This window comes from Perognathus longimembris, chromosome 16 (assembly GCF_023159225.1).
Source record: "Perognathus longimembris pacificus isolate PPM17 chromosome 16, ASM2315922v1, whole genome shotgun sequence".
Classification (NCBI taxonomy): Eukaryota; Metazoa; Chordata; class Mammalia; order Rodentia; family Heteromyidae; genus Perognathus; species Perognathus longimembris.
This window is the reverse complement of record NC_063176.1, coordinates 45,138,584-45,209,969: the sequence shown is the minus strand read 5'-3', so window position 1 is coordinate 45,209,969 and position 71,386 is coordinate 45,138,584. Positions and strand designations below refer to the sequence as shown.

At 46.0% G+C, this 71,386-nt stretch overlaps 1 protein-coding gene and 1 long non-coding RNA gene across 5 annotated transcripts; one reads left to right on the top strand and one right to left on the bottom strand.

Moving 5' to 3' along the window:
- Nucleotides 1-35,834: 35,834 nt before the first annotated feature.
- LOC125364486 lies at nt 35,835-52,815 on the bottom strand. Its single transcript, XR_007213532.1, has 3 exons — nt 49,803-52,815; nt 45,454-45,457; nt 35,835-35,846 (listed from the first exon to the last, which is right to left on the bottom strand). It is a non-coding gene; the product is annotated as an uncharacterized LOC125364486 (long non-coding RNA).
- Nucleotides 45,533-57,468, top strand: Smim20 (small integral membrane protein 20). Of its 4 annotated transcripts, XR_007213531.1 has the most exons (5): nt 45,533-45,746; nt 54,891-54,942; nt 55,614-55,714; nt 55,961-56,017; nt 56,868-57,468. XR_007213531.1 is itself a non-coding variant. In XM_048364095.1 (4 exons), exons 1-4 carry the CDS (start codon nt 45,632-45,634, stop codon nt 56,884-56,886), a joined length of 243 nt encoding a protein of 80 aa, XP_048220052.1. In that variant the 5' UTR covers nt 45,533-45,631; the 3' UTR covers nt 56,887-57,468. The 4 variants fall into 4 exon arrangements, 3 of the variants coding, with proteins under 3 accessions (XP_048220052.1, XP_048220054.1, XP_048220053.1); XM_048364095.1 differs by lacking the exon at nt 55,614-55,714; XM_048364096.1 differs by lacking the exons at nt 54,891-54,942; nt 55,614-55,714 and having other exon boundaries at nt 45,534-45,746.
- The last annotated feature ends 13,918 nt before the right edge of the window (nt 57,469-71,386 follow it).

Here is a 71,386-nt window from a genome sequence, read left to right as displayed (position 1 = left end):
GGTTCTTTGTTTGGCATCTTCCATATTTTCTGGTTACCTCTTGATTCTCTCTTAGAACATGTAACCACTTCCCAAGCCCAGTTGCTCAGCCTCAACCTCACCTCCTGAGCCTGAAGACCTGAGGGCTCTTTCTGGGGCCACAGAGACTGGTCCCAGAGCTGCAGTGAGTAGGGCATGGAGTTTTAGGGGGATGCTGACAGTTTCCGAATCTCTGGGTCTGTAGCCCTGACATGCTCCGAAATGAGCGCTATTTCTGGGCCTGTCAGATGAAATGCTATTGCTCCTAGTTATTTTTGGCTCTTTGCCCTTCGGAATAGGTGCATATTCAGCTCAATTCTCCCCCCAACCCTGCGCTGGGGGAAGCAGGCAGCTTCCCTGAGCCAAGCCCTAGCCAAGCACTCAACCCTTAAACCACCGCTAACAACATAAGCTCTCTGGGCTATGCCCAGGCTGCTCGTGCAGGGGGCAGGGGAGCAGCAAGGAAATCCCCTGATAAAGAGCTCGAGAGCTGACTATGGCTGGACAGGTACATCCAGCCGTCCGGAGCTTCCTGGAGCATGCAGGGGTCTGCTTGCTGCCCTGATGGGCAGAGCTACATCCTCAGGGACACTTGGGGTGGGATGGGAGCACAGAGCTGGCCAAGGTGGGAAGATACCTGGGATGCAGAGTGCCAAGCGTCTATGTCTGGGTGAGTGTCTTGAGAGCTTGTGTGTTCACAGAGTGCAGTGGAGAGAAGTTGGGTGTGAAGGGGCGGACGTACTTGAAGCAGAGTGAGAGAAGAGAGTGCCTGGATACGCAGAGAGAGAATGTCAATATAAATCATCAAAAATAGAGCACTCGTACACAAGGACTCAGGGGAAAGCAGGCCGTGTCTACCAGTCCCAAGTGTTTTATAACTGTGTCCTGCCGGTGAACTCACAATCCTTGGGCAGGCATTAACATGGATTTAGGACTTTGAGTCTATCTGGTAATATAATATTAGGCAAAATGATATGCCCTGATCTGATAAAATGAAGAAAAACATTCAGAATGGGTAAGCAAGGCCAGGGTGCTCTACAACTTTTCGTTGAGAGATTTCCCTCTTTATTTGGTGCCAGTACTGGGGCTTGAACTCAAGACTTGGACACCATCTCTGAGGTTTTTTTGCTCAAGGATGGCACTCTACCACTTGAGCCACACCTTCACTTCTGGCTTTTTGACAGTTAATTAGAAATAAAGAGTCTCATGGACTTTCCTGCCTGGGCTGGCTTCAAACCACAATTCTTAAATCTCAGCTTCCTGAGTAGCTAGGATGATAGGCATGAGCCATCGGCTCCTGGTGAGAGATTTTTAGAGTTCTCATCAAGCATTGTTTTGTTGTTGTTATTTGGTTTTTGAACTGACCCTGAGTCCTGGGCACTGTCCCTGAGCTTCTTGTGCTCAAGGCTAGTGCTCTACCACAGCTTGAGCCATAGCTCCACTCGTGGCTTTTCTTTGTGATTAAGAGAGTCTCATGGATGTTTCTGCCTGGGCTGGCTTTGAACCACGATCCGCAGAGCTCAGCCTCCTATGTGGCAAGGATTACAGGCTTGAGCCACTGGTGCCCAGCCAAGCCTTGTTTTGGTGCATTCATTCACTTACACCTCACAATAACTGGGAGATGGGTACAATCACTACCACCCACTCCATTCTACTGATAAGGAAACCGAGGATATGAAAATTCCTAGGTCCTCAGCAGGAATGGCACAGCCAGCGTGGAAATTCTGCTTGAAGACTAGTGCTCACACTTCTAGGCCTCCTGCTGTGCTGGAGGGAGAGGCAGCTGTTGTATGGGGTGTGGGGAATCCCACCTGGGTCTTGAACTCAGTTCTCTGCTGGTGTTTCACCAAGAGCTCCAAGCCAAAGCTCACCATGTCAGACATAAGCTGTGCATGTCACCTGTCCAGGGCTTATATAACCCATCACCTCTGGCTGTATGAGCCAGGCCAGTCACCAATCATTGCTGATCTCCATGTTTCCAAACATGGAGAGCAAGTAACTGCTGGGCCCATTGGGTGGATGGAGAATGCATAGTACATGGGAACTCATCAGACATGAGACAAAGGGAAAGCATTGCCTGAGTATGTGTGCCAAAAGACTCAGAGAAAAGATACATCTCATATTAGACCCTGGAAAATAGGAAAAGATCCCCTTAAGATTGGACGAGCCACAATATCCTTGGTATTCTTAGAGGGGGTATCTCCCCAATATGTGCCCCACCCCCGAGGCACCAACTACAGTGCCATGAGCTCTGTGAGTCCAATCATGCTGCTACATGACAGCATAGCTGGCCACACGGAAGAACAGAGAGATGCTGAGCCAGCCTCAAGAGTCACAGCCCAGCCCAGCTCAGCCCAGCCAGGGACTGGTTCCCGTGAGGAGGAGGAAAGCATCTTCAGTTCCCAAGAGTCCCCAAGAGAGAACTGCCCCACCAAGTCCCATCAACCATCAAAGATAGAAATAAATGGTTGTTCGGGGGCCACAAGTTTTGAGGCCCACTCAAACCCAAATTCACAGTACTAGATAAGTCAAACGACGCCCTGGGCTTGTATTTGGCTTTTTTTTTTCTTAAACTAAACTGTCTTGTTAGCTATGATCATTCTAGCATCCATAGCAAAAAAGGGAGCAGGATGGATTACATGTATCTATCATCTTGAGGTACTATGACTGACCTGTCATGGAGAGTTCGTCTCCTTAGAGTTAAGTTAGAAAGAAAATTAACCCCTTTTTATGACACAAGAAGCTCCCCTATCTTTCCTGAAATTATAGCTACACCAATACTGTAAGCCATCCCTTCCAGAGAAAAGCAAAGATCTGTAGTTATCACAAAGAAGCAAATGTTCCTTGTATCTGGCCTAAATCTTGCAGACCATTGCTCAAGCTCATTTCTCCCTATTTGGTTATCTGTGCATCTTGTGCCTCCCTCCCCTCTCTCATCCCAAATGAAGTCACATTCAGGGTTGGTGACTCCAGGGTCTGAAGTAGGCAGAATTAATAATGAGAACAGAAATGCTGAAAATAGTTGAAATCGAAGCAGATTGGATGGTTTATTCAAACCTTCAGGAAAAAAAAAATTGTGCTATTCAGCCTAGAATTGAAATTTAGACCTGAGGTTTGTAATCAACTAGAATGCACCTTTCCCTGACACTAACCCCCAGTAAGAAGAAGAAAGAAATGCATAAACTTTACTATTCCCTTGGCTGTCCTTGATTTCTCAGAGCTTGTGCTCCGGGACCTCAGGAACTGCGGCAGTCCTCAGAACAGCCAGGTTCTTGCATGGTCCTGGTGCTCAGTCAAACTTTGCTTTGTGAAGTGGTTGTGGAAAGCCACTGTAACAGAGAGCACTGGAGGTGAAGGAGAACGAAGGGCTTTTGTTCTCTGCGGTGTGGCTCTGTGGATGGCCGGCTGGGTGTTCTTGCCCGCTTGCTGGTCCACATTGTTAGCAGTCTATGTTGTCACGTGAGGTGCATCTGAGGTCACCCCATTCACTTGGGACCCAAACTAGGCCCGACTCACCCTTCAAAGATGATCAATTTGTCTTTTTTTTTTTTTTTTGCCTTGACCTCATTTTCCAAACTCCCCTCACAACTGGTCTTTATCCCCCTAAATTGGAACTCAGACGCTTATGGTGAAATTCTGCTTGAGTGGATTGCTGATGGAGAAAAAGAGGCAGACTCCAGTGCTGGCTGAGCTCCTGCTTCTGTGTTGGTATAAATACTTTCCACATCCATTTCATGTCACTCTCTCAACCAGCCTATGAAGTTAGTGGCTGTGGGTTGAATTGTGACACGCACAAAGATATGTGGGATTCCTGACAACCACTCCACCTCTGCGTCTGTGGAGGTGAGTATGTGTAAACAGCTGCTAGGGAGATGCCATTAAGTTAAGGTGAACTCATAGGGTGGGCACTAATCCATTGTGATTGGCTGCATGGGGCGACGTCCATCTGTAATCTCAGCACTGGGGAGGCTGATATAGGGGGATCACAAGTTCAAAGTCAGCCTATAGTACATAGTGAGACCTGCCTCAAAAATAAGAAGAAAATGAAGGAGGAAGAGGAGGAGGAAGTCTGGACATCTGCATGCACGCGCACACACAGAAGACAATGTAAAGGCAGAGCATGGTAGGAGGATAGAGGCAAAACCAAAGGGATGAGACCACAAGCCAAGGAATGGCTGCTACCCCAGTTCCTGCAGAGGTGGGGGAGGATGATCCTCCAGAGGTTTCAGGGGGAACAGGGCTCTCTTGGTATATTGGTTTTAGATTTCTACCTTCTTAGACTGTGAGAAGTATCTGTAGTTTCAAGCCATCCAAGTTGCTGTCCTTTGCTCTGGCCATCCTAGAAATCATAACACATAGCTAAGTGTTAATATTCCATAGTATTTCATCTGAAGGTATCAGACACCTACTGTGTACCAGGCATTGTACTGAGCTCTGGAACCCAGATCCCGGGGTAGTGATAGACCCCAAACAAGCTAACATTCCTTGACTAACTTCTATGTTTATTTCAATATCCAGCCCCCATCCAATGACCTCACACCCAGAAGGCCTTGCCCTTCTGCACATCTGGCTCCTGCCCATGCCACAGCTGTCTTAGACATAGCTATTGCCAAGCCTCCAAGCATCTACAGAGACCAGATCCCCTCTAGCTCTGCAGGTATGCAAGCTGAGATTCAGACAGTGCAACCACCAGGAGAAAGCCATTGTCACTCAACACACCTTCTCACCCTTTCCCTTTCTTACTTCCTGTTCTCAACAAACCCGACAAACAACATATTTTGTCAAAGAAATAATCATGACTGGGCTGGGGATATGGCCTAGTGGCAAGAGCGCTTGCCTCTTATACTTGAAGCCCTGGGTTCGATTCCCCAGCACCACATATACATAAATGGCCAGAAGTGGCGCTGTGACTCAAGTGGCAGAGTGCTAGCCTTGAGCAAAGAGAAGCCAGGGACAGTGCTCAGGCCCTGAGTTCACGGCCTAGGACTGGCAAAAAATAAATAAATAAAATAAATAAATAATCATGACTTGTAAAGTGGCCATGGCTCACGCCTATAATCCTAGCTACTCAGGAGACTGAGACCTGAGGACTGAGATCCGAAGCCAGTCCAGGCAGGAAAAGTCCATGAGACGCTTTAACTACAAGCAATCACCAAACAGCTGAAAGTGAAGATGTGGCTCAAGTCATAAAGCACTAGCTTTGAGTGACAAAGCTAAAGGGCAGTGTCCAGGACCTGAGTTCAAGCTCTAGGACTGGCACAAGCAAACAAAAAACCCCCAAACCCAACAATAACAACAACAAAATGTCCTACCTCCCAGAAGTCTCAAGTAGAATGTTTTGCTCAGAAAACTATCCTTCTAGTGGTAAAATGTTTATGTGATCCAGGCAGGAGACTGGGTCAAGGAAGGACAGGGTCTTTAACTGAGCGTTTTAGCTCCTAGCCCTGAAGAAACATCCTTGTCCACTGAGCGTCGACTGGCTCCTTAGAAAATTCTAGAAGCAGCCTGGCTCTCCTGTATGCTTTCGAGCCAGGCAGGCTGTGACCGGTGCCCTCCCAGATGCAGGAGGAGACAGTGGCCTCATTATATGCGTGTACCGCCAACTGCTGTTCTAAACTCCAATACTGCTGAACAATTCAGAAATAGATCCATTATGGGTCTGCTGTAGCCCCAGGGCGCTCACACAGGTCACTAGAAAATCCAAGATTTCACAGTAATTCAAACTCTTAAGAGGGACAGGGGGAAACAGTTCTCTTCAGCACTTCCGTGTCCCCCCCCTCTTTCTACCCTCCCCTCCTCGTACCCCCGGAGCATCTCTTCATTTCCTTCATGCATTGGAATAAACAGTTCTTATGTGGAACTTGAAATCTCAGTTTTTCTTCAGCTATTAATTGATAAGAGCAGCTCATTTTCCCTCTCATGCTCTGAAAGAAGATTCTAGTGTAAATAAACTGGGTCAGGTTTAGCAGGATGGACGTGAACTGTTCTCTAATAATGCTTCTTAATCTACAGTAAAGGAGTAACTAGGATTTGGATGTCAACATTCAATAAGCAATGATGTCGCCGGTGCCTCAGACTCTGTCTCTAACAGTCCACCGCTGCTTCAAAGAAAAGCCAACGAACCTCCAACTGCAAATCTCCTTACAGGATTCTCACTGATGAGAGATGAGAGAAGAGGCAGTGGGTGGATCTAACTGGATTTAGATTAGTTTTGAGACGACCAGGGCTCTCTTATTTGCCTTGAAATGGATCAGGGGCAAAAAGGGGGTCAGTAAACAAGAGTTTTCCTTGACTACTGATCACCAGGCTGCGCTCAGCATTTCCGGAGCCTGCTTCTCATCTCCACAGCACATTAGAATCATTATCTAATTATTAATCTCACCCTAGAGCTCTTAGGAGCTTACGACGCCCATAGAAGTTAATGAAGGCTTTTACCTATAGATCTGTGCTAAATCACAGTGATTGACTGAGCGCCCACCACAGGGTAGGCACAGAGAGAATCATCAGAAGGGAGGAAGAATTAAACAGAAGGAAATTAAGGACAGGGGGAAGAGAGGTGCAGGAAAAGAGGAGGGGGTGATTGTAACTTCAAAACACCTCGTTAGGAAAATGGGGAAGCACTCACCAAAGTAATCTGCTTAAACTTTAATTAATTATTCATTTATATATTTTTTTTCCTGTGGCATACTTTCTCTGGGGAACCCCCATGTGCTTGGCAAACATATTAAATAATTAACTCTCTCAAATCCGAGTGAAGTGGAGAGAGGCCACAAATGATTCCACCACTGGCTGAGCAGATTGGGGAGGAATTGTTGGTTAACGTCCTACTTGGGAGCTGTGACCCACTGGGCCATACCACAGAGGCAACACTGGCATGGGTCCTCTGCTAGGGAATATACCAAATACGTGGGGATCTGTTCTGGGACCTTGCCATAATGAGCTGTTTTGTTTATGTGGACAGATGATGATTGATGGGTAGACAGACAGACAGACAAATGGACACCTGAATGGGCAGGAATTGCTCTAGAAACCAAAGGTATTTGGAACAACAGATGGAGTCCATTTTTAAAAAATGATGCCTTCAAGACAAAAATAAAATAAAAAAGTACTCCAAAGCAAGAATATCGATCACCGCATTACATAAAATGAGATTGCGAAGGCCAAATGTCAAACGATGAGCAATAACATTTACTAACTTGGGTTTAAACACATCTTGAGCTTCTAAAATTGATCCTTCACGTGATTGTTGACATTGTACCAGGTTTAAACAAATAATTGGAACGAAAGTGGCTTAAACATCACCCTTGAAAGGAGAGAGAAACTACTGGAGGGCAAAAACCACAGCACAACGGAACAAACCTAGTGAATTAATGGAGGTGATCAAGGAGGAGAAGGAGGAACAGGAAGAGAAGGAGGGAAGAGGAAGAGAGGAGGAGGAAGCCAAGGAAGGATATAGTGACTGACATACATGTAGGGGACTATTAGTATCATTGTTGCCCGGGGAGGGGGAGGCAAGTTATTACTCTCTGCGGCTCACATTTCTACCATCCTCTTCCATGGGACAGACATGCAATAATGCTGGCCCTGGAATCTTCCAGCATCAAGCTCCAGTTTACAAGGCTTGGTCTTGTTTTTATTATTTGATTTATCCTTTGGACTAATCCAATTTTAGCTAGATAATTTCCACACTCATCAGGGACCAGTCTCTAGCCGTAGTATAAACCAACTAACATTTTCCTACCTAATCAGAGTAGGCTCTGCACAGCATAGAGCCAAGAAACAAACTGTCTCTCTCCAGAGTCCTTTAGGGGCTATAGATAAATTCTCCTTCCACAGATACACATGTAGGCTGCCTCAAGGGTGGGGGTGGGGTGGGCAGGTGACATCTCTCTCCCTATAGCTTTCCTGTATTTAGATCAACTAAGGCTTCCTAAGCTATCCATATTCTTCATAGATGCTGTGATCGAAGAATGTACTCCTCCGGATTCTTTTGTGGAAGTCTAAAACCCAAGGTGATAGCACCTCGTTAGAGCTCCTGTGAACCACGTTAGTGCCTTAGCGCCCCCCCCCCAAATCTCTGCACCTTCTGCCTGTGAGGACACCATATGAAGGCACCATCCATGAGAATACACTAAATCATCTCCCAGCACCCAGAACTGAGCAATAAGCTTCGGTTCTGTATAAGCCATCCAGTCTGTAGCATTGTGTTAGAGCAACTCGAGCTGAATAAGACAGGGAGAATATTGCCTATAGCTTTTAATCCAAAATACCTGACCACAGATTTCAAATCATGAAAGCCATGGTGCTATTGATAAATTTAGGCAGTACTTTATTATTTACGTTATGATTCTATTCAAGAATATTTGTTACATATATATATATATATATATATAATTCATGGCATTTATCATCTATCATTTGCCTATCTCCTTTTTTTTTTTGCCAGTCCTGGGCCTTGGACTCAGGGCCTGAGTGCTGTCCCTGGCTTCCTTTTGCTCAAGGCTAGCACTCTGCCACTTGAGCCACAGCGCCACTTCTGGTCGTTTTCTATATATGTGGTGCTGGGGAATCGAACCCAGGGCTTCATGTATACAAGGCAAGCACTCTTGCCACTAGGACATATTCCCAGCCTCTCCTTTTTGTTTTTTGTTTTTTTTTTTAATCTCTACTGCCTATTTGTCTACTGGGCTGAAAGTCACTAATAACCTAATCTCTACCCACCTGATTTAAATTTGTGGTGGTCAAAATTCTTCCAGTGACAGCCGGTGCTGGTGGCTCGCGCCTGTAATCCTAGCTGCTCAGGAGGCTGAGATCTGAGGGTCGCAGTTTAGAAGCCAGCCTGAACAGTAAAGTTGGTGAAACTCTTATCTCCGATTAATCACGGAAAAAACCAGAAATGGTATTGTGGCTCAAGTGGTAGAGCCCCTTGAGCAAAAGAGGTCAGGGACAGTGCCCAGGCACAGAGTTCAAGCCTCAAGACTGGCACCAAAAAAAAAAAAAAAAGAAAAGAAAAGATTTCAGCGACACTTCTGAATTCTGTATCTCCAATCACTTAAAAGAAAAAACACCTGCCTGCTTAACCAATTCAACAAAAAGAAGAAGGCAAAAATACCAGGAAGATCCATCTTCCTGAAGGCCAAATGTAAGGCTCCTCAAACAGTTGAGAGCTCATTAAACCTCACACAGGCTGGAGAGGGACTCCGACCCTGTGTTGAGTTTTATTTTCAGAAACAGGACAGGAGCAATCCAAAGAGATTTAGCTACTTTTCAAGGTCACACGCGACCAGCATGGGGAGAAAGCAGCAAGCCGACTGTCTTCAGAGGGTCTTGGCCATGCAGCTCCGGCTGGGTCGTGATTTCCATCCCAGCCGAGGACAGCGGGCAGGCGACCCCTGTCCCTGCGCTTCTGTCTCCCGGGAAATCTCACAAAGCTTTTCCAATTCCTCCCAGCTACAGCAAAGCATCCAAATGATTCTATTATGGCTTTTAATACTCTCCAATCTCCCACCAAAACAGAGAGGGGAGAAATATTTAAAGTCTCCCGAGCACAGAGAGCCGACAGCTATTTCCTTTCTGGATTTTCTGCAAATGAAGAAATAGCAATGCTTTTTTTTTTCTTTTTTCATTATAAACTTTAACTTTAAAAGTTGACCCACAAAATCCTCAGCTCAACTTTACTCACTAAATCAGATGGGAACTGCCTAGTTGGGAGACGAATGGAAAGTCGTTTTCCCTGGGTGTGCTATAGGACTAAAGAGTTTGAAAAAAAATAATGATACCAACAGTGGTTTTAGGTTGACAACCCTCTCCTCGCATTCTATAGGAAATGGTTTCATTTCAACAATGCCGAATGATAGGGATTTCTGTTTTCACCTCACAAAGCCTTCCATACCATGTGTGTTAATTATGGATCCTCTAGAATGGAAGTGCGGGGGTTTGCCACTTAGGAGACACTTGGCAGCGTCTGGGACAATGTTGGTGGTCACAACCAGAGATGACCATGACATGCTATCAGTATTTAGTAGGCAGAGACCAGAGATGTTGTTCAGCATTCTATGGATACACAGCACAGCTTGCATAGAAAAGGATCTGAGTCACAATATCGGTATCTGAGTCACAATATCGATAGCACCGAGAGTGAGAATTCTGCTCGGTGGTCAGCACAGATAAAACACAGCTAATGTCCTCCTACCTCCCACCCAGATGGTTACGTGAGCTATGCACTGGACTAGCTTAAACCAAACCTATTTTTTTTTCCAGATCCTTTCAGTGTCTGCATGCCTAATGCCTGGAGTGTGAAAACGCCATTGGGACCTATTTTTATTATGAGCATTCTACCTGGCGTCAAGAACGCTCGTACACTGTGAGCCTGTCTATATTTCATTTCCGTTGTAAACAGAGCCTCAGAGCACACCTTTCGGGAGAGAGATTATGCTACTTGGTTGGGTGCCTTGTGTTCTATTAAAGTTCAAACCAGGTTTGCTGTCAAGTCGGTTCCAGCTATGAACACGTTCGATGCGTGAGCGGCGGGCCCAGGCTTCTGGCCCCAATGGCTCATTTTGTGCAGAAAAGAGAGCCGATCTGGACCACTGGAGCAGGTCCCTCGCCACCCTGAGCAACGTCGCTGTTAGCTGCTTAGGCCTGGGCGATCGGCCTGCCTGACAGGCTACAGCTGCTGGAAAATGCCTGTAACGGAGCCAAGAGACCTGCCAGGGACTCCGTGCAGAAGTTCTGAAGCCACAACTCACCTGTGAAATTGGAGTCTTCTCTGACCCCCCATCCCTGCTGGATTTTGCCTCAGACAAGAACAAAGCTCCTTTCAGGCACACAAGGCTTTGCCCACGTCTGCTCTTGCCATAGTGACTTTTCGTGTCTTCGGGTAAGTCACATTTTTTCTCACCCCAGGGCCTTTGCATAAGCTGTTCTGATTTCCTCAAGCTTCCCCTTTCTACTGCTTGACCTCATTGACTTACCTGCTCACTTACCAGAAATCAGCCTAGTTATCACTCCCTCAAAGTCACTGCCAAGCCCTCTGGAAGTCAAGTTCTAATGCACATTTTCATCATGCTCTGATCATAGGCCTTCAGTATGCTGATGTGCTATTACTACAATGTGTGTTTTCAATAAAATAAAGTCTAGTTGGGATATAGTACACATAGGATTTACTATACTAAACTTCAGCACATGGTATAGAACAAATGGGAAGGAACTATTTGACATATAACCATTAATTTTTTAGAGGAACAAAGGAATGAGAAAATGAATGAGAAAAAAGAAAGGGAAGAAGGAAGGAAGGAACGAACAAACAAACTTGCCTAAAAAAAACCTTTAGGAAAAGTCCCACGCTTCCACACTCAGCTCCATGAGAAGCCAACACCCAGATTCTCACTACAAAGTGGACTCCCCCAGAACTCTCCATTCCTCCTTTCTCCCATCCCTGCCACTTTCTACATGAGCAAAGCCACGCTGGTACCATTGCTTCTCCGGTTTTCCAGCGAGGTGAACCTTCTCTCTTCCTCGGCATGGAGAGCCATGTCCGCAAGGCCAGCTGTACCCACTGGAGAAATTTAAAGATGACTTTGAGAAATGAGTCTGTCTTAGCTAGAAAAGTCTACAGTCACCATGATGAACATGACTACACTGTTTAAAAGCCCTAAATAAAGAGACGAGGCGCCTTCTGCATATTCATTGCTGAGATGAATATTATGTACGATGCTTGCTTTTGTAAGCATTTGACTCAAGCAGGAGAGAATATAGATTTACCTATTTTTATCAATGAAAACAAACTCTACTTGACCAAAGGAAGAATTGTTTCCTCTGGTGGGGAGAAGATTATGCACACAGAAGGCAGCTCTGTGTATTGGTCTTGGAGCGGAGCTTTATTTTTATATCATTATGTCACTTTATGTACAGTCCCCAAGTGCTTTGTCAGTGACAGCCACTCATTAAATCATTTAAACTATCATATAAAAATCAAGATGAATTTTAAGCTACACTGAGCCAGTCAGTCAGTTAGCAAATGGAGATGGCTCCCTATAGGGTCTCGAGTATCCTTTCAGATGATGGAGAAAGAACCATGTAGCCTACTGAGAGCACGGATGAGTTGAAGTGACAAACAGATGATCCTGAAATCAATCAAAATTATTCAGATAAAGCTGGCCACTGGTAGGTAGCTCATGCCTGTAATCCTAGCTACTCAAGAGGCTGAGATCTGAAGATCAAAGTTCAAAGCCAGCCCAGGCAAGAAAGTTTTGAGATTCTTATCGCCAATTAATCACCGGAAGAAAACCAGAAGTGGTGCTGTGGCTCAAGTGGTAGCTAGCCTTGAGCTGAACAGTTCAGGGACAGCACCTAGGCCAGAGTTTAAGCCCAACAACTAACACACACACAAAAATCATTCAGATAGTGTTTTTGAAAAAACAAAAAGATTGGCAGTTAGCCATGGAACAATTTTCAGACCCAGGCAAAATGGTAGCAGGTACAATGGTGGTGAGAGAAGGAAGCTGGTTCATGGTACGCAACAGTTTGACAGAAGGCTGAAAGGTCATAAAATTGGGAAGACCACCCCCCAGGGGTCAACATGGTTAGAAAATGGTGGAGCTCCTCCAGTGAAGTCAACACAAGTCACCAGGTAAACGGATACATCTTCCACAAGTAGCGTCCTCTTTTCTGGCCAAAAACATAGGGTAACATTTCAGCAAGGAATCAAATATGACGATCTCATGGAGAAGAACAAGCCAGATTCCTAGAAGGTGGGGAAGAAAACAAGAATTCTTGTAGACATGAGGTAAGAACACAGACTGGTTCTATCACTTTGCAAAATGACTCTTTAATATTAACTAAGTTGAAATATGGAAAACCTATCATCTGCGATCCACTTCTAGTATCAGACTCAAATTCACGTTCCTAAGCACCAACAAATAATTACAAGAATGGTATGGAGAAACATGGATAAATGACCAACAATTGCATTCAACCCAATGTTCATCCAGAATAACATGTATAATGTTTGAGATACTCACACAATGGAATACTATATAGCACTGAACACTAGTAAACTAAAACTACACCTGGCATTACAGAAAGAAACCTTATAAATAGAATTCAGTGAGGAAAGGGGTGACATTGATCAGAATTGATTGTATGCACATTCAACATCGTTGAATGGCCACTTCTTTGTATAACTACTTAAAGATAAAAAATTAGATAGAAAAAGAAGTAAAGGGAATTCATGAGGAAGTTGAGTCCTGTCAAAATAGATTTTCGACTCTGGAAGCCAAACAAGGAGTTGGGTGGAGAATGCTGCTGTTTGGGGTGAGGAGGGCAGAAAGCCAGATGAGAGAGGGTGAGATGGATTGGAATGCAGTGTGAATATGTCTGGATATGTAACAATGAAATCCTCCTCTGTGTAACTGATAGAAGCTAGTAACTTTCTTTTTTTCTTGAAAAAGGAATTTATCAAGTTTGATTCTATGTGTATAAAATTTAAAATGAATAAAGCTGCTGGGTGGCTCACACTTGTAGTACTAGCTATTCAGGAGGTTGAGATCTGAGGATCACAGTTCAAAGCTAGAACAATCAGAAGAGTCTGTGAGACTCTTATCTCCAATTAACCAGCAAAAAGCCAGAATAAGAGCTGTGGCTCAACTGGTAGATCATTAGCCTTGAGCAAAAAAGCTCAGAGACAGTGCCCAGGCCCTAAGTTTAAGCCTAGGACCAGCTAAATAAATATGAAAATAAAGCTAAATACTAAAATCTGTGGCCAGAATCATGATTGATTTTCTTTCCCTAGAGTGAGCCACAGGGGGTTGCGGGGGTGGGGGGCATTTGTTCCCTGATATTCGTGTCTTATAATAACTCACTGAGCTGTACGTTTATTTGGGTGTGCATTTTGGAATGTACGTTCCATAAATCATATTCCAATGATCAATAGTTTTTGTTTAAAGTGTGTGAACCTCTGGAAATAAAAAACACAAGAATTCAAAGAAATGTATTACTGCTGGGTGGGGTCACCTCCCACTGGTGCAGTAGCTGCAGAACTAGGGGACACCCTCTGTGGTTAAGCTCAGGAGCCCCTGGCATAGATGGTGGATGTGTTGGGGGAAGGGCAATGATGACAGAAGACCGGGGAGCTGAAAGGCAGGTAGGGATTGGCTGGGTGCTATTTCCCAAACTTGGCTGGGGTGGAGAATCCATCTGCCAGGGTCCTGTTGCCTAGGGTTTCTGACAAATGTAAGCACTGTCCAGTTTTGACCCGAAGAAGGAAAAGAACGTGAGTTAAGGAGAAAAGCCAGAGGAGAGAAGGGGATAAATGGCAGCCCGTACTTGAGGTGGCAGAACGTGGGTGGCTTGGAAGGTGAGGTAGAGGCTAGGGATGGGTTGACCCCATGCAGCCATGTTACAGCATTAGGACTCCCAGAAATCCAAGCCGATTCTAAATGTAAATCTGTGCTAGGAGGATGAAGGAAGTATTTGTCTGGGTAAGAAGTGAGAACACATTTTCTGTAGCAGTTTATTAGCTTGATTTATGGTCGCTGAATATTTGGACATATGGCAGGCTGGCCTCCATGTGTATCTTGCCCCAGGGCCTGAGGCTGTTAGGGTGGACTCCCCCCATCAGCACTCCATGCACCTCCCTGAGGAGGAACTGTGTCTCCAGCACCAGCCCATTGGGCAGCTGCTCTAGTTGATCATGATTCTTTTGGAACACCAGTTCCCACCTTCCAATGCCACATTCCAATAGCTCTCCTGCTCCCTCCTGAGCTATGGCCAACTCCACACTAATGAACATGGCCACTCACCCGAGGTGCATTTGAAACATCGCCACGTTCACATGCCAATGTCCTTGGGAGTGGATGGAGCCTTTGAGAGGTAACCAGCTGGGGCTCCGAGGGAGCCATGATGGCATAGTGGCTTCCTAGGAAGAAGAGGAAAGGCTCTATCCAGGATGCTGATTCTGTCACAATGCCCTGTGCCCTATGACTTTACAGCACAAGACCCTCCCCAGAGCTACTGAGCACATGCCAGCAAGATGCCCTTGAACTTCTGTCCTAATAGACCTCCTTCTTTATAAAGCACCCACCCTGTGGTACTCAGCGATAGAGTCAGAAACTGGACTAGGAGCTGGTTCATTCACGCCCAGGAAAGCATTGAAGTGGACAGGGGTGAGTTCAAGTTTCACAGAACATAGTAGAGATGCCCATTCCTTCATCCACACACTTGGGAAGGGGTGCACAGCAACCCCCTCACCAGTTTTGCCCTGCCTATGAGGATCTCATGAAGAGTTTTTTGTTTATGTCAGTTGTGGTACTTGAACTAGGGGCCTGGGTACTGTCCCTGAGCAGTTTTACCACTTTGAGCCACAGCACCACTTCCAGTTTTCTGGTGGTTAATTGGCAATAAGGGCTGGCTTTGAATCGAGATCCTCAGATTTCAGCCTCCTGAGTAGCTAGGATTACAGGCGTGAGCCACCAGCACCAGCTTCATGAAAAGTTTTTAAATTGCGATGCAATCCATATGCTACATGTCCATGGCATTGGGGTGTAGCTTAAGTAGACTTGCCTATCTTTTCTGTAACTCCCCCTCCCCCCTTGCCCTCCTCCTTCCCTCCCATGTTCCTCTGCTGGCTTGATGAAAGCTGTTTAGTTTGGCTGCTTAACAAGGGCAGGAGAACAAAAAGTGAAGTGTAACCTGCAAGGTGATCTTCCAGAAGTTTCTGGTCTGATGAAACAAGTGACAATGACTTTGAAAAACCTGAGGACAAGGGTCAGTAAACATTCTGTCAAGTATCAAATTGCAAATATTCCAGGTCTTGCCTGTTCACTGTCTGTTGCAACCATTCAACTCTGCCATGGAATCAGTCATACTACAATTAGTATCTATAGACAATACTGAATATTGATGTGCCAATAAACCTTATTTTTTTTTCCAGTTCTGGGGCTTGAACTCAGGGCTTGAGCACTGTCCTTGACTTCCTTTTTGCTCAAGGCTAGCACTCTACCACTTGAGCCACAGCACCACTTCCAGCTTTTTCTGTTTATGTGGTGCTAAGGAATCAAACCCATGGTTTCATGCATGCTAGACAAGCACTCTACCACTAAGCCACATTCCAGCCCTCCAATAAAACTTTATTGACAAAAAAGAAAGCCAGTCAGTGTGGTTCATACCTGCAATCCTAGCTACTCAGGAGGCTGAGATTTATGATTATGGTTCTAAGCCAGCACAAACAGAAAAGTCAATGAAATACTTATCTCTAAATAACCAGCAAAAAGCTGCAAGTAGAGCTGTGGCTCAAAGGGTAGATCACCAGGTTTGAGCAGGGATAGAAGAGAGCAAGAGTATAAGGCCCTGAGTTTAAGTCCCAGTACTGGCACACACACACATACACACACACACACACTCATATATATACACACACACACACAATTTACAAAAATAAATGACAAGCAAAAGTTGACATGATATCCATAGTGCCAAAGAATAATCAATCTTTGAGACTAAGCAAAGAACATCAGGAAATATATTAATTTTCTGAGTCAGTGAGAAAAAGAACGACACTATCAAATAGCACACTAAGTGTCTGCCCCAGCCCCATTCACACTGAGTTCAGCCCACCTCTCCCACTTCCTTTCTCAGCCTCTTCCCTTGTCATTGTTGCTTGCATTACTCCATCGAGCCATGCGAATCCCCCTCTATTCCTAAACCTATCCCACTGCTGCCTTCAAACTTTCTCATTCCTCAAGGGATGGTTCAAAGTCACCTGTGACGCACTTACAATCCCAGCTATTCAGGAGGGGCAGGCGGGAAGATGATGTGTTCAAGGTCAGCTCCAGTAAAGGTAGTGAGACACTCAAACAACAAAATTTAGTCAGGTGTCAGTGGCTCACACCTATAATCCTTGTGCTCAGGAAGCTGAAATCTGTGGGTTGAGGTTCGAAGCCAGCTCAGGAAGAAAATCTTGAGATTCTTATCTCCAATTAACTACCCAAAGGCCAGAAGTTGAGCTGTGGCTCAAGAGGTAGAGTGCTAGCCTTGATTAAAAAAAAAAAAAAAAAAAAAAAAAAAGCTCAAGGACAGCTCCTAGGCCCTGAGTTCAAGCCCCAGTATTGACACAAAATTTTTTTTTAAAAATTAAGGGAGTCAAGGGAGCATAGCATAGAGTACTTGTTTAATCCCCAGGACTGAAAACATAGGGGAGAGGGAGACTTATTGAGTGTCTCTACTTTGGATTTCTCCAGGTATCCTGGGACGGGGTTAACGGTCCTTCTACATTCCCATAGTGCTTTGCACAGAGCCGTACTTCTACACAACTTCAGAGTCACCTGTCCAAGTTTATCTCTCTGGGTTCACCTTATCCTGTACACATGTTTTCAATCTGCTCCTTCCTCGCTGGGTTGTGAACTCTCTTCAAACACAGGCTGTGGCTTATTCATCTTTGTTTACTCCTCTGCGTCCAGAGGCCCTGACACAAAACGGGGGCCGAGCACATGTTTGCACACTTGGTAGCTCACTGCAGAATCTGGTTGTGCTGGGGCCACAGCGAGGGCTCTGCAGGCTGAGTCACAGCCCAGACTGTGTGCAGGTTTTCCTGACACTTGCAGTGACTTCATAAGCAACTCTTCCTGACAAGGCACTGGGGAAATGTCCATAAATGCTGTATTATTAAAATCAAATCAAGTTCAGAGGTAAATATACAAATCTCTCCTCCACCCACGCCCTATGCTTCCTTCAAATCACACAGACACACGCAAAACCAATTGTTTTTATGACACCACTGTAGTGTATTATTGGGTATGTGCATTTTCTCTTTCAAAGAAGGCTCATGAAAATCTCATCCTCATATTGGATTTGGGACCGTATTACATTTTCTAATATGTGTATATATATGTGTGTGTATATTATATATATATACATATGTATATATTCAAGAGCTTGTTGATTTACTCTCCACTTCTGCATAATTTGTGTGGCAAACGCGCACATCTACTGGATATTCCCTCCTGGAGTTTGGTTCAGGCCAGAGTGAGGCTGCGGCATGGCAGATGTCACCAGGCCTACTTCTGTCCACATTGTTATTTAGGGCAAAGGGCCCAGGGGCACTTGCGATGACGACATACCAGCTTGCTAGTTAGATCACGCCGTGTCATCAGGTCCCCAACAGCATTTGCTTCTGGGATCCTGTTCATTCTGCAAGGGACAGACTAGGACAAATGGGCAAGCTGGCCTGGGATGGGGAGGGATGAATAATTAGGCCCTTTCCCAGCCTCCCCCTTCCCCTGGTGTTACCCCTGGTATGGACTTGTGGGGGGGGGGAGGCACAGGGGACTAGGGACAGTGAGATTATCCTGCATGTGGCATCTTATTGACCAGGAACAGTGCCATGAAAGCCCAAGGCAATCGTTCCCACCCATTACTTCTAAGAACCCTCACTTTCTTTACAAATCAGATGCCTGTTCTTTTTTTTTAAAGAATTCTTGGGCAGGCATTAGGCCTGTGAGAATCTTTTCCACTAGCAAGGGTGACTCAGACCTGTCCCAGTTAGGTCCTGGCTTCGTAATCTTCTCCCTTTTGTCTTCGGCCCCTCCCTTGAGAGCCAACCAGAGTGGCAAGTCTGCCTACAGCACACTCAACATACTCTTTTAGGTGAGGAAGGCCAGGAAACAAGAGACAGAAAAAGATAAGTGGTCAAAATTGGTTTCTTTTAGGTTTGTCTGATCTCCTCAGGGCCCTTGGATGGCCAGGGCAGTGAGAAAAGGAAAATAATCAAAGGCTGAGTCTTCCTTTGTTTACTAAAACTTCATTGGAAGGCAACTCTTTCTCTCTCTCTCTCTCTCTCTCTCTCTCTCTCTCTCTGTGTGTGTGTGTGTGTGTGTGTGTGTGTGTCCTAAATTACACTGAGCATTTTTTCTCTGTTTTTCCTTGGAAACGATCATGATCTTTAAGTCAACACAACAGCCTCTGAAGCTAGTCAGATAATCATGTGTAAGTTAATGGGGTTAAAAATATATATGCATATATACTTTTTATGGTCCTTTGAATTGTGTGTATAGATCAACAGAAATATTATGCATACTGATATAGATAGTCCGTTTCAAAAACAACCTAAGCTGGGGTTATAGCTCAGTAGTAGAGCCCGTCCCTGGGTTCAAGCTCAGCACTGAAAGTCTGTTCCCCCCTTCCTACAAAAAAGAAAAAGAAAGAAAACCCAAACCAAACAGCCTGTTCCCTTCTGTAGGATCCCTTGGCCCCAGGAACAGGCCCCTGTCCTTTACCCTCTCTGTGCTTTAAAGACGAGAAAGCGCCCTATCCTGCCCTCATCCTGCAGAGGGGAGCTTTTCAACCCATTAACCAGATGGAAATGTCTTTTCTTGGTTTATTCGTTCCCACCCTCATTCTTCTTCTTCCCTTTAAATGATGAATAGAACCAGTGTTGCTCATGTTGGCTAAATGAAGAACGAATGAATGAATAAATGAACCTCTTACCCACTAATGGAAAAAACTGGACAGGAATCCTCCATGATTGCTCCAGGTCCTAGGAAGCTCTCTGCTCTTTGAGTAACTAAAGCATTCAGCCCTCATTGATGTTTTTTGGTTTGGGGTGTTTTGTTTTGTTTTGTTTTGTTTTTGGCCAGTCCTAGGCCATGAACTCAGGGCCTGGGCACTGTCCCTGGCTTCGTTTTTGCTCAAGGCTAGCACTCTGCCACTTGAGCCACAGCGCCACTTCTGGCCATTTTCTGTATATGTGGTGCTGAGGAATGGAACCCAGGGCCTCATGTATACGAGGCAAGCACTCTTGCCACTAGGCCATATTCCCAGCCCCTGGTTTTGTTTGTTTGATGAGACATTGTAGAGAATGATGACTAAAAGCCTAGTCTCTGAGCACAACTCCCAGCCTACAACTTCCTGGCCTGGAGGTTTGTATTAGTTACTTAATTTCTCAGACCCATCCTTTCTTTGTTGGTAAAACAGGGATGTCTGAACCTGCTTTCTGTGGCTATAACAGACTACCACAAACTGGGAAAATGATAAACAATAGCCGTTTCCTTGGTCACGGTTCTGAAGGCTAGGTAGGCACAAGTGAATCATAGTTCATGGTTCTGAAGATTTGCACCTTCCTATTGTGTTGTTACATGATGAAGGCATCTGAGAGAGGTAAGAGAGAGCTAGTGAGGGACAGAGGAAAGGAGGGAGAGAGGAAAGGTGGGAGGGAGAAAGGAAAAGGATGGGGAGAACCCTGGCTTTTATAACTAGCCCAATCCCAAGATAACAAACTCATTCCAGTAATAATAACTTGTGGGCTAAGCCCTGAAGGTCTAATCATCTCTTAAAGGTTCCACCTCAGTACTGTTGCAATGAAAATTTAATTTAATTTGCACATGGGAGGGGGCATTCAAACTGGCAGGTGGTAACTCTCTCTCTCTCTCTCTCTCTCTCTCTCTCTCTCTCTCACACACACACACACACACACACACACACACACACACACACATTTTCTGTTGTTTCCAAAGTGGATGTGATAAAACATTTGGAGTACTTGGCACACTAAAGGCTCTCAGAACTACATGGCTGTGAGCAATAAACAATTAAGGTAGGTATTATTATTACAGACGAGAACAACTGGGGCCCAGAGAGGTTGCATAACTGGTCTCAATCACACTGCTGTGACAGTGCTAGGATTCAAACTCAAGCCACTTGGACCCTAAGATATGTTTCTTTTTTTAAAATTTAACTTAATTTTTTTTTTGGGGGGGGGAGTTGTGGTGCTTGAACTTAGGGCCAAGGCACTGTCTCTGAACTTTTTCGCTCAAGGCTAGTTAGTGCTCTACCACCTTTGAGCCACAGTGCCACTCCTGGTTTTCTGGTGGTTGGTTGGAGACCAAAGAGTCTCTTGGACTTTCCTGCCTGAGCTGGCTTTGATTTTGGATCCTCAGATCTCAGCCTTCTGAGTAGTTCAGGATTACAGTCGTGAGCCACAGGTGCCCTGCCTAAAATATGTTTCTAATCCACGTGGGCAAGTGCCTTTCCCTGCTTGGAGATGTGTCTAACCAGCTGTGTCTACTTGGAGAGGACTAAGCAGCCTGTGCACTGATGTTCTAAGCACTGGACAGGAAGGGACGTGGGAAAGGAAAGACAAGCAAGAAAGGTAGGAGCCACAGAAGAGAAACTTCACCAGCAGCCAGTGAAGGACTTGCCTCTCCCCTCTTGACCCAATCTTTTTATGTATCTAAAGATGGAGTATGAAGGATTGATTACCTCCTTGTTCTCCCAGGTCAAGCAAAGCACCAGGTGCTCTCACCTGCTTGCCCACAGGCTGGCCATTCCAACAATAGCCCCCACACCCCGGGTGGAACATTCCACTCTGGGCCTGGCCAACGACACAGCGGGGGGGGGGGGGGGGGGAAGGGTCTCCAGGAGACCATAGCCCATTTTTTTTTAAAAAAAAAATGCTGCTTCCTTGTTAAGCCCTATGTAAGCTCACCCCCAAATTTAGTCCCTCGCTCAACCTGCAAACCCACAGGAAGGTCTGTGCCTCCCCGCTGGCAATAAATAACCCTCACCCGTGGACCATGGAGTCTGGCCTATTCCTTTGCCATTCTCCATTTTCCTAACAGCCAAGGCAACAGCAGAATCAGAGCCAACAGCTTTCTGTCCCCTGCCACCCTGTGGAGCAACTGCCCCATCATCAGTAAGTGGCTGGTGATGGCGGACTGACTCGACTGATTGTCTGTGACATGATTGTCCCTCTTAATCAAAATGATGTCATGCTCTGATTCCAGAAAGTGAGGAGTCATGAAGTAAGTGCTGGCTTGAGTGGGCTTCTGATGGCTGCCGACGAAGTTATGAGGGGGCTGCATTGCAGGCACAGAGATATGTTTGCTAACAAGGGTGCCCTAAGTCTTAATTACCCAGAACCAAAGCCTCACCTTGCTGCAGGTCTCCTGGGAGCACCCACTGGGGGAATCTGGGGGGCAGGAAGGGGGGAAACCCTGCCTGTCATCTCCAGCCTTCAGCTGGTGAAAACTTGACTGCAAATGTTTGCAAATTACCCTGAGTGCCTCAGAAGGAAACAGGAGGAAATTGTTTATTTTTAGAATGTTGGCCTAGCCCTGTCCCTACCTCGCCTGTCATATCCCTCTATGTGACTCAATCCCGCTCCTTTTACTTCTGATTAATTCTGCATCGTGGGCCTCGTTCCCTCCTTGCGGACGGAGGCCCCTGGCGGGTCTACCCTCAGCCAAACTGCTGGTCAGGTCTGCAGCCATCTCTACAAAACCTAAGTGCATTTTCCATCACAGGGATGGCTTTGTCTGTCCCTTTCCAGGAATGGAAGGCCATCTCCCTCACACCCTGGCTGCCAGGAGCCCCTCTATGCTGCCTTCCCTTCCTTCTGATGGCTACTGCACCCAGAATGTATGTCTCACGCAGTTCACAGTGACTTCCTTGCCCTGAGACTCATCTTGAAATGCCTGGGAAGGTTTGTCTACCCTTTGGGGAGACCATGGCCATATGGGCTGATAAGGGCATCCAAGAGGGTTGATGGGTGATAGCACCTGGGCTCCAGACGGCCCGTGGGACTAGGCTGAGGCCAGACCACATTGGAGCCTTTGTTTTTCCCACACCCTTTTGGGTTCACAAGACGTCCTTAAGATCCTGCTGACCAAGAAACCATTCCAGGTGTGGCATCCCTCCACCCTCCAGGAAGCCTCTCCTGAGTTCCTAATGCACCGTCCTAATATGCTTTTAAAACCGCAGCCTGGAGCGGCACCTGTAATCTCAGGCACTCAGATCTGAGCATCATGATTCAAAGCCAGCCCAGGCAGGAAAGTCTACGAGACTCTTATCTCCAATTAGCCACCAAAAAGCTGGAAGTGGAGGCATAGCTTAAGTGGTAGAGGCTAGCCTTGATGGAAAAAGCTAATGGATAGCCAGGTGCTGGTCACTCATGCCTGTAACCCTAGCTACTAAAGAGCTGTGACCCAAGGTTCGTGATTTGGAGTCAACCCAGGCAGGAAAGTCGACGATACTCTTACCTCTACAAAACTACGGAAAGAGCCAGACCTGGAGCTGTGGCTCAAGTGGTAGAGCACTAACCTTGAGCAAAAGAAGCTCAGGAACAGTACCCAAGCCCTGAGTTCAAGCCCCAGGACTAGCACCAAAAAAAAAAAAAAGGAAAGAAAAAGCTAAGGGATAATGGCCAGGCTCCAAGTTCAGGATCTAATATTAGCATGCATACAAAGGCATATGTTTGCACACACACACACGCATGCTCGAGTGTGAGCACACACACACACACACACACACGGTTCGGACATATCCCTTCCTATTTTAAACCTATCAATGTGCCCCGCTGCCTAAACCCCAAAACCTGGAGCGTGATAGTCCTGGTCCTGTTTCTGCTTCCAGCTTCTCTTTCCAGAATGCCTCTGCCTCACCTGAAAGGTGAGCCCTCTGCCCCCTGCTTGTCTTTCTCCCCTCGGACTGCTAGCATCTCCAGTTTTCCTACCACCCTCCAGATACCTGGGCCAGGTGAGACCTTCAGTAACTATTTGCTAATGAAGGAAATTGAACTGGTGGGTGGTTGAACTAGATACTTCATGAATGTTTAATGGTAACAGTCAAATTTCAACTTCAAGTTAATATTAGATCAATATTTGCCTCCTTGTGACTTATTAAAACTCTAAGTAGAAAATTTCACTGGGAATATGTTAAAGTAATTAAATGTTTTATCCATGGACATATACGCAGGTTGCTTAAAGTATCTAGTGTATTTGTTATACAAAGTGACCCTGGTGTTTCAGATTTTCATTTCTTTGGGACTCTTAGCCTGCAATCAAAGCCTTCCCAGAAAAGCAATCCTGTGTTGAATTTTAAGTTCTCCCTAACCTCCTCTCTGAATGTTCCCAACAACAAAAATAAAACAAACAGAGATGGGGGTTGGGGGAAAATTCTAAGTGCAATTCTAAGTGCCAGAAAAGCTCTACTCCAGTGTGGAAGAAACCCCTGAACATCAATGAACCGTGTCTAAAATCTGCTATTTCCCAGCTCACTTTTTCAGAAAAGCATCACCCTGCGAAGAAGTTGCTATTGAATGCGAACTTGGCCATTGCTGCTCTGACATGCCCACTTCTTACTTCTGACTTGGTGCCTCAGCCTGTACACGGGCATTAATTCTCAGCATGACCATGGACTGAAATACAAGTTGGCATTAACAAATTACCAGTGATGGATATGCAAATGGAGCAGGGACAAATATTAAAACAGCCCTATCTCACTTTGCCGCTATGTCGTCTTGTCCAAAATTCATAGAAATATTAATCCTTCCAGAATGCTTACTCAGGCATCTAGGGTAGCATTCTCGAAGAAAGCTAATAATTATTCCTTGTTAGCGAGATCAACTAACTGCAGTCTTTCACTGCAGGGACAGAAAAATATTGTGACTTGCTATATAGTATGTGAAATGAGTGGCAGGATAAATTAGAACATTTAAGCTAACAATAAGAAAGGCACACAGCTCTAGCTTCTTTTTTACATATAATTGATAAAAGGAACAGGAAGCAGACACGGTGGCAATAGAAGAATGCATTATGAGTGGTTGATTGAGACACAAAGGACCAAATTTCTTCCTTTGCAATGTTGTTAGAGCTAATATTTATTAGACACCTACTGTGGGTGGTGGGACGCTTATCAGCAGCTGGGATAATAAATTACTACCTGTCAAGTCCGTGTACAGTAACTTCATTATATGACTAGGCGGCACTCTTATTAAGTCTTCTGGAATATATTAAAAGACTCATTTTGAAACAATAAACCAAGAGGGAAAAAAAATTATGAATTGTAGATCTCCAGCATTAACCCAAACAACTAAGCACTGAGAAAAAGAAAATTCTTAGGAAAACACGAAAATAGAATTTCTGCCAAGGAAGATTTCAGAACATAAGTTAGCAGGCTCCTACCAGATGCCAAATGTGCTGTACCAGAGATGAGTCAAATAAATATCTAATCTCACAGTAAAAAAAAGAAAAATAAGTTTTACAGACTAGACTTTGAATTGGCAGAGTCCAGAGAACTTCCGGTGAGGTTCTCAATTGAATATGTGTAGTGAGCAATACTGTCCTCATCCACCTGGATCTTTCTCTGATCTCTGAGACTGATGAGAATTGTATTTACCCCGTCTAGAGAGGGATCCAGACAACATTTACCTACTCTAGTTGCTGGGTTGGTTTGCATAAAGGGCATGGCAATGTAACAAATGCTCACATTCACAGCTCTATGTAGTGAGACTTGACATCTCCCTGTAAGCAGTGGGATCTAGTCCTCCTTGCAACAATCTAGGAAGGCTTTGCAACTTGTCTGACCAGAAAAACACTGTGGATATGATCTGTTGGTAACATCAGAGGCTAGACTGTTCTTTCTTAGAACACAAGGCTACCAGGTAAGGAGGCCCAGGCTAGTCTTGAAGATGAGACTCACTGATGGAGAACCTGTATTAACTGTCAATGGTGTGAAGCCATCTTGGGCTATCTAGTCCCCATTAGTTGACCAGGTGACAGTGCCTGCCTAAGTGTCCCACAAGAGAACAAGAAGAAGAACCATCATATTGAGCCTGCTGCAAGTTGTTGATCCTGAGTCAGGGGCAAATAAAATAGCTACACTTTTGACTCACAGAAGCTTGGAGCCATTTGTTACAAAGCCATAGGTAAAGCATACAATAACTCCTGTGATAGAGGCTTTAGGATTTTGCATAGTACTTGAGGGGTTCTCTTCCAACCCCTTCTATGGAACACCGACATGAGATGGAAGGCAGCCCCGGGTGTCTTCCTGTCTGTCTAGGTGAGACGGTGCCACCTGTAGCACCATCGCCAAGGCCCTGGGGCCTGCACAATGGCTTCTGAGACTGCATCCCCATTGCATAGCATATCTACTCAGAAATAGCCAGAGAAATGAAACCAGTGGGCTATACAAGCCATCCCTAGATAGCCACAAAGGGTGAGACCCCAATGACAGGAAAATCGGCAGACACTCAACTCCCTCATATAAGATGATACCGTATTTTTATATAGCCTATGCACATACTCCTATATACTTTAGCTCATCTCATTTACAACACCTAGTCCAATGTAAATGCTATGTAAAGAGTTTTTAGATTAGTGTTTAGGGAACGGTGATATAGTAGCGATGCATTTTTTTCTTTTTCTGACTGGTTTTGATGTGTGGTTGGTCCAATCCACTGAGGTAGATCCTGCGGGGATGGGGTTTGCAAGGTAGGCAGGCAGGATGGAGATGTAAGCAAAGGCTTCAACTAGAACTCAGGAGCAATCTAGGCACAGAAGCTTCTCCTGAGAGGGATGGTCTCCCCCTCCCCCCCCCCATGGGGTCATCTACTTTACTCACAATGAACTGATTTACATGTTCATCTCACCTGAGAAATAACTCGACAGAAATGCCTAGAATAGTGTGTGCCCTAGTTCCTGGGGATCGTGGCTTAGCCAAGTTGACACATAAAAATCAACCCTGACAGCTGGTGTTGAGTTAAAATTGGGACTCCCCCCAAAGATCTGCTTCATCCTAGTCCCCTGGGGTCTCTCAGCCTTGCCCACAGGCCCTCAAGTTAAAATGAGGTCATTGGGGCAAGTCCAACATGGTATAATTGGTGTCCTTGTAAGGAGACATTTAGGTTAAGAGACAGACACAGGCAGAGGACTGGCGACGTGAAGATGCACAGGGAAAAGACAGCCACGTGGTGGTGGGGGGTGGGGTGCGGTGAGGAGGATCCCTCCCCAGAACTGGGGGAGACAGCATGGCCTCCTCAGCATCTTGACTCTGGCTTCAGCCTCCCGAACTGTGAGCCAATAGCTTTCTACTTGAAGCCATTAGATGCTTTGTTACCCTGACTCTGGGAGAGCACTGGAGGCCCTAGCCAGAGCCCTTCCTTGTCTCTACAGGGGCTAAGCTGGAGAAAGCCTTCTCCCCTCCACCTACAGAGTGGGCCTTCCACAAGCCCTGCAGGATGGGCCTGAGGGAGTTTGGGAAGCATCATTACCTCCTAACAAGCAGAGTATTCTCCAGATTTCTGGGCCCCCAACTGGGGTGGGGATACGTAGGTTCTTGGCTGTGAGTTTGGGGGTTAAGAGCCTCAGCACGGGCATCTGTGCGAGGCTGAGCAGGGCCTCTCATGTGGATCTTGGAGGCTGCTTTTGCCATCCATTGTGCAGCTGTTCCTCTGGTGAAGAGCCCAATAATGGCAACTCACAGAAGTCACACTGAGCTTCTCAAACAGACGACAACAGGCTCCCGAGCCAAACAAATCTGGGTTAGTCCCAGCTCGGCTGCTACCCATTAGCAGCGATGGTAGTCTTTTATTGAATGCTAAGAATCCAGGTACAGGATTTCTCTGACTCAGGAGTAAGGACAAAAGATGGTAACTAACCTCTCCATCATATAGCTACCACAACTATAATTTGAGCCATCTGACCACCAAGTCCTTAAGCCCAAATATCATGATTACTTCCCTCCCTCCCTTCTTCCCTCCCTCCCTCCCTCCCTCCCTCCCTCCCTTCCTTCCTTCCTTCCTTCTTCTCTTCCTTCCTTCCTCCCTGCCCTCCTTTTCCCCCCCCAGTATTAGGGTTTAAACTCAGGGCCTCGTCCTTACTTGGTAGGCACTCTAACACTTGAGTCACACACCATCAACCCTTTTGGCTTTACTTAGTTTCAGATAGGGTCTCCCTTTGCCCAGGGTCATCCTCGCTATGCCTCCTTCAAAGCCAAAATTATAGATATGCATCACCGTGCTCTGCCTGAAGCCCAAATTCCTAGTCAATGCACCTGATAAAAGCATGCGAGGAATATCATGACACAGATTAAACCCCAGTATGTAATGAAGCCAATCAGCAAGTGGGGAGCACCCACTCTAGAGGAAGCTACTGCAGCACCGAGAACAGCAAGATTAAGGCCTTGCCCTCGAGGTGTGGATGGTCTAGTTGACAGGAGGACACTCATTTGGGGATAATTATGACTGGCATCACCCCTTCCTTGAGAGTATGGAAAGTTCAAGTTTCCCCCCAGGGAAATCTTTAACTACTGGGGACTTCACCATTTTTAATGAATTGGCATTTTGCCCTCCAAACACATCGGCAGGTGAATACGTTCTATCAGGAAAAGTCTACAGTCCCTGAAAAGAGTAGGAAACTAAAGAAACATGAGCCATTGCTTAAAATGCTAGGCAGCAGGTCTGAGTCCCAGCTAATCACTACCCTAGGCAAACCACTGATTAATTCAGGTTTGATTCCTTCTGCCTAGCTCCTCTTCGGCATCTGTGTTACCCAGCTTGGACTCATAGGAAAGGGCAGGGACAAGCGATGGTCAGATAAAAGCCCAATCACAGTCACCATCAGAGGCTGCGAGTTGTAAGGAGAGTGCGGTACATCAAGAAATGGCTTCCACATTAATCACAAGGAGAGATCATGAAACCCATGTCCTGGAAACAGAACAGCTTTGGATTAAAAAAAAAAAAAAAAGGCAATGCCCTGGTGTTAGCTGCTTGTAGTCCCAAGCACTTATCTGATCAAACATCCGGGCAAACGACTGTGCCCCAGGTGAGATCTGGAGCAGAGCTGTCTTATAGGATGCACCCTGGTGACAGGTGTTCTGGAACCCGAAGCTTCTCACAGCTATGGGAGCTGTGGCCAAGAGTTCCCGCCTGCCAGGTGCAAGGGTGGGGGGTGGGCATCTGCACTCAGGTGAGAGTGCAAAAAGGAGCAGCAGCGGCCACATCCATTTCCTCGGGCTCTGTGGAACAGTCCCCCAGATGAGATGGCTCAAAAATGACAGAGCTACTGCAAATTGGTTTCTTTAGAGAGTTCTTGGGAGGAAGCCTTACACCCTTCTACCTGCTGGTGATGGCCCAGCCATTCAGCGTGTTCCAGTCTTTGCCTCGCTCCTGCCATGGTGTGCAAAGAGTAGGACTGCACGTCTAAAATTTCCTCTTCTTCCCCTAGTAATAGGGGTGTAGAGTCTTCTGTAAGTTGGGATTTCAGTGTCCCCCACAGGCCTAGCTTTGGGAGGCTTGGTTCTCAGGAAGGCACTGTGGGAAGGTTGTGGAAGCTTCGAGAAGTAGGGCCAAGCGGGAGGCCTTAGGTTGCTAGGGATGTGCCTTTAATGGGGAGAGTTCGATCCTCACCTCTTCTTCCCTTTTCAGTTCCTGGTTATGAGGTGAGTAGTTTTGTTCCATCCAATGCTTTTGCCTGGCCCAAAGCAGCAAAGCCAGACAACAAGGACCATATAAAACCATGACACAATGCAAATCTTTTCTCTTTATAAGTTGATTATCTTGGGAATTAGTTACAGTAACAGAATGCTGACTAATATAGAGCCCCACCTAAGGAAGGGCCTCATTTTCACTTCATTATATCAGCACAGATTCTGTTCCCAGTGAGGTTCACACTCACAGGTACCTGACATTAGGACAGCAGCATAGCTTTGGGGGAGCACACGTAAACTCATAATGACCCTTAATAATGACCCTTGTTAGGCCATTAGGATCTTTGGGATGAGAGCAGCTAAAGGATGGGTAGGACTTTGTTTCATGTTCCAGCTCTGCACCCTGCCTGGAATGATTGAATAGGCAACAATCTCACTCAGATCTACAGGGAAAGTCCTTTGGCAAGAAACCTGAGTGCAAAACCCTGGCTCCTCCTGCCTGGTGGTCTTTGCTATGTCTCTTAGCAATTCTGGACCTCAATTTCCTCCTCTCTAAAATGGGTATAACATGCAGGATGGTGGTGAGGAGCTAAGAAGGTAGAGTGTCCATAAAATACCTGTCACAGGGAGGGTATAACAAGTTTGACAAGAAATGTACTCACTATCTTACATAGGAAACTGACCCCTCTGTACATCACCTTGACAGTAAAATTAAATTAAAAAATAATAAAATAGTAATGGAACAGAAAAACCAATATCTGGCACATTGTAGGTGTTTAGTAAACAAAAAGTGCTATTTTAAAAAGGCAATTCCAATTTTAGCCTTTTATGTTTTTCTATTTTATGATTTTTTTTATTTATATAGATTCAATTTATTATATCAACTCTTTTTTTTTTTTTTTTTTTTTTTTTGGCCAGTCCTGGGCCTTGGACTCAGGGCCTGAGCACTGTCCCTGGCTTCTTCCCGCTCAAGGCTAGCACTCTGCCACTTAAGCCACAGCGCCACCTCTGGCCGTTTTCTGTATATGTGGTGCTGGGGAATCCAACCTAGGGCCTCGTGTATCCGAGGCAGGCACTCTTGCCACTAGGCTATATCCCCAGCCCCTATATCAACTCTTTAAGATTAAAAAAAAGGGGGTTAGAGGCATGGCTCAGGTGTTAGAGTAACAACCAATGAGTGAAAGTATCAGGTATAAAGTTCAAGTCCTGGTCTTGAACAACAACCAACACCCAATATATAGTAGGCTTAGCTTGCTGGATTAATCAGAAATATATTCTGTTTGTGGTAACAGAAGTCCCACTCCAGTAGAATTGTTTGCTTAATTCCCTATTAATCAACTGGCTTTCAGGCAGAGCTTGATCCAGAATCCAAGTGATCCTATCTGGTTCTCCTGCTGTGCTTATTATGTGGCCTTTACCAGACTGAAATCTTTACTGACCCAACAAGTCTAGGACAAGAAGCTGGCTTCTTGTGATTCCAACGTTGGAAAAGATTCCAGGAAGATCAGAACTAGTTAGTCAATACAGTAAAAAGCAGAGGATCTGTGAATCGGTCTGTTCTAGCCCTGTGGATGGGAATGCAGACCCAGGCTCCTGTGAAATGAATTCCCGGTAGAACAGAAGAGTTCTGTTTCCAAAAGAGGTACTAGAGAGATTTAAATAGGAACCAGTCTGACTCCTGAAACCACCTATAAGCAGAGAGTAAGTAGGTCTACAAGCAATCGTGTTCCTGGAAGAACTAAAAAGAGAAGTCATATCTTGCAAGCAGTAATGTGATGCTTTAATATAAAAATGCCCTGTGACCACATAGCTACATCCATCCTGCTGGAGATGGGAGGAGCCAGAAGTCACGTGGTCCAATGCAGCCTATCATTGTATCAGCTGATAACTGGTGGGTGTTGCTGCTTGGGAGACTGGAATGTGGCCAAGTGAGATAAGGCCTTGTAGATAACTGCAGGTCCCACTGGGTATAAATGGGCAGTGTGGGAATTTAATGGCAGACACTGATATACCCAAGGGATCCCCTGGGAGGAACCCTGCCCCAACCCACTTAAATATGCCTCCTAGTGGTTTCTTTACTTGTTAGTTTTATACTGTGGTTTTATGAAAAATATCCCATAACTCAGGTTTAATTTCCCTTGGGGAGACAGCTTTGAAATAACAATCTTGTTTTCCCCCTTCTTTTTGCTATTCTAAGCAAACTGGGAAATATTTCCCCCAAGGGACAATAGCCTGGTCATTCATGCAATCATCATTTTAATGCTATTTGCTTCTTTAAAAAAAATCCAGCAATGTTTGCATACGGCACTCCTTATCGTATATTTCTAGCATTTTCCCCCATGAGTAAGACAGATGACATATCCACATTTAGAGGGTTTTGTTTTTGAGAAACTCATTTTCATAGCTAGAGGGAGATGTGAATGACTCATTGATGAAATTAGCTAGCATTTGTACAATGCTTGACAATTGATCTGGCATTCTTATTTTGTTGTCTTGAGACCACAGAGCTATTATTGTGGCCTTACAGAGGAAAACTGAGTCTTAGGAGGTGAAAATTTGTCAAAGTGCTACAAATAGACCTGACCTAGACCAAACAAAAGTACTTGACTTTAACGATTCTAATCTTCCCAAGAAAACCCAGGAGTTATGTTACGATTGCCAGCCTTGTGTTACTGAGCACATGGAGGTTTAGGGGTAAAATGAATAGGAAAGATTCAACCCTAGATCTTAGAGCACTAAGCATTTCAACAGAAAGTCTGTGTCCAGGCCTTACTGAGCTCTGATAGCTCCAGAAGTAGTGGGAGGTGAGAAGTGAGAGCTAGACTACAGTCCCCTGGATGGAGAGTGGCTAGCTCTGTCCCAGTGCCCCTGCTGACAGGTGCTCCCTATGGAGTCAGATAGTGGATGAACTCTGTGGAGGCTTTGGTGGTCAGGTATGCAGGGGGCGGAGCACCTGTGGATGGCTCATGCCGGTCATCCTAGTTGCTGAAGAGGCTGAGATTTGAGAATTGAAGTTCAAAACTAGCCCAGGTTGGAAAGTCTATGAGACGCTTCACCTCTAGTTAACTACCAAAAAGCTAGAAGTGGAGGTGTGGCTCAAGTGGTAGAGCACCAGCCCTGAGAGAAAAAGTTAAGGGAGAGTGTACAGGCCCTGAATGCACCCCCCTCCCCCCGACTAGCACAAATGAAAGAAAAAGAGAGAGACAGGGTGGGGAAGGAAGGAAGGAAGGAAGGAAGGAAGGAAGGAAGGAAGGAAGGAAGGAAGGAAGGAAGGAAGGAAGGAAGGAAGGAAGGAAGGGGAGAAAATGGCGGAGGGAGGGAGGAAAGAAGGAAAAGACAAGTGGGGAGGAAGGGAAGAAGGAAGAGAGAAAAATGGAGGGAGGGAGAGAGGGTAGGAGAGAGACAAGAGAGAGACATCCAGACACAGAGAGGGACAGAGAGAGGCTGAGGGAGACTGAATGGAAGCCCAAATGCTGAGATGAAGGTGCCCAGTTGACAAAATGCCCATGTAAGCAGTCGCCTGCCAGGCACGCCCACTGGATACACGGGGACCTCCATGATCACAAAGGCGCTAGCGGCGGAAGAAATGTGTGGTAAGCAAAGAGCTCGCAGCATGTCCGGTTATCCACTGTGGCCAGCTCCCATGATATCAGTACAGACCCCCCCTCCTCTCCCTCCTCCTCCCTCCTAGGTCAGCCCAGCACAGCCCCTGTGGGTAGCCCTCAGAGCCTTCTCTGAGGGACTGAACTCCCTCTTTCAAGTTCATCGAATCCAAATCCTGACCATGGAGGAGAAAGAGGTGGGGAGACAATGCACTAATTAAAATCTCAAAGGCTGTCAGTGGAAGCAGTCTGCAGGTGCTTTCTTTCTGTGCTCATCCCACATGGGAAGAGCAGCGCGGCCAGGGCAGCCAGCAGTGGAAGAATCACAGGGGCTGTTGTGGGGCACACCTGGAAGTCAGCTAGCTGGCCCCGCCTGTTTCTCAGTCTTGGGGCCACGTGTGGCTAAGATGGCGGCGCCTAACAACAATGCGCAGCTGCTACAAGTGTCTTTGGTTATAACCTGGAGGCGGTTCTGTGGGCTGTGATGCCCCCGGCTCTTTAGCCCTTGATGGACAGACAGCTCATCCCGCCCCTTCCTGCCGATCTTAGACCTGATTGGCTCCTGTGCCTTATATTAGTGGCATGTACTTCCTCAATAAACACTTGACTCCTAGGCCATCTGATTGTCCTCCAGTGAGGGAGGGCTGGGTGCCGGCAGCCTGCCAACCCTTTCCTTGGCTTGTCCAGGTCGGGGCGTGCCTTCCCTGTCCCTCCCGCCGGTGGGGGGGTGCTAAAAACCCCAGACAGGCTGTGATTGAACTGAGCACGTGGAGCTCCCACCATGGGAACCAGGAAGACTTGACCTTTGTGAAATCCCCCGCTTTGAAGGTTAATTAAGTAATGAGAAGCATGGCTTTTTCTTTTGTCCAAGAGTCTTGCACATGCAATACTGCTTTTTGGACTGCGTGTACATCCTAAGAAATGAATGCCAATCAGGAGCCAGTGGCTCCTAGCTATTCAGGAGGCTCAGGAAATCTGAGGATCCAGGTTCGAAGCCAGCCTGAGCAAGAAGGTTTGTGAGACTCTTATCTCCAAGTAACCAGCAAAAAGCTGGAAGTAGAGGTGTGGCTCAAGTGGTGGATCGCCAATCTTGAAAAAACTAAGGGAGGGCTGGGAAAATGGCCTAGTGGCAAGAATGCTTGCCTCGTATACATGAAGCCCTGGGTTCAATTCCCCAGCACCACATATATAGAAAACGGCCAAAAGTGGCGCTGTGGCTCAAGTGGCAGAGTGCTAGCCTTGAGCAAAAAGAAGTCAGGGACAGTGCTCAGGCCCTGAGTCCAAGCCCAGGACTGGCAAAAAGAAAAAAAGAAAAGAAAAAACTAAAGGAGAATGTTCAGGCCCAAGTTGAAGCCCTAGTACTAACAGACACACACACACACACACACACCACACACACACACCTATTTATTGAACGCCTACTACAAGCTTTGTATTTTGGAAGGTGCTAGAGACAACAGCAGGAAGATAGACTGATTGTATTTACCTTCTAGAATAAAAGACAACAATGAACATATGAATAAGTAGTTTAAGGGTGTTGGAATAAAAAGCCAAAGAAAAAATAGTGAAGGGAGATGAGGATTCCTTTATCCATTGCTATAACAGAATACCACAGACTGAGTCATTTGCAAAGAAGAAAGCTCACATCTGGCCAGGCTTTTCTTTCTGGTGGAGACTTCATAAAGCCCCAGTTTCACTGGATGAAGGACCCTCTCATGTTTTCATTGAATCTTCATTAGTTCCCCCACAGTTCTGCCTGTAAATGCTGTGGTCTAGAAATAGTTCATGGTAGGGACTGAATTTCACATGATGGTGAGACTCGAGCCTTAGCAGTAGTGCCCTGGGACATATTGTACTTAAATGGCAAATAAAGCAGTGGACAATGCAGTGCAAAGACCCAGAGGCTGGCTTGTGCTTGATGTGTTCAGTGACTAGAAGGGCCTACTAAGTCTGGGACAGTGGAGGGACATGAAGTAGGAAGGTAGGTGGGACAGATCACCTAGGAAATGGGAAATGTCTGCATATGATTTGCAATGATTGGGAAGCCTGTGGCTGTTGGTGCAATGGATCACTTGATCTGATTTCAGGTTCTAAATGTGTGCCCTGGCTTCAAGGTGGAGAATAGCCATGGGCGGGGGGGGGCGGGGGGGAAGGAACAGGTAAAAAAAATATCCAACAGGATGATATTGAATTTGAGATGGCCCCAGTGACTGTGTGTGTGTGTGTGTGTGTGTGTGTGTGTGTGTGTGTGTACCTGTGCTGCTATTGGGGTTTGAATCCAGGGCTGTGTGCTGTCCCTTAGCTTTTTTTATTCAAGGCTGGCACTCTGCCACTTGAGCTACATGTCTACTTCTGGCTTTTTTTTTTTCCTGGTTAATTAGAGATAAGAGTTTCACAGACTTTTCTGCCCAAGCTGAGTTTGAACCCGGATCCTCAGATCCCAATCTCCTGAGTAGCTAGGATTGCAGGCATGAGCGACTGGTACCTGGCCCCAAGCGACATTTTGGGTTGACCTTAAACACACAAGTAGGTGATCTTTTTAGAATGGATTTCTTTAGTACTTGGCACAATTCCATCATATCACACTTTCTAAGGTCTTCAGGTGGTATTGTTCACAAGCTGACATGCCATTTTCTCCTCCTGGGGGTGGGGACAGGGTGCTGAAGAGTGGACCTAGAGCCGGAGAAGTGGTTGTAAAGAGTTAAGAACATTGGCTGAGCACGCAGAGCAGGGAAATGCTTTGCCGACGCCTACGTTGCTCAGGAGCTGCAAAACGATGCCCTTGAAATGCTGGAAGGCACACTTGCATGGTCATGGCCACACATGGGGCCTCAGTTCCCAGATGATGTCCTTCGACAGGTCCGTGGGCACGGGCCGGGCACAGTCCTACATATAGAGGATGTTAAAGAAGCCAAGAAAATCTATGCTTCCATTTTCCTGCACTAACTATTCCCATTTCTGTGGTTGAACTGGAGCTGTGGGTTCCCCCCCCCCCACCCAGTGTTGTTGTTTTTCTGATTTTGGCCTCTACTAGCATGCCCTCCATCTCAGGTCCTTAGCCCTTCCCACAGAACCAGTTGATCTGGCTAGGCCTAACCACAACTGGCCTTCAGCCCTGGCCGTTCCTCCCACTTCACTTCCTGTCCCTAAGAAAAGTTCCTGCCTCTAGTCTCCTGACTAGATATTGACCCTAAACAAAAGACAGGAGCTATTTCTCCCTCTCCCACAAGGGAGATGGACTTGTCAGCCCCTGCTGACAATCAACTCCTTTTGCTATACCTGACTGTGTCTGTGTGGTCTTCTGGGATGGGTGTTTTCAGTCCCTACAATGCCCCACTGTTCATAAAGAGGTGTAAGAGGTTGTTTGATGTAAAACATGTTGAAATTTCATTTGCTCTCTCCTCAGATATGAGATTTCCACTTACCTTAGTGTCTTCTCTGCAGAGTGACCTTGAGCACATAGATTGATATTCTCAGGAGAAAAACAGCATCATCTAGAGCGAGGGTATTGCCAAGCAGGGAGATGAGGCTGACTCCTAATGGCAAGTAAATCTAGATTCACTTCTAACTGGGAGGAAGCAGTCTGGAAAGTCAGCGTAGTTAGGGCCATGGCTGGGTAGATGTACTACACGAACCACAAGCCTTCATCACTTATCTTGGCAGATAGAAAATTAATATTTTGGAGACAAGTTTTGCATCTGGCCCTCAGATCCAATATAGTCCCATTGCTAGAAGAGTCTTCCACATACTCTGCATTTGATTTAGCAGGCTGCCCTAGGACGCTGGGGCTGAACCTCGGGATAGCATGTTGCCCGCAGCCACCTGGAGAAGTTGTGGTCAACTCTTCACCATACCTCATTCTGTGCTGCAGTTTTTCTTCCTCCTCCTCCCTTGTTGGTCTTCTGCCCAATGACATTTCAGCAACCCAGAACAGAGTGATTTGCGCACATTGCCTTAGTGACAGCTATGCAGTGAATGTTTGTGCATGTCCTGCTTTTTATGTTGGGATTAATCCCCAGCTCTGGTGGTGTTTAGACAGAGGAAAGGCCTTTGGGTCATGAGGATAGGGCTTTTATGCCTTGAAAATGACAGAAATACAATAGACTCTCTTGGATGGGCACTGGTAGCTCAGGCCTATAATCCTAGCTACTCAGGAGGCTGAAATCTGAAGATTAAGGTTCAAAGCCAGTTCAGGCAGGAAAGTCCATGAGACTTTTATCTCCAGTTAACCATCAAAAAGCTGTGGCTCAAAGTGGTAGAACACTAGCCTTGAGTGGAAAAGCTCAGAGAGAGCACTCAGGGTCTCAGTTCAAGCCCCAGGACCACAACACACACACACACACACACACACACACACACACACACACAGAGACAGAGACAGAGACAGAGACAGACAGACAGAGAGAGAGAGAGAGAGAGAGAGAGAGAGAGAGAGAGAGAGAGAGAGAGAGAGATAAGGACCTGGAATTCTAATCCTAGTAGTAATGGGAGAGAAGGAGAAGGAGATAGAAAGGGTAAGAGAGAGGGAGAGGGAGAGAGAGAGGGAGAAGTAGGCAGGGAGGAAGAGGGAGAGAGATCCTCAGAAGACACAAGATCTTTCTGTACTTTGCTTTTGGACTTCTGGTCCCCAGAACTGTGAGAAGTAAATCTTGTTCAAGACTCCTAGCCAGCCTGTAGTAATTTGCTGTACCCACAGAATGCATCCAGAAAGACCACAAGTGCCTTCCAGAGCTAAACCACTATGCTTGTGAGTCTCCAGGAGGCTCTATCTTTGAATCAAGCCACTGTACCAGGTGGGTGATACAGTTGACATTAACTCTCGACTGTAGGAGTGAGCTGAGTTGGGCAGTCAGTCCACTGTAACCAAGTCCCCCAGATGTTTTCATCTGTCCTAATGTCCATCCGTCCCCTGAGTTGCATAAGAATTCCCAGGCAGCCTACAGAACTGCAAGAGCTAATAAATCATTTTCATTTGCTTTGGTGGAGGAGCAATGACCCAGGCATAGTTGATCTGCCATGTTTAGGAGAGAGGAGTGAAGGTCAAGTGAAGTGGTCATGGGAGGACTCCTTGCAGAGTGGGATTTGAGAATGTTCTTGGGAAAAGGGCTGTGACAAGAGGCTCTGGGGAGAGAGCTATTTCAAAGGGGAAGAAGAAGAGCAACACTCAGACAGGCGAGGCAGGCTGCAGTGGATACCTGCAAATAGTGAGGCAGCTAGAGTGAAGGGAGAGGAAGGGGGTTAGGAGTAGGAAAAGTGAAGAGGATTTAGTTTATAAGCTCATGATGGCCTTCGGAACACATGTTTGTCTGGAAGCAAAACTCATGTGTTCTTTTCCAAGCAAAGGGGCTTTATGGGAAATAGTGGGATGCTGTAGATGTGGGAAGCAGGAAATCTGTGAGAAGACCAGAAACTATAGAGCAGCTGGACCTTCCAGAAAGATATGGAACTAGAATGGTGCTCAGGTTCCTCCTAGGGCACAGTGCAAGCCTCAACCACCCACCTGGTTCCTGCAGCTCACAGTGGAGTGCCCCAGCCCCAGCGGCTGCTCACCTGACTGATTCCAGTGTCCTCTCCTCCGGCTCCTCTCAGGCGCACGGACCTCGTCAGTGATCTGTGACGAGCAAAACATTCACTCAGCCCTGGTGCGCTCAAGGTCTCTCCACCGGCATTACTTTCCCTAATATTTATATAGCTCCCTCCTGTTTCTTTAGGCCTCTGTCACCTTCTGAAAAATAGCTGCTTCCCTTCATAGTCCCTTGCTAGTTCTAATAGATAGACAGGCGCACAGACACACAGATAGATAGATAATCACTATTGCCTCATCTTCTAAGTGCTGGGATTGCAGGCAGGCACCACCATGCCCCTTCTTCTTCCCAGAATTTATGAGTCCTGTGACTATCCTTCAAACATTGACTCATTATCTGCTGCCCAGCTAGAACGCAAGCATTTGTCTGACACTTGAGAGCCTGTAGGTGTGACACACAAGAGGCAGGAAACCATGAATGAACACAAGAACCCCAGGCAGTCCCAGGGCTTATGGTATCTTGTTCCTCCTCCGCAGGAAGGATTTGTGGATCTTCCTCTTAATTCTCCTTCATGATTCTCCGCTTCCTGCAATTCCCTGGCCGTCTACCCAGCAAGAGCTTTTCTCTCTCAGCTTCTGCTGACTTACAGACACAGCCCTCATCCCCGGCATCTGCTTTCTGCTACTGACTCTGCTTTCCCAGGAACACTCACTCTCCCTGACATTCTAAGTGAAATGGGGGAGGAATCTGATAGGCCCAGCCTGTTCCCTGCAGAACCCTCCCATTCTCTGTGGAGGCTGAGATTTCCACCTTTAACTGGATGCTGGGTCAGAGGGCCTTGCTGACTCAGGAGTGCTCATTGGCCCAGAGCATGGTAACCCAAACAGCACCGACTAGTGAATTTCCCTCCGCAGTCAGGCATAGAGGCAGCGGTTGCAGTGTAGGACCAGCTGTTCATGGCCTAAGGACCATGCTGAGGGACTCCTACTTTAGAGACTTCCAAGCAAGGCAGCAGTAGAACCTACCTGGGTATTTAGGAGATATGTGCTCTATGGATTTAAATGCTGGAAGCTTGGTTCTCAGTGGGGCAATATTGGAAAGTGGTGGAACTTTTAGAGGTAGAGCCCAAAGGGAGACAATTCGATCATTAGTGACATCACTTTCAGAGGAATTAAAGAGAGTTGTTAGCTGGACACCAGTGGCTCACACCTGTAATCCCAGCTGTTCAGGAGGCTGAGATCTGAGGATCATGGTTCAAAGCCAGCCCAGGCAGGAAAGTCGGTGAGACTCTTATTTCCAATTAACCACCAGAAAACCAGAAGTGATGCTGTGGCTTAAAGTGGGAGAGCACTAGCTTTGTGCAAAGAAAGCTCAGGAACAGCTCTCAGGCCTTGAGTTCAAGCCCCACAACATTTTTAAAAGTTATTTTTTAAGCAGTAAGCTTTAGAGAACTAGTTATGTAACAGTAGATGGTCTTAATCAGAATTTAGTTAACAACAGTTTTGTGTGTATGTGTACGTGCACGTGCACACACATGTCTGTAACTCAGGTTTGAATTTAGGGCCTCACACTTGCAAGGTAGCTACTTCACTCGTGGAGCCCCACCTCTAGCCCAAATTAATTATACTTATTTTTGTGCTGGTTCTGGGGCTTGAACTCTGGGCCTGGGTGCTGTCTCTGAGCTTTTGTGGTCAAGGCTAGTGCTCTATGACTTGAGCCACAGCTCTATTTCTGGCTTTTGGGTGCTTATGAGGAGATAGGAGTATCACGGACTTTCCTGCCTTAGCTGACTTTAAACTGCTAGGGTTACAGGTATGAAACACCAGTGCTCAGCTTCAAGTTAATTATTTTTTTATTAGTGTATATTAATTATACAAAATGGTTTCATTGTGATTCCATAGAAGTAAACAATGTACTTATATCAAATTCATCCCTCTCTATATTACCCTCTTAATAGCTCCTCTCTTCCCTCCTTTTAAATAGTATTTAATGAGTTTCATTACACACACACATACACACACACACACACATTCATATATAATGCATCCCTCCCATTGGTTTCCCTTTGTTACATTCATGATCTACTATTGGCATTATTGTTCCAGGTATAGATTGTATATATGAGTAAAAACATATGATATTTGGCTTTTTAAGCTTGGACTATTTATTTAAGTAGTTGTACAAAGCGGTTTCAATTCAGCATGTCAGTTTATGAGTACAACGTACCTTTATCAATGTCACCCCTTCTATCGTTCTTCCCATCTCTCCTAAGCTTAGCCTATCTTACTCAACATGACAATTTCCAGTTCCACCCATTTTCCTGCAAATGACACAATTCTGTTCCTTTTTCTTAAAGTTTTTTTTAAAATCGTTATTACAAAGGTGACATACAGAGGGTTTACAGTTATGTAAGTCAGGTAAAGTATACATTTCTTTTTGGACAAGGTTGCCCCTTCCCCTTGTGCTCTTCCAGTTTTTTTCTCCTGTCCCCCAATTTTGTTCTTTTCAAATAGATGAATACCATATCACATTCTCTTTATCCAGTCATTGGTTTTGTTGATTCCACAGTTTGGCTATTATAAACAGTGCTGCATTAACTGTGCAAGTATTTCTCTTGTATGTTGACTTACATTCCTTTGGTATGGCTGGATTTTTTGAGGAATCTCCATGATGCCTTCTATGGTGAGTGGTTGCACTGATTTACCTCCTCACTAGCAGTGTGTTAGGGATCCCTTCTCTGGCATCCTCACCGGCATTTGTTGTTTCTTTTCTTAATGATGACCATTCTGACAGGGGTGAGATAAAATCTCAACATCATTGTGATTTGTATTTCTTCTGTGGCTATGAAGGATGTTGAACATTTCCTCAAGCATTTATTGGAAGAAGAATTAGTTCTTGCTTGAATGGATTACTTATCAAAGAGTGGGTTGTTGGAAAAGAGCAAGATTGGCTCAAGTCCACATTCTGTGTGATCCCTCTTGCAGGCTTTATTACTATTGTGGCCTTCATCAGAGGCCAAGTTGACAGGGTTCCAGAATCTCAGACTTTTAAGCTCGAAAGCAGTGAGCTCAATAAATGTCTTTCCTTCATGTATAAAAGTATAGTAGACAGGCTAACACAGCTGTCCTATGAATGGGGTGGTTTAGTAACAGAAAAAGATGGCATGTCTAAAATCAACTAAGAAGCTATGGCCAGACAGAGCAGATCTGATCATAAACCAGGCCAGGGGCAGTGATGATAAAGAGGGAGCAGGGAGAAGTGGTCTTAGACTTAAAGCTCTCCTCTAGGCACATGATTCTGGAATTCAGCCCAAAGCCTAAGTCTGGAGGTCATAAAGACATGGCTTAACACTGAGAGTGTACAGTATGACAAAAAAAAAAAAAAGGCAAGCTAGACGTTTGGAGAGATTTCTTTCATGAAAAGAATAGACAAAAGAAGAAACATTTGACAAATGATGTATATTGGAAATATTTGCCCAGAGAGGCAGAGACTTGGGGAGTCATAAAACCAAGAAAACAATTCTTGTTTTCAAACTTCTTCTTCCTGCATCAGTCCAGAGGGCTCTGGGTGAGCCCACTCTATTTCCAGATTGTTTCCCTGTGCCAGTAACCATACTTCTTGGGAATCTACAATATTCTAAAAATACATCTGCCAGGCTGCAGTGCCACAATTAGTGGAGCTGCTGTCCCAGGAAACCGTCGTCACCATTTTGCTTAGATCAGAGAGTGGATTAACTTTGATGTCTGTCTGTACTCTGGTGAGACACCACTGGCGGTCTGCTTCCTGCAAGCATTCAATCTTCACATCCAAGGGAAGAAGGGAAAAGTGCTGTGTAGGAGCCCAAACCAATTTTTTTTCTCAGTGATTGAGATGAAAATCGGCACCCCAGGGTTCCTGTCATATTTGACTTGAATTCTGTCTCAGGCTCTTTCTTTCTTTGCACAAATATGCCCCCCCCAATACACCCAAATTTCCTTTGGCTTTTTTAAACATTAGCACAGCTATAAAGCCCAGAAGCCCCTCATCTATGCCGCACATTGGACATAATTGTGTTGATTTCTGCATCTCTTAGGGCTCCTGGTGGCATGAACGGAAACTGACTGTGAGGAACTAAGGTTCAAATAGAGTTTACTGGCAGCACATGGGGTGGCCTATAGAATATAACAAACGCTCTGGAAACAGCTTGGGAAAATCAAGGAAACTAGGATTATGGGTAATCGGGAGAGGTGCACAATCATCTCGCCTGACATTAGCAATGGAAGAAATCTACTGTGATAATGCCATTCATGTGTCACTGTCCTTAGCTTCTTATTTCTGGGAGAAAGGAAATAATTGGGCTAGGTTGGACTATATTCACACCAGGTACCACAAGCTCACTGACGTGCAAGGCAATTTAGCTTGGTGGTTCAAAGCTGGTCTCTGGAGCTGGGGATATGGCTTAACTGAGAGTCCCTGAGTTCAAATCCTAGTACTTAACAATAAACAAACAATAACAAGAGCAACAAAAATCTTGCATGTTGTCATAATCTCCAGAGAATATGAGTTCGACTCCTTACTCTCACTGGCCAAGTAAGTGATTTTGAGCAAGTCATTTTCACTGTCCCAATCTCTCAATCTCTCAATCTCTCAATCTCTCTCTCTCTCTCTCTCTCTCTCTCTCTCTCTCTCTCTCTCTCTCTCTCTGAATATATGAATATGGAACCACTTCTTTCCAGGCACAGTGAGTACTGAATGAGGAAATTCTGACAGTGATTGTCCAGGGCAGGTGTTCTACAGGACTTGCTATTAGTCCTGCACTGCTCATAAGTACAAATAATCCTTGGATTTACAATTTAACCATGAATGCCAAGATGAGAGGTCATTTTCTGAAAGACATCAGGAGCTATTTCTAGGGAAAGCAGGTAGCAGTCACTCTCAGCTCCCCATCTCTGCTCCCACCAGACAGCCAACAAGCATGGGGACAACAGATTGCTGTTCTATTCACTACCACTTCTACCAGCACCTGAAAACCATCTGGCACCTGGGCCTGGCTCCTCAAACTGGCTGAATTCAAGAAGAAGAATGAATTCTTTTTGTGTCTCCATCAACCATGAAGTCTGTGTATGAAGAAGCCACACACAAACAGAATTGGCTAGTTGAATTGATAGTTTAGGGACATTTCAGTCCCTAAACAGTGTCTCCTCCAATAGCTCTGGCTTCTAAGGCCCTCATGTTCAAATCCAGTTTTCCAGTAGGGCTGGGATAGATTATGTTTGGGTCATGTAGTATATAATGAACATTCAAGAATCAGCCTGCAAGGGAAAACCAGGGAAACGCCAGGATCACTGGCAAGCAGATGTACAATAGTCTCATCAAAACATGAGCAATGAAAGCAATCCACTGTGACAATGCCACCTAGGAGGTAACAGGATACACATGGATACATGGCAGATGCCACCAGAAGGAAGCACCTATACTGCCCTAGGTCCTGTACCAGCCAATCCATGCACAAGGAAGCTGGGTCCGCATGGTGATGTGTTTAACTCTCAGATCTGTGAAGAATTACAATGAGGACAGGAAGTCCTGCTTGTGGACCAGGAGTGGGAGAGGAGTGATTCCCCAGAGGGTATTCAGGGGATTCTTACCAGAAAACATAGAAGTAGATGCCAGGCTGCTAAAATGATAAATGCACACTCTACCTGAGTATTTTCTATCACGTGAAAGAAAGCATGTCTCACAAGTTCCCTCCATGCTGTGAAGTCTTTTCTCCTTAGCCAACAAGTGCTGCCTGCGGAGTAGCCACCTCACGGCACAGTCATCTTTCTTCCTCCCCTGCATTTCTGTAGCCCTCAGGACCCCATCACTCACTGGTAACAGGCTGTGTTGATCGTGAGTTATCTTTTTTTTGTGTATTTGTTCTATGGCAAGGTCCTGGAGAGCAGGGGTCACGTTGTATTTATCTGTGTCCCCCATAGCACTTTGTCTGGTGTTTGGGGAATGGCAGTTCATTCATTAATCTGCTGACAGATCAGACACACGATTTATATTTCTAGAGCCTGGGAAGTAGAGGTTATCTTGATGATCTACAAAACTACAAAGAAAGAGGAAACCTATGTTGTTGCTCCACCATTTCAAAAAGAGTATAGATCTTCTCAGGACTAAATAATGCTACTGGGTTCAAGATAAATGCCCTTGTTTTTTAATCTTTCCTGAGACCAAGCTGCTGGTACCTTTTCTATTTATAAAAGATTGAATATAGGCCCAAGGAATCTTGGTCTCAGCTGCCCAGTTCCCTGGGCAGACCATATTCAGTCATAATCATGTACAAGGGGGACAGGTGCAGAAGTTGGAAGATGGCAATCCCAGGAGGAGGAGTCAGATGTCTGTTCTCAGTATCCCCCATTCCAGGCCATAGCTGGAGTCTCGGGGTCCTATGGATGGAACTGGCCTCTGGTGCTCTGCCCTTCCCTGATTCTGTCTACTCTTCATCCTCACCGGTAACCCTGGCATCCCAGCACAGAGAGATGGATGACTTGGTTATGTAATGAGCCAAGGGAGAGAGGAGGGGGATGGGAACACAGAGGCAAGGAAAGATACTCTCCTTTTGGTGGCTGAAAGGATATTGCTCCCAGGCTGGTCTTGGTCCAACAACCCTGTGACTTGGATTACAGAAATACCTCGCAGCCTGTCTTGGGCCTGGCGAGTTGCCCTTTTGTCTCTCAGCCTCACAAACTGCTCTCAGGGAGCCCAGAGACGTGTCCCAAGCCGTGCTGTCAAACCACAATCGGGGACAGAGGGAGCTTGTGGTAGTCAGCAAGTACCGACTTAAAGGGGGGAAGAGGAGAGAGTATTGGAATGGGTGAGTGGTGCTATGGAGGGAGGAACCAGCTCTAGGACAGGGAAGCAGGCAGAAAAGTAGCAAAAGATAGACAGGGACACAGAAGCCCCACCTGCCACCTGCACCCGGCCCTCGCCTCTCAGTGAGTGGCCCCTGAGACCACGCCCTTAGCCCCACCCCTCCAGAGGCCACGCCCAACCCAGCGCGGAGACCACGCCTTAAGCTCCACCCCAAGAGGCCCCGCCCAACCGGGCGCGAAGACCACACCCTAAGCTCCACCCCTTCCAGAGGCCACGCCCCTCCTCCTGCGCGGAGACCACGCCTCTGTCTCCCTCTCCTGCCCTCACTCCGCCCCGAGGCCCGGAAGTGAAAGCCGCTCCGCCTCTTCCGATAGGGTCACGGCCTGTTCGGCGGGAGAAGGTTTCCGAGCGTGCCGGGCCCTCCTGGGTCACCGCAGCTCCCGGCCTGGCGCCATGTCGGTGTCCCGGAATCTGCGCACCGTGCTCATTTTCGGCGGCTTCGTCTCCCTGGTCGGCGCCGCCTTCTACCCCATCTACTTCCGGCCCCTGATGAGGGTGGAGGAATACCGTGAGTGACCTCCGACCCCGCGCGGTGGCCTGGCCCCAGTGACCCCCGTCCTCTCCCCCCCTTCCCTTATCCGTGTCAGTTCCACCCAGGGCGGTGGAGTCCGGCAGGCCCGGGTTCTAATCCTGCCGCGTGCAGCGTCGTGGCCTTGCCTCTCTGACCTTCAGCGTTCCTTCAGTGACCTTCAGGCGCCTCCCGGAAGGCTCAGGGACAGCTGATGTGTGTGAAGCAGCCTGCACATAGTAGGTCGACACGAACTGCATACTCACTGAGCTGTTACCACGTTGCAGGTCAAGCACCTGCTGGATCATTTAATTTGCACACCGCCTTCCCAGTTTACAGAGGCGAGGACTGAGGCCCAGAGAGATTATACAGGTTGTTCAGGATCACGCATATTGGAAGTGGGAAGGCATTTATGCCCACCCAGGCCTGTATGTCCCAAACCTCCCCCAAACACCACCTAAGCGGAGACTGGTTGTGTAGGGAGAAGGCAGATGGATGCCCTGAGATGAAAGGTGTTTTTATTACACTTCATTTTCCACTCCCAGAGATATCTTTGAGCGGAAATATCTCAAACCTAAATTGTTAACCTGGGTTTTTTTTAGTTCTTCCTCTCCTTTTTCCTGTGATCGTTTTTCAGATTCTGCTGGTTTCCTTCATTTTAAGTTGGTTGTGCACATGACAATGGCGAATATCCTGGGAGTAATTTTCTTCCTTAATCATTCCAGTCCTATCATTCTAAAAGCCAAACTCTCCTTCCTTGAGACCTATACCTCAGTAAGGATTAGCACTTTGATACATCTGAAGCCATCTGTCAGAGACAAAATATTAGGCATTAGAGGCTCATTTTGTTCTCCAGGAAACCTGAATCATCTTGGAGATGGAAAAGGGCCAGCCCTTCCCCTGGAGGATATTAGCTGAGGCTGAAAGCTTGGTGATTTGAAGGCAAAAGCTCCATGTAAATGCTCTGCCCGTTGCAAAAAGGCTGCTCACATTTGGTTTCTGGAGGGAGACCCTTATACGGGCTCACTTAGATTTCTTTGTAGCTTCTTTCCATCAACCCAAACTAAGATGCCTTCTGCCTTCCAGCCTGGCTGTATAGGGGCAGTGTGGAATAATATGGGCTTCTGCGAAAGGCCTGTACAATCCATTTCCATCATCATTTCTCCCTCACTGAGTCTCTGCCCCGAGCTATTTTATTATGTCTTCTAGAGTTGAACCTGGGACAAAGGGAATAATACTTCAGGTCCCATTAGCAAAATTTCTTTTATGGAGGCTAGATCAATGGTTCTTAACTGGGGTGGGTTTTTTCCCCCTTATAAGACAAGTGGCCTTTTTTGGAGACATTTTTTGCTTGTCATAGCTAGGGAACTGAAGGCAAGGAATGCACAGGATAGAATCCAGGTTATGTAGGCACAGGATGGCCTCCATGATGAAGAATTACCAGCCCCAGATGGGAGGGGGCCTTGGTTGAGAAGCGCGCTCTGGTCAGGTGGTCAAGGTGAAGTGTGTGTACTGTCTCATGGGACATGGACACGTGTCTGACAGGCTGTCTGAATTACTTGAAATAGATAAATTAGCCCATTTTGGGTGAACATTTAATAAATGTAACTGCGTTAGCTACCGTCTATCTGTCTATCTACCTACCTATCTACCTATCTGTCTATATGTAGCCTAGACAAGTCTCCAACTCAAAGTCCTCTTGCTTCAGCCTTCCAAATCCTGGGATTACAGGCATGTGCCACCATGCCCAGTTCAGTTGCTGCACTTTAAACTGGGAAGCTGTTGATGCCCACTCACTTTTCTGGTTCTATTTTAATTTGGGAAACTTACTGAACAGCTACTTTTTAGTTGAAAGATATTTGGTACCTTTCTAAACACATCCAGTATACTAAGCCATATAGTGTTCTAATAACCCTACGTGGTAGCTGCTGAATGATCCTCATCCTCACTGTAAGCTGGAACAATTAAATAACTTGACAAGGACCCACAACTGAGGAGCCACAGATCTGGGATTTGAACCAGAGCCCTTAATCCCTAAATCATACTACCCCTAGAGGGGGTAGGGGGGAGGCTCAACATCTGGCTAGATGAGCTTGAGGCAAATTACTTCACCACTCTGAGCCCTGCGGCTTTGCCATCCATAACCATGGAGTTTACTGGATAGATTTTACAATTAAGTGAATTAAATGAGCTAATGGTTGCATATCAGATTCCTCGTATAGTCTTATGTTAAGTGTTGTACAAAAACATTTTTTAAAATAAGGAGCCCTGGAGCAGGGGTGTGGGAGATTGAAGCATGTGCACAGACCTCAGGCTGGCTGGCCTGGCATTGAAGTGGGGCTCAGGTGCTTTGCTGTGCGCTCGAGAGGTCAGGGGAACCTGTGGGTGGTCAGAGCTGTGCATTTGACTAGTATTCATATAGCTGCTGTTCTTGCCTTTGTTTAAAGCCTGGATGTTAGTGGCCATTCGGCCTCTGGCTGTGTTGGGTATGACAGAATGGTCAGAGGGGATCTTTCCATTGCACTCTGCCCAACTGCCCTAACCCACATGTCTTCCATGATGCTCTTGGCCTGCTGCTCATTGCTCCCAGGCCAGTCAGTACCACCACTGGTCACGTACACATTCCTCATAGATCTGTTTTTCTTTCCTGTGTAGTTTCAGTTTTCTTTCCAGAACACATCTGTTAGGATTTCTTTGGGAAATGTTTTGTTTGATAGGAAATGTGAATCCCTCCAGGTCTTCGGCGGTGGAAAAGCCTGTTGTCCTGCCATTTGTTCTTCACATGTGATTGTCTAGCTGGCTTGATTAAAATACTTCTGCAATGTGCTGTATCCCCTGAGCCCCGCCAGTGGAGGGTTATTGAAGTGCTTGACAAGGACAGCAGTGATGTTGTGCACTGCGCAGGCGGCTCACTGTGGAGGAGGACCCCAGAGGTGCAGATGCAGAGGCTGGATTTCTTTCTTTTTTTTAATTGAGCAAATACTCTGTGCCTGGTCTGTTTTATTTATTTATTTATTTATTTATTTATTTATTTATTTATTTATTTATTTTAATTAAATTTTATTGACAAGGTGATGTACAGAGGGGGTACATTTCTTGTCATATGTTATACCCTCCCTCATTTTTCTTACCCTTCCCTAATTCAGGTAAGCAGATATACAGTATCCAGTGTACCAAAATCATACACAGTAACCACATGGTGTACGCCAAAGGAAATTCATTAAGCATAATGGCAACAGTAAAATCCTCCTGTTTCCTTCTCTTGGAGTTCATTTTGCTTAGCCTCATCTTATATAATCGTATGTATGTAGCTGTTGAGCTATTGTGATCCTCTGATAGGTTTATCCTAGACCTTTCATGTTTATTTAGTAATTGTTTGGTTTTAGATACATAAAGTATCTAAATGTAATGTAAAGTTGCTAACCCAAACGTGGAAATACCATTCGAAAAGAAGTTTGTTATTTTACAGACATGGTCTCTACTGTTCTCCCCCACCCCCCCAACAATCATATATCAAGGAGACCATGTGCCTTTGTTCTCTGTGTTCTAGGCTTGTCTTGCTCAACAATATTTGTTCAAGATCTGACCATTTCCCTGCGAATGCCATTATTTTATCATCTCTAATCACTATGTAGTATTCCATTGTGTATAAGTACCACATTTTTTTGATCCATTCATCTGTAGTGAGGCATCTGGGTTGTTTCCATAGTTTGGCTATTGTAAATTGTGCAGCGATAAACATGGATGTGCAGGTGTCTTTATGATATCCTGGATCCTGTTGTTTAGGATAGATGCCTAGGAGTGGTATGGCTGGGTCATAGGGTATGTCTATGCTGAGCTTTTTGAGAAACCTCCAGAATGGTTGTACTAGTTTACACTAGTACACCAACAGTAGAGAAGGGTTCCTCTTTCTCCACATCCCCTCCAGCATTTGTTGTTGCCTGAGTTCAGAGTATAGGCCATTTTAACTGGGGTGAGGTGGTATCTCAGGGAGCCATCCCCGGCCCGAACCACAGTGGTGGTTGTGGGTCTAAGACAGTAGTAAATTGTGAGGACTTGGATAAGGAAAGGAGAAGGAAAGGAGAAGGAAAGGAGGATGGTACCCAGGAAGCTTCCGGCTCCAGCCGCTGGAGCCTTGGTGGTGCTGATCACCAATAGGAAACACATGAAGGCGTTGGTTTAGGGGTGAGGACAAGTGGGCCTACTTTTGGGCTGCTTGTGGGTTAGGAATGTAGATGTGCCCAAAGGCAGTGGACTCACAGGTCTGGAGTACCAGGGCCGGTGGACAGAGGGTCACTGGGTATGTTGGGCTAGGACAGGAAGAGCCAAACTGGCCCAGTCCAGAGGGCAGTGAGTGCCCGTGTGTGAGCGTCTCAGGAAAAGCCTGCAGGTGAAGAGGGGGACCCTCAGAGAAGATGGGAGGGGAGTGGCCACAGAGATAGGCTTAAAGCCTCCAGAGAGTATCCTGTCACAAGTCCCGGGAAGACCAGGTGGTGAAAGGGGTATGGCCTGGAGGCGGAAGGGGTGTGGCTGCTCCAAGACACCCGTCCCCCCCAGAAAGATAAGTGAAATGTATTGGGTTTAGCGAAAAGAAGTTAAAAATATTGCTTATTTTGTTAATGTTTTCAGTGATTTTAAATTGAGCCAAAAAATTGCGACTAATTAAATAACCTACTAAACTGTATTTAAAGTTGGCTGTTGGTGAGGAGAGCAGGAAGGGAACAATTGCAGCAGGTCAGGGGCTCTGGAGAGAGAGCGGTTTGGGGAGGGGTAGGGGAGGAAGGAGAGCCCACACAGATGGCACTGAAGAGAGGACAGCCTACGGGGGGGGGGGGGGGGGAGGGCGTGGCAGGCTGCTGAGCTCAGGTGCCCACTTGAGCCTTAGGAGGAGGCAGGACACCTCTTCTGGGGGAAGGACCCATCTGGATGTAGTTCAACATGGCTTTGAAGTTGGCAAGTCCTAAGTGCTGTCAGTGATGGCTTCCGTTCCCTGTGACCCAGGAAGTCAGGTCTTCTCTTTGTGAGAAGCACAGGCTGAAGGAAGATGGTCGTCTCTGAAACACTTCCTAGGCATCTGCAGAGGTCCCTCTGCCCTAGCCTCTGCCTTCTACCTCCTCCTCAGTCTGCTGTCAGCCCTCCCCTCTGGCTGTCCTGTTCACTCTGCACTGGACATCAGCCATAGCCAGAAGCCCAGTGACCTGTACACATTTCTGCACTGGACATCAGCCATAGCCAGAAGGTAGAGTCTACAGTTCTTGGAAGGGCAGGACTGAGAACTTGGTTTCTAGTAAAAACAAGATTTGGAGCCAGAGGCCTGATGAGGAAGGAGCCCAGGCCAGTGGGCCCCACAGTAGGTCCCTTTGGACCCTTCAGCTGGGCCAGCCTGGGTGTGGGCAGGATGGGGACAAGTAGATTCCAGATCTCTGCTAGAATGAGGCTGCAGGCAGCAGAAATGAGGATTGATAAGAGAGCCAAGGAGACCTTCCACAAGGGCCACCCCAAAGTCTGCCTTACTGGATGTCATGTCTGCATTCTGTGTGATCTCCAGCTCTTTCCATCCATAACTTTGCATGACTTTATAGGTCCTCTTGGATTACAAGGTCTGTATTGTGGGAATTGCCCTGCGGTCAGCTATATAGAACCAGGGGTTCTGAGCTATTTTGCTGTGATGCGACATTCACTTCCATCCTTTTGCACAGTGTGGTTTGTGAGGTGGGCATGTTTGGGGAAGGCAGGATGGCATTAGAAGCCTGGCCTGTCTTTGTGTCCTAGAAGGACATGGTGATACTGCATATATATGGCTGTTTAAATGGTATGTGTCATGGGCCTTGCGATCAACTGGTGAAACAAGACAAAATCAGATCATGTCTGTGACCTCGTTCATTTTCATTTGAGTTAGATGTGCAGAAGCAGGAGACCATAGAACCTTGCCAGAGAGGCTTAAGCTCACCGATTCCCCTCATTTCAATGACTTGCCCAGTGTCACTTAGCACATTAATTGCTGGGTACACACTGGACCCTGACTCCCTTGCCAGCTTAATGCCCTGTCACAGTGCCTTTAGGACGGTGAAGAATGTGTAAGAGACAGCAAGGCGCGCAAGCTTAACCTGGGTGGGCCAGCTGGCAGGAGATCCCCGTTCTGCCCAGTCATGTTTCCACTGAATGTGTGGTGTCTGCCCAGCGGAACGTGGCTACAAGATGCTACCTGATGTGGAGATAATGCTGCTTGTAAAGGCAATTTCCCTCCACCGTGCCAGGCGCTCCAGAGACACGTCTCGTTCTTTTTGCCACATAATCAATGAAATGTGGAGATGGGTGGAGGTCTTTCTGGCTGGTATCAAAAGCTCCCTGGATTCAACCAGACTGTGGGGTTGGGGCAGCAGTGTCTGTCTGCCGTGCTATGAGCCCGGGACTCAGGAGCCACTGGCCCCTTCAGACCCTCGTTTACATGATCGAGGTGTGGTGGGGTGGGGTGTGGTGGGGTGTGGTGTCTCCTCAGCCTGTGGTTCTACTCGCTGCCCTGACCATGTGGTTCCCAGCAGCCAGCTGTTCACACCTGCCATCATGGTCATTGATTCTCCTCAGCCAGCTGGCTCATCCCTGTTGTTACAGCTGTTTGGTGTCCTCAGCCAGCTGCTAACAGTTGCTCCTTCCTCCCTCTTAGCTCCTGGTCCTCACCTGCTGTGCTGACCATGTGCTGTCCACACCTGCCAGTGTGACCATGTGTCCCCTCAGCCTGGGCCTCACAGGCACTTTTGTGGCCCCCCTGGTCCCCCTCAGCTGTGGTTTATATTTGCTGTGGTGGTTCCGCTCTGTCACCGCTTCCTACCTGCTGTTTGGGTCCCCTCTGCAAGCTGTTCACCCCCAGCTGTTATGGTCAGTGCTTCCCCTGAACCTCTGGCTCACACCTGCCAGCAATACACATCAAGTTCTAGATCTCCTTATAGCAGAGTTTGTGTCTGACACTAGCAGCACAGTGGCAGGTTTTTCTTCAAAATTTGTATTGGCTGTTTTCAGAAACCATATATACCTTGAAGCAATCATCATGAACCAGCCACAGTGTTGGACTTCCTTGTGTGTACACTTCGCATTTGGCTATTTTTTCATATTAAGAACAACGCCAAACTAATACTGAAGATGCAAGAATAATACAACCACCTCCTATATACCTTTCACTTAAGCTTACCGGTTACTAACATTTTGCATATTTGCTATCTTTCCTAATAGAGACTTATGTACAATTGTGTCTTCATATACGCACACACATAATTATGTGTGTATTGTGATCATTACTATTTTGTTGAACCACTTAAAGAGTAAACTGAAGACACTGCAAGCTTTCATCCCTAAGCACATGAGCCTGTATTCTGGAGAAAAGGGCATCTCTTACCTCACCCTGGGCTGGTGATCCACTGCTGGAAGTTTAGTACTGATATATAATGCTGTTATCTAATATACAGTCCCGACCTGCCTTCGCCATTTGTCTCAATTACTTCAACTGGGAGTTGCTTTTGTTTCGACTCTTCATTGGCAGCAGACGATGGAGGAGCTAAATTCCGGAGGAAGTCCTGGGCACTGGCTTCTCTGCTTATTTATTTTAGCTTGCTTCCTGCTGGGGCTCCTCTAGAGCACCCGCAAAAGGCTGTTGTTAAAACTGCCTAGAAGCTGGTGCTCAGTGTACTGCATTTCTTTGCGTAGCTGTCAATGTTAAATTCAGTAAAACGCTGCACACTGAATTTATTTCCTAATGTGGACATTCAGTGTAAGGATGCGTTGTCATTTCCCAAAACTTAAGATTTAGTAGGTGGATTCTTTTACTACCGTGGCCAAATCAGCTCCCCCTTATATGTAAACCTCTGTAATAATACACCTTCACCTTTTGACTACAGGTATGGATTCTCAATTAAAACTACAAATCAAAGCACTGCCTTAGCACCAGGGGGCAGAGTCGGGCTTGCTGAGACACTGGAGTAGGGAATTTTCTAACTCAGTGGCCCATGGCTGGGTTTTAATCATCTCACCCGCTCTAGGAACATGCTCAGGACTGAAGTTAGTAATTAGCTTATTGGTTCACGTTAGCCACGTAGTGGGAACCCTGGCTTCCACCATGGCTCTTTTCCCAAGATAGATCGATAGATAGATAGATAGATAGATAGATAGATAGATAGATATAAAAATAGATATATACACACATATATACATATCTGCCAGTTCTCTAGTGATAGTAGGGTAGAAAGTTGTCAACTTCATCAAGATGTGCTGGCTCCCAGGAGACTGTCTCTTAGCATATTCTGCAGTCACAAATAATGTGTCTTTGTGCTGTCATGAATTTACATAAGACTGCCTTGGCCTTACTGTGTTTATTAAACATTAATGGATTAAAGAACCAGCGGATGTAGATAGGATGCTAATACCTTGGTATCACTTGGTAGGAACTAGTTTAAATTGCCTGTCCAGGCTAAACTACAGAGGTGATTGCATCAGGACCAGGATTAGAGGAGATTACAGTGTGTTTAAAACAAATCCCCCACCTCTCTCCCACCTCATTAGCAATTAGCAAGGAAGTATGCAGACAGAGATTCCTTTCTCTTCCCTCTTCCCTGCTGCCTCACAAAGAGGTTAGTGCACAATTAAGCACCACCCAAAGCAGCTTTCAATGGCGCACGGGGTTCTGGTAACCTGCCAGCATCTTTGGCTTCCTAGAGAACACGTTTGGTCTACCAGAATGAATGATATTCTTAAATCTGTATGTCCAACATGCCTTCCGACTGTCCACTATTTCCCCAAACTCAATGATTCCCTCTTCCTTCTTCAGAGTCAGTGGATAGACCTTTTAGACTGTTTCTGTTCTTGGCATGACTGATGACAGTGTGGCCTTCCACTAAGTGTTTGTGATATCCATACTTAGGCTACGTACATGTTGGCAGTGCGGGATGCTCAGGCCTACAAGAACTCCATTCAAGTCTTACAGTGGGAGAACACCATTTCAGAAGTCTAGCATCTTCAAGGCTCTGTACCAGCCTCTTGACTTGGGAGAAGTCTTCGCATGTCTAGGGCCCCAGAGGCTTGGTTGCTCGTTATCTGCTATTTTCAGCCATTGTCTATAATCAGCCTCCTTATGCTATATCTTCTTCTTGTCCTTAGAATTGGATATCAAGAGTCCCATAATCTCCATGTTTTATTTGCCAAAGCAAAAGTGAACACTGATACAACTACCAGGCAGGTTATTTAGGGGTGACTGTATCACATCACTGGAAAAACATCTTGTGTGAGTATCAGAGTTGGCAGAACCTAGTTCTGTTACCTTTGTGCCTGTGTAACTTTATGAGAATCCAGAGGCCAAAATAAAGAAAATGGCCTAGCATTAAATAAGAGCTAAATGTGGACTTAAAGAAACACTGTCAGTCTGGTTAAAACAAAGCTCTGATTGCAACATTTAATTACTATAATTTAGTAGTAAACATCCTTTGGCTCCAAGTATTTCTTCTAACAGGCTGCCATTTGTTTGTCAAGATACTTAAAATAATAAGTCTTTGTTGTCACAGACCTCGGGTTCTAAAGCACTTAGAAAGCCCACAGTCATAAAATGCTCAATTTCTCTTGGCCCTGGCCTGGTGGACTTTTCCAAAGAGACTGGGTTAGCTGCTGTAGCGACAGCCCGCGTACTAATTGGCACAGCACCTGCAATCAATTAAGGAAGCTTCAATTACCCAAACCAAAGCCACCCACCCAAAGATTCATTTTCTGCTCTATTTCCTATCAAAAACATAGCATATTTAGCTCTGAGTCCAGTCCTTCAGTGGAGTGCATTTTAAACATAGAAATGTCATCGTTTTCTTGTTAATTGTACTCGTTCCTTCATTTCAGCAGCTTTCCGCTCATAATATCCCGCCCACCACTTCTTCAGAATTGTTCTTTTTCTGTTGTTTTGTTGCCTTTCCAAAATGCTGAGATCACAGGAAAAAGATGTGAGTTGGAGTTTTTCTTTTGAAGTATAGCTTTCTTTATTTTATTGAAAGTACTCAATCTTTTTGCATTATCGCCTCTAGCTTCCACAACCAAAAAGCTTTGAGTGATGAAATCTCTGAATTTAATCACTTTCATAAATACTGTCTCTATTTGTCCTGTGTCATTGGCCCATGTAAATACAATTTTGTGTCCCCCTCCCCATTACCCATCTTTCTAAAGAGTAATTATTCTGTTGTGTTTTTTAGAGAAGGAACAATCGATAAATCGGGCTGGGATTATTCAAGAAAATGTGCAGCCACCAGGTAAGCTTAAAAAAAAAAATCAGAACAAAATCTAATGTACTCTTATGTTACATAGTTTGTATGTGTTTGCTTTTTAACTTAGAAACTTGATTTTGCTCTTTATTTTGTAATTGTTACCATTTTCTAGGTGCTATCCAAGATTTTGTTTTAATATTTCACTGCAGAATGCTTTTTGCAAGTTCCTCTTTTGCACTTGATAAGCGGGCACAAAATGGAACAAGTGTGTAATTAAATATGAAGTGTGAATCGTTGTTTTGCATATTTATCAAGCACCTATTTAAACACCACTCTCATGGGAAACTTGTATTTACTTGTGAGCTTTTTTTTTTTTTTTTTTTGTGCCAGTACTGGGGCTTGAACTCAGGAACTGGGCATTGTCCCTGGTTTTTTGTTTTTGGGGTTTGTTTTTTTTTTGCTCAGGCCTAGCACTCTACCACTTGAGGCTCCTTATGTGCTATTTTAATTGATAGGGGATTTAACTATATACAGGCTCCAAAACCCCTTTATGGCTGAATAGGTCATTCCTTTTTGATGATTCAAGTTGGCTGAGACTTAGAGGATTTCAGTTTATTAATCAAAACTCTGTGGCAGTGTCTTATTTATTTCTTAATGAGTCCAGGCACATATCTGCTATTATGGGGCAATTTCAGAGCCATTTAAAGGTTCCTCTTAGCCACCATTGCATTCCGGTCCCTTCTTTCTTGGTCCCAGAAGTATCTGTGACCCCCTGTGCCGCTTGTCTAACCACATGGAAGCTGCCCAACTCATTTCCGGTGTTGTTCTGTTCGTTTGGCATTGAGGGAAATACTACTGGGACATTTAAAACTGTTATTTCCTTGTCTTCCCATAGGGTTGAAAGTGTGGTCTGATCCATTTGGCAGGAAATGAGGGGACTGTCACCACGTGCAATTATAAGATGGCCTTTGTCCTGCCTTTCACGCTGCGTCATCAAGCACACTGGGTCACTCGCCCTGCAAGGGTGGCTGGGAGGAGAACTCCAACAGCACCCGTGAGCCACTGGTAATGAGACTGTGCATGGGGCTAGGTACTTCCCTTCTCAAATACCGAGGGACCCTGACAGATGACCCCAGCAAGGCCTTGTGATTTGTTGATTTTCCACAAACAGACTTGGCCTGTGAGGCTGCTTGTGGGGGGCTTATGAAGGCCCACGCCTGCCTCGTCACCTTCTACAAAAGGGATTTCAGTGAAAGCCCCCCAAACCGAGCTGCCTCCCGGGGCTCTTTGGAAACATTTCAGTTGCTGAAGCCCTCTGAGGACAAAGTACTCTGTGCTGCTTAAGAAGACTCGGTTTGTTCTGACCGCCTCTTGTGGAAGATGGCTTCCTGCTGCAAAGTCAGTGAATGGAAGCCAGTGGAACTGGACAGGGTGCACAGTAAAACTCAGTGGTGAGTTTGCAGCAGTGAAGGTGCAGATTAAAACAATTCCTTTTACTCTGCAGTGCTGTGCTGTTTTTTTTTTTTTTCTCCTGAAATGAGTGTTTTGTCAACGATAGTACCAAGAAGTATTATTTGCCTGGATTATATTTGGCCAGGTTATTTGTGTAGTGTTCATCTATTCTAAAGGTAAATAGCATAATATTTGTCTCAACAAATATTGAATTGCATTTCTCTACCAGGGACATTAATATCGCCATTGCTTTTCCTTTCCTTCTCCCTTTGTAGCCCATTTCTAGGTCATTTACCTCTACAGAGCTATCTTCATTCGGTATCAGAGTGACTTGCACATGGGGTAGATTCGCCTTACATGAACCGTGCGTGTGGTGACATCATTTTATTACTGTGAACGTAGTGTTTTCTTAACAGACAACTTGCCCAATTATGCAATTACTGTCAGAAAGAAAAAAGATTGATAGTTTCAAAACCAAAATCATCATTTTTTGAAGGTATTCACTAACATTTAATTGACCTACAGTTATAGCCCACTAGGGGAAATTGCCTAATGAGGGGTACATTTGCCACCACGAGCTTATGTCACTTAAGCATCTGCAGATGCTTAATTGAGTTTTCCTAGGACACACAGGCAAGGGCCTGGTAATGTGCTTTGGAAGTGGTCCAGGCTAAGATGACTGGCTTTGAAAGGAGAACCATGGGGCTCCCCGGCTGTGTTGGAGGGGACAGACCCAGATTGTCTCCTGAGTGGGCTCTTTGTCCGGGGCCTGCCCCTGCACGGTCCACCTCCTCGCCAAGATGAAGGGGCTGTCTGTGCTGCTGAGTTGCCTTGATGGTTCTAACAGGATCACTCTTCATGTTGTCAGACTGCTGTCCTCACTTGACAGAAGCCAGAGTGTAAGGGAGACACTGTTCATGAGGACGGACTGAGCGCCTCGCCCATCTCCAGCAATCCCAGGGGCACCGGGAGATCAATAATAGAAGCACTTTTAGGAAACAGAGTTAGAAAGCTGATTATGTCTATTGGCTTTTAATTTGATGATTGATAGGAGAGGACATTTCTCACATGTGTTGGATCCCAGAACACTTCCCACAGGCTGTCTTCTGGGGCTTGTGATTAGCTAAAGCTTTCTGGGGAGGCCTTTTACACCAGGGGTTCAACTGTTTGGTCTCTTAAAAACTTATAAGATCTCTTGGAGCTGGGGATATGGCCTAGTGGCAAGAGTGCCTGCCTCATATACATGAGGCCCTGGGTTCAATTCCCCATCACCACATGTACAGAAAATGGCCAGAAGTGACGCTGTGGCTCAAGTGGCAGAGTGCTAGCCTTGAGCAAAAAGAAGCCAGGAACAGTGCTCAGGCCCTGAGTCCAAGGCCAGGACTGGCCAAAAAAAAAAAGTTATAAGATCTCCAAAATGATTCTATTTATATGGTTGGGTTGTTTTTGTTTTTGTTTTGTTGGTGCTGGTGTTGGGGCTTGAACTCTGGGCCTGTACACTGTCCCTGAGCTCTTCAGCTCAAGGCTAGCACTCTATCTACTGCTTTAGCCATAGCTTCACTTGCAGCTTTTCAGTGATTAACTAAAGGTAAGAGTTTCATGGATTTTCCTGCCCGGGCTGGCTTTGAACCTTAATCCTTATATCTCAGCCTGTTGAGTAGGATAACAGGCATAGGCCACCAATACCTGGTTTATATAGGTTGTTCTATCTGTACATCTCCTATAACGTTACCCTGCCTCAAGTACTTTGTTATCCTAATGGAAATCACTATAATACGTATTTTATGCAAGCCATGAAAAGTGTCTGGCATTCAGATATTCAGTAAATTAATGAAAAAGATTTGTAACTGAGAAGACTGCACATGTGTTTGAAAGATGTTATGGTTTGGGTGCAGTTTGTGTAGGGAGATGGTTACACTGTGGGTTTTACTTGCCCTGCGTCCTTCCACCTGGTGTGGGCTTCGCACATCGCAGGCTCTCACCTATATTGATGGATCAAATGATCAGCTGGAAAAATGAATGATGAGTGGGGGGACTGGTTAGGGCCATGTGGCAGACACCCTTAAATCTCAAGCTGATATTTTGGTTTTGCTTAATTTGAAGACATGGAGTATTTTCAGTAGGAAGTTTTCTGCAAACTTCAAAACAAAGTGTTATGGTTTAAATATGGCATATTTAAAAAGACTCCCATGAAAGACTTGATCCCAACTGGTAGATCCAGTCATGGAGAGGTGACCGGACCGTTCTCTGAGCTAGCCAATGAACTTGTCCACTGATGGAGTCATGATTCAACGATGTTACTGGGAGGTGATGGAATTTTTGGCTCTGGGCCTAGTTGGAGAAGTGGGAGGGCTGGAGGATGTGCCTTTCCAATGACCGAGTGCTGAGCCCTAGCGCAGGGACTCAGCCAGGGAAGGCAGCTCGATCGCCCTTGCCAGCCTCTCCCTTTACATTTAGACTCAGCTAGGTGTTCTCCCTGCAGCTGTGATTGCCTGAGCATTTTAGGGAGAAATTAGGACTCACTGCTCCCTGAGGATCCTTGAGGATCCATGATAGGGACTTTAAAGTGGTCTCCTTTTCCAGGGGTTCTGTCTGTCACCACATGTGAGTAAAACAAGATTACAAATAAATAAGACAGTGCATCATCCAGAGTCCTGGTTGCAAGTGACAGAAAGAAAAAACAACCCATATGACTAAAAGGATTCACATACATAATTGATAACTCAAGATTCGCAGTTGTTTTTTTTTGTCACAATCATTTGCAAACAAAAATAATTGTGCCCACATTAATAACTCTAAACATATACACATTTTTTCTTCCTCTTCTGGAATTGATGACAAAAATGATAACCTTAAGTATATTTTATTTTATGTATTTATTTTTTAATTGTAAAGGTGATATACAGAGTTAAGTATATTTTTACTTAAGAATAGTAGAGGCAAAAGTTCAGTAATACTTCATAGAACTATAGAGATTTGTTGGATGGCCTGTGATATAGTCATTTTAAGTTATGCTTAAATTGTACTTATATTTTCTATTTTTTTTACATTCTATTTTTTTTAATTTTTGTGAGCATGTATTATTTATATGAAGTACATATATTGGGTATGCATATAGAACCATCTTATATATGCTGATTTGTGCATACATATGTTCCACAACAGTAATGATCTTGAAATGTGGTCAGGTACTAATTAATTGCCACTAACTCATCTATGTATTAAACATTTATGGTGTACATAAAACAACAAAACAAATTTTACCCAGAGGCCTCAGGAATGTCACTTTGGATATACTAGACAGTCAAGATTTATCTTGTCCTGATAGACATTTGCAGCACTTTTTGCCCAACAACATTTTGCCTGTTTCATGGAAACATTCCCCCCCTCCCCATTTTTTGCTCATCTCTCCCATTCTATCTCTGCTGTGAGTGGGGCTAACCTCAACCCATATTTGGGAAGAGATGCATGGTCCAAGTTTGGCCATTCAGAATACTGGGCACAGGCCTGGGACTATGGCTTCGTGATAGAGTGCTTGCCTCACCTACATCCCATATATAGAAGAAGCCAGAAGTGGCGCTGTGGCTCAAGTGGTAGAGTGCTAGCCTTGAGCAAAAAGAAGCCAGGGTCAGTGCTCAGGCCCTGAGTTGAAGGCCCAGTACTGGCAATAAGACAAAACAAAAGAAAAAAAGAACACTGGGCACATTTCTGGCCACCAGGATTACATCCAGCATGGGCGTGTGTTATTCATCTTGCCTGTTGGTTTCTGTAATTTGCCTAGAGGACGGTCTCTTGTTCACATATTTGGAGCTGTAGGCATCCATCTTGACACTGGGCAGAGTCAGTCTGTAGACTGAAGTGAGAAGGAACCAATAGAAGATAGGTGCTGAGGCCCGGTAACGCTCAAGCCTCTTGGATTCACTTATTTCTCAAGCTGAGATACCTTTGCATTAATGAACAGTAAAATTCCTTTTTCCTCCATTTTGATTCCATTCTTGTCATTGGCAGCTAGAACAGTTTTGACTTGGCAACTCCGTTTTATATTTTATGTTGTTCGTTTTTTCTGAAACATATCCCACGTGGCATTTCCACCTTCAGTAAAGGTGTTAAGCATGATGTAGCCCTCTCCTTAGGACTGAGGCTTGTTATCGTACAGTCATGTCTCAGGGACTGTTGGTGTGGTTCTTTGGTGAGGGCTGTGGTGTAGGGTGGCATTTCTGGTTTCCTTGTCTCTGCCATGCTGCCCAGCTCTGAAGATCAGGCTCTGCGCTCTCTCATTTGCTGCTCCGGGCCTCAGAGACTGGAAAGCCTTTCACCCCTAGGCTGGAATCTGGCATCCCAAAACAAACGCCTCTCATGTGTACTCGGGTGCACCAGTGGGTAATTGCAATGGTTTGGGGACATTTTTGGCCACTCCCAAGAGATTCCTTTTTCATTTTTGTATTTGCTGTTTCTGCATCATTCCGGATGGATGAGGTTTCCTGATGGTTCTGTTGATTGAGGGCTTTCTTTGTTTAACAAGTTTTTCCCACTAGAGGACTATACCCTGGGAAGAAAAGAGTTCAGATTGGAATGTTGTATAATTTACCAAATTTACTTCATTTTCCTCAGAGAAGGAAGTACTCTGAATCCCAGGCCGCCCTTTACTTAATTTGCTTCTTTTCTAAAATAGCCACTGTGTTTTTCAGCGTTTTTAACAGCACACAAGGTTGTGCAAGGGTGGGGTGGGGAGAGGGATCCTTTACTTAAGGAAGATCCATTCGAACCCACGTCAGCGGTCAGCGCCTGCACTTTCCCACTGAGCCGTGCACTCACTAGAATACGCCAGAGCCATTAAGCTTCGTCAGCGCGAGGCTGGGATATTGGGTAACCGTGCGAGGGGCACGCAGCTTGCTGCCTTGGCCAGGCTGAGTGAAGCCCGAAGGGGCACACTTCCTTGGAGAAGCTGCAGCCGAGACAATTGTGTCTAGGAAAAACTAACCAGGGTCTGGTTTGGAAACTCCTGCGAAAACAGCAGCTCTGACGTTTTATCTCGTAAGATACACAAAATGTACTTTCTAAAATGGCTGTTTTTTACATTTATATTTTACCTCAATGTAGACTCGGGTGGCAGTCAGACATCAAACGCCCGGACACAAAACCATCGTGGGTTTCTGTCACCAGGAGAGTAGCAGGTGGCTTTTGATGGTCCCTGCCTTTTGAAAGTGAGATCTGTGGCTTCGGGGTTCAAGTCAGGCAAAGGACCGAGAAACCGCAAAGGTCCCTGCTGTTTCTTCACCCACTGAGGGACCATCCCTGGCTCCGGCCCTTGCCCACCCAGTGGTTGTGCTGAGTGAGCGACAGAGGCCTAGGTATGGCCAGCCCCACGGCTCAGCCTCCTGACTGTGTGTTTCAGTAAAGGAACAGGCAAACTTGTAGGAGCAGCTACTTCTCTAGAATCCCTGACACCAGGACAAATGTAGTGAGCTGCACCCTGTCAAAACTGGGTGTTGAAGTCCTAAGCCCAACTACTTCAAACTATGGTTGTGTTTTGAGACTGGGTCATCACAGGAAGCATAGCAATGCGCAGCTTGCACCTCTGACCAGGCATGTATTGCTGCGGGAGGGCACTGGCCCAAGGGGCAGCTCTCCCGCCACTTGGGCTGTGAGCTGTGGAGAGCTCCCCAGCTTCCTGGCTCTGCTTGTGTCCAGCAGTGGTTCTCTCACTTGCCCTCTGAACTGGCGGGCCACTTGGTCCCCTCCCATGCCCTCTTTCTTGAGCTATCTCCCAGACACACATGGGCCCAAATCATTCTTTAGGGTTCTGCTTCTGCCTGCGGGAACATAGACAAGGCCAGTCTCCTGGTTTGAAGCATTAAGGATGAAAGACACATTCCTAACACCAGGCTTTGGGAGTGATCAGTAGACAAAACCTCTTAAGATTAACCCCCGAGGAAGAGTTTTAGAAGCAGAGAAGATGTAGAAATCTTTCGGCGTAGTGGAGCCCAAGACTTGGGGTGGGTTAGGGACCGTAGTGGAGATCTAAGAACTGTGTCAGTCTTCCAGGGGTCTGAGGAACATCCATTTGCTGTGACAACGCCATGCGGGCTAGAGCTTAACATTCACTGCTGTGGCTAGAGGCAGATCATTTTCTTACAGCTTATTCTGATCAAAAGCGATTAGAACTTTGAATTTGTAGTTCATTTTCACAAAGAAGAAAGACAAATTACTAATTGACCAAAGGATGTTAGTGTTTGAAGAATCCTTTGTAAGCTGAGCCTTTTGGTGTAAGCTCATTTGGAAACCTCTAACCTAATCAGATCTGTCATTCTACACAGAAGCCTTGAGGGCCGGGGAAGGCCAAGGAATGCAGCCAAGGCCCCTCAGCTAGAGGAGAGGGCCAGCACTAGAACTTGAACACCTACATTCAGCCACCCCCCCATCCCCCCTTCACGATGGAAAGACTTGGGGACTCTGAGGTTGTTTCAGCTGGAGATTATTTTGCTAGAGCCAAAAATGTCCTTTAAAAGCACAGGGAGTGAATGTTACCCTTTAGGAGATAAATTAGCTGTAATGAAAAAATTTCTAACACCAAATGAGCTTCTCCGTGGGAAACAGCTGCATGGCGTATGAAGCATAGTACTCGGGACGCACGCCCTCCCTGCGGAAGCAGTGTGCTGTGATTATATCCCTGGCAAGTCCCTGGCATGGCGAAGGCTCGCAGTGCCTACCTCTCCACCGGGGCCACGCCACGTGACCGCCTCTGCACCTCATTCTCAGGTGTAAAGTGAGGAGCGGGAGTTCACACCAGCAGAGGAGACCCACTTTCACATCTCAACTTGCCAGGGATCCTGGAGAAGTCCCTCCGTCACACTGAGCTTCAGTTTCAACATCTATAACCGAGACTTGATTATAAGTGCTGAAGACCCTTTTAGCACAAACACCCCATATCTCATGGTCTAGATGTCCTTTCAAGTCCCTTCCGACTCTCAATATCTCTGATTTTATTGGTTATGTAATTGATTTGTATCTGAGATTGATTTTTATTTTTAACCAAAGCAAAAATAAAGTGATACCTTCCTTTCAGTTGGGTGAATCCCAAGCAAACGGTGAAGAGGTGCACAAGGGCACATTGAAGAGAAAGCAGGCGCAGCAGGGGGCCCTGCCAGCCCATTTCCTTTCAGCCAGAGGCTATCCCTGAGCAGCCACTCGTCCCTGTGATCGAAGGCTGCGATAGAAGGCCAGGGCCTCACACTAACACCTGTAGGAGAGAGTATGAGGAAGAAGAGGTTAAAAGGGTGCCCTTAAGCCTTGCTCCTGGCTCCCTTTTCCAAAGGAGGAGACTGTCTTGGGTTATGTCATGTTCTGACCACTCTTCTCATAGTGCAGCAGACTTTCTGTCTTCCCACTGACTCAAGGTGGGTACTCCAGGGGCGGGGACCATCAGCACAGTCTATGGAAAGAATATGGTGTGTAGTAAATCCTGTAGTAAATCAACATTCAATTCTTGGTGGGGTGGGAGGTATCTAATTTCTAATTTAAGGAGCTATTTATCCAAATGGACCATCAAATACCTTGGCTAATCAGGTACATACACCAGTAAGTCAACCCTGATTTGGTCATTGTATATATGAACTTTTTTTATTTTTAATCACGGTGACTGAATCCCTGAAATAAGCAACCTAAAGGAAGAAATGTATTTTGACTGTCACTTTCAGAGGTTTCAGTCCATAGTCCGCAGCAACATTGCTTTGGGCATAAAGTGAAGCAGAACATCATGGCGGCAAGAGCCTGTGGTGGAAGATGCCCTACCAGGGGGAGATGGGGAGAATGGAAGAGAGAAAGGACTTCTCTTTGCCCTTGAAAGGCCTAGGAATATCTTCAAGGTCATTCCCCCCAGTAACCTACTTCCTCCAGCACCCACCTCTGGGTTTCTGCTGTCTCCTCTTAATGCTGTCACATTATGAGATCACAATCTAGTCACCTCCCCCAATTCCCACTTTGAACATTACATCTGGGACCAACCTTTCAACACATGAGTTTCCATGTCAAACCATAACAGTTGTTTATGGGACTTCCCTTCCAGACTCGGCCTTTGGAGTCAGAGGAGATTGGAGGGATTTGCTATGGTAAAGGATCAACCTTTTGAGGGTTCAATTTGATTTAAATAGCCTTAAGTCATTCAGAACATGACTTGTGGAGGTGGTGAGCTCTCTGGCTGCTTAGAAGGATTTACCTGCCTGACAGATGCAGAAAAGGAGTGGGGAAAGCAGGCAAATCAGCATTTTGCTGTGATTGATGGGGACAGTGATCATCAATGAGCACATTCAATGAAAGGCTGATGAGCTACTTGACCACAGAGGGATCAACCTGTCACCTTCTCGGCCAGTGATCAATCTTAATGTCATGGAAAGGAGGACATTGTTTCTCCTGATATAATGAGTGCCTCGGAGCTAACTTCCATTTGTGGGGAATACGGAGGGATGGAGCATATGGGAAATGACTGATGTGACAACACACAGAGGCAAGGAGAGAAATCCAGAGCATCACTGGTAAATTCACAAAACAACGGTACATTTGTACAAGCCAGCAGCGTGAAATTAGATGGCAGAGGGGCATTCAAGACTAAAGAGAATGGAGAGGTGGCGTAACTAAATGTAATGTCTGACCTTTTTTGAACAAACCTAGTATAAAAAGGAGCATTTTTTGGAGACAGTTGGGGAGATTTGCTTATCAGGTACACACAAGATAATATCAAAGAACTATTGTTAATTTTGTTAGATGCAACCATGACTTCCTTGTTTTATGAATTTTAAAGTGGTATGACCTGAAGTCTGAGGTTTAGCTTAACAGATCTGCCAAGAAAAAAAAAAAAAAACCCCTCAGGAAATTTTAAATGGGCCAAACCCAGGAGAACTGCAGAATCTCAGCTTCACTGTCCTTGTCTCCACATTTTCGTTTGAAATATTTTAAAATAAACAACAGGGAGGTGTCTTAGCCCGCTCTCAGTATAAGAGCCACAGATGGGTTATTTATAAAGAAGAGAGGGTGTGCTTGGTTTTGTTTAGCTCACAGTCCTGCAGACTTGTGCCTGTGAGGGTTTTCTTGCTGTGTTATAACCAGTGTGAGAGGTCACAAGGCCTTGCAAGGTCATAGCTATGTCTTCCTCTTATAAAGGCACTAATACCACCCCATGAAGTATTCTCATGACTTCATCCATGGCTAGCTACCGTCCTCAGACTCCACCCCCTTAAGTACTGTTAACATTGGAATGTAGGGGTACATTCACACCTGGCAGAAGGGAAGTGGTGGTGGCTTCAAAGCCATTCTGAAAGGAAATGGCAGAAAGACCACAAGTTCTTTATTCTCTCCTTCCCGTGAGAATATTCTCCACAAGTTAAAGAGACAAGGAGAAAACGGAGGGGGGCGGGCTGGAGGGAGTTGGAGAGGATGAGGCACAGTTCCACAAGCTGGTATGTGAAATCTACGGGATACATGTTTAGTGGAAAGCAAGAGCCAGAACACTACCACACATAGGGGAAGGTGTGTGTGCAAATCTACCTTCAGAAAGATGCAGAAGAAATCGAAAGTTGCCTTAGAGGAGAGAGACTAGTGTCTAGGCCAGAGTAGGAGGGGAAAGTTACAGTGTGTGTGTATATGTGTGTGTGTGTGTGTGTGTGTGTACTGGGACTTGAACTCAGGGCCTGAGTGCCCTTTTGATTAAGGCTAGCCCCCTACTATTTGAGCCACAGCTCCACTTCTGTGGTTAGTTGGAGATAAGAGAATCACAGACTTTTCCCACCTGGGCTGGCTTCCAACCACAATCCTCAGATCTCACCCTCCTGAGTAGCTAGGATTACAGGCAGGAAACTTACTTTTACAGCATATACTGTTTCATAACTTGAATTCTGTGCCACATGCATGCATGACCTAATAAACTTCTGTTTCGATACATCTTAAAAGTAAGACAACTGAAAAAAGCATGCATTTTTCTGCATGACGCAGGGCATTTTTAGTCGAGTGCTTTAAAGAGTCATATAGGTTTGGGAAGGGGTCATCTACCTCACGTGAGTCTCTGCTTTGGGGGCCCCCTCCCGCAGCCATGGTTGGCAGGCAGGGGCACAGGCAAGTGCTAGCACTAGATGCTGCTGCAGTGCTGAACTGAGCAGCCAAGATCTGCCCAGATTTTCATCCTACCATAGTCTCAGGATTCTTCTAATTAAAAAGATACATACCTGTGGCAAAATAAACACAACATAAAATGTACCATCTTAACCCGTTTCGAAGTGCACAGTTATTAAGCATGTTTTCATGGTTTATAACCAATTTCCAGATCTTACTGCAGAACTGAAACTCTGTCCGTATTAAGCAACTCTCCATTCACCTCTCCCAGAGACTTTCAGTATCTATAAATCTAAATACTCCTAGGGCTTCCTATATGTGAAATCACCTCATATTTGATCTTTTGTGCCTATCTTATACTACTTAGCATAATGTCATCGTGGTTCATTCACATTGCAGCATGTGTCAGAATCGCCTTCCTTTTTAAAGTTGAATAATATTCCACAGTATATGTGAGATAGGCTACATTTTACTTGCCCACACATCCATCTGTTGAGTTACTGTTGTTAGCTGTTAGAAATAATGTGACCAATTACTGTGACCATGAATAATTAAATACCTCTGAGCTCCCACTTTCCTTAGTTGTGCTAAACACCTAGACGTGGAATTGCAGGATCACATGTTCATCCACTGTTTAATATTTAGAAGGAAACTCCATACTGTTTTCCAGAGCAGTAGCAGCATTTCCCACCCCTACCCACAGTGCTCAAGGAGTTCCACCTCATCTTCCCAACACTTGCTGTTTCTGGGAGTTTGGGTAGCACTTTAAAAAAAATTATTGTTACTATGAAGCTGATGTATAGAGGGGTTACAGTTACATAAGTCAGGGGAAGAGCACATTTCTTTTTCGACAGTCACCTCTTCCCTTACTTTCTCCCAGTTTTCCCTCCTACCTCCCACTGATTGTATGGTTCATTTTGAACACAGTGTCTAGTGAGTATCACTGCTGCATTTGTTCGCCCTTTGTCTCTCTGTGCCTCCCCTTATCCTCCCAGATGGCAGGAGTTCTAATGGGCCCAAGGTCCTCCATCACTGTGACTTTGAGCTGTTACTCGTCTTCCTGACTGGATCCATTGTCTTCAAGCCAGTTCCCTTGCCAAGCCTTACGGAACCTGTCCGTTTCTTTAGGGTTTTGTGTTTTCCAAGTGTACCGAGATGCTCATTATTGGCTTCTCTGTGTGGATTGCGGAGGCCCAGGACTTCCTGATAGACGGGCTGTAAAGTTTCCAATTCCAAACAGTCTGCTTCTGACAGGAAGTTGTGCAGCTGATAATCTGAGAGCTCAGGCACCAGCGCCAGTGTGACGCAGCTCTAGGATGTGGGCTGTGCCGTGAGGTGTTTGCAGTGGGTTTACCTTGTTTCTGTGAATCCTTGTTGAGATCTTAGGTATCACTTTTTTTTTTTTTTTTTTGGCCAGTCCTGGGGCTTGGACTCAAGGCCTGAGCACTGTCCCTGGCTTCTTCTTGCTCAAGGCTAGTACTCTGCCACTTGAGCCACAGCACCACTTCTGGCCATTTTCTGTATATGTGGTGCTGGGGAATCGAACCTAGGGCCTCATGTATACGAGGCAAGCACTCTAGCCTCTAGGCCATATCCCCAGCCCCTAGGTATCGCTTTTTATAGGGCAGAATTTGGTACTTTTCCAGAGACAGTCACCAAAGGGTCAGTGTGTTCTTTAAACTTGTCACTGCAGAGGACTGGCTCACTAAGGAAAGGGCCATGTGCACACGGAGGGAAAGACTCCAGGAGAGGGCACAGCCTTTAAAGCAGGGGCCTGCTTGGAAGCCTCTGGAAAGGACACAAGGTGGGGGGTGGGGGGGAGAGGTGCAAGCATTCTGGGAGAAAAGGAAAGCAGTGAGAAATGAGAGCCACAGTAACCATGGTGACGAAGGATGCATTTGGTTCTTGGGACTGCCAGGCAAAGTTTCACCAACCCTGTGTCCTGTTTTCCTCTCATAAGAGCACGGGCCATACTAGTTTAGTGGCCCACACAACTGAGGTAGGACTTCATTATGGCCACCTTGTTACCAAAGAAGGGCATCTCCTGAGGGCCTATGGGTAGGACTTTCGTATATTCTGGGGAGAGCACCTTGCACCCCCCAATGAAGGCCAGTTTTGTACTAAGCCAGCGAGCGAAAATAAGTCTCACTTCACCCTAAGCCAGAGGCCTCGCACTGCAGCCTCTAAGTCTACAAGCTGAAGAGCCTAGGCAGGCAGTTCAGTTGATAGAGGCCACAGAAACCCTCAGCAAGCTCGCAAAGTAGCTGTGGCCCAACACTAGTGTAGGTCTGTTCTCTGACCAGCGGGTTGGCATGTGGCCTGGCAGGACAGGTTGAAGAAGCAGGGATTCCTGGACTCAAATCCACATTTATAGCTGTGTGGTCTTAGGCAAGGGATTGAATTTCTCTGTGTCTTGGTTTCTTTGGGGGGAAGAATAGGTGATCATGAGAATTAAGTTTGTCACTAGGAAAGGAGTTAACAATGCCATGGCTCATTCGAGTGTAAGCTGAAAAGTTAATGAAGATACTATTTTGGCAGGGCTAGCCAGCAACAGTGGGGGGATCTCGAAGGGGCAAGAGGCTCTCAACTAGTGCAGGAATGGGGCTGCACCCTCCTTGGCCCTTTTCTTGCCCCCTCCTCCTCACCACAAATGGCAGTCGCAGCTCCAGGCCCTGAGGACTTACCTGTCCCTCCCCTCACTTGCTGCCTCGAGGGTTCAACAGCATTACCTCCCGCGGTGACAGGTATTGAAGGCGCCGCAGAGGTGGTTCCTATCTCCCTGAGACTGACAGGCTGGCCAAGAAGAAAAATAATGAAAATAATAGCAGCTTGAATGGTGTATCTTGGAGAGGGGCCTGCAGTATGGAGCAGGGGACCCCGAGTGGGTGCTTCACTGACAGCTGTGGAAGGAATGAGATAGGGTTGAAGGGGATGGGTAAAGAATGTGTGTGTGTGTGTGTGTGTGTGTGTGTGTGTGTGTGTGTGTATGAGAGACAGACCGACAGAGACAGAATTAGTGTTTGTGTGTGTGTGTGTGCATGCGCATGACAGACCAACAGAGACAGAATTAGTGTGTGTGTGTGTGTGTGTGTGTGTGTGTGTGTGTGTGTATGTCCCAGAAGGGAAGAGAGTCCCACAAAGAGGTCAGCAAACAATCAAATGGTCTCCATAGTCCAACCAATAAGCATTGCTCAAAGAGACTACTGGGAGCCAGACTTGGCTTAGCATTGGGGTTATAGAGATAAAAACCAGTGCCTCTAGTGAAGGAACCAAACCAGTTGGCAAACCTTGGCTGCACAGAGTGTTCTATCTGCAGTGGACTCTAGGTGTTTGGCTATGCCAGGGCAGGGAAGGAAGGCTCCGGGAGAGCTGGTGCCCGTCTGAATGGGCTCTTGAAGGATTAGTGGGCAGGAGAATTCAGGATGAGCTGAGGCCAGTGACAAAAGGCACCTGGTTGGGGAGGTGAAGGGATGCAGATGCTCCAAGCCAGGGGTGGTGGGGGCGGGGAATGCCCAACCTGTGGGCCATACATGGGCCATGAAATCATCTGATACGTAAGACAGACACATAGGCTGCTGGCCAGCTGTCCCAGGTCCAGCTGCCTATACTGATGATTCTCTACGGGCCTTGAAGCATGTTATAAATATCCAACTGGACCTTGGTAGGAAAAGGTCCCCTTGCGCCTGGTGAAGGGTAGGTGCCTGAGTCAGCTCACCCAATCCAGCATGGACTTGCCATGCAGTCTGCTTGCAGAGAACCACAGCAGAAACAACACCAGTGCAATCACTGTACATCATCTGGCAGCAAGTCCCACGCATCGACTTTTCCTCCATCCCAGTAGGGGAACAGATCACTGCTGTA

Coding starts and splice junctions, on each gene's coding strand:
- Smim20 (XM_048364095.1), top strand. CDS start 45,632: ATGTCGGTGTCCCGGAATCTGCGCACCGTGCTCATTTTCGGCGGCTTC. Junction 45,747..54,890: donor GATGAGGGTGGAGGAATACC/GTGAGTGACCTC, acceptor TCTTGTCCTTAG/AATTGGATATCAAGAGTCCC. Junction 54,943..55,960: donor TTTTATTTGCCAAAGCAAAA/GTGAACACTGAT, acceptor TGTGTTTTTTAG/AGAAGGAACAATCGATAAAT.